General features: G+C 42.0%; 2 protein-coding genes and 1 long non-coding RNA gene across 12 annotated transcripts in view; all 3 read left to right on the forward strand.

The window, feature by feature from the left end:
• LOC116035595 (intraflagellar transport protein 43 homolog A) overlaps positions 1-9584 on the forward strand; it is a 13445-nt gene extending 3861 nt beyond the window's left edge. For both annotated transcript variants that reach the window (XM_031278783.2, XM_031278784.2), the window contains 7 exons: positions 167-237; positions 2794-2829; positions 3652-3698; positions 7755-7827; positions 8645-8720; positions 8867-8929; positions 9172-9584. In XM_031278783.2, the coding sequence (XP_031134643.1) occupies positions 167-237; positions 2794-2829; positions 3652-3698; positions 7755-7827; positions 8645-8720; positions 8867-8929; positions 9172-9282 (477 nt within the window). In that variant the 3' untranslated portion in view covers positions 9283-9584. The remainder of the gene's footprint in view (positions 1-166; positions 238-2793; positions 2830-3651; positions 3699-7754; positions 7828-8644; positions 8721-8866; positions 8930-9171) is intronic.
• A 6884-nt stretch (positions 9585-16468) lies between these two features.
• Positions 16469-32278, forward strand: LOC116035615. 2 transcript variants are annotated; one of them, XR_004101410.2, is made up of 3 exons: positions 16469-16590; positions 19553-19759; positions 32031-32278. It is a non-coding gene; the product is annotated as an uncharacterized LOC116035615 (long non-coding RNA). The 2 variants fall into 2 exon arrangements; XR_004101409.2 differs by having other exon boundaries at positions 16470-16590; positions 19553-19755.
• Positions 32279-33291: 1013 nt separating this feature from the next.
• On the forward strand, positions 33292-57393 carry LOC116035566 (G patch domain-containing protein 2-like). Of its 8 annotated transcripts, none has more exons than XM_031278732.2 (12): positions 33292-33559; positions 35224-35877; positions 41847-41908; positions 42825-42983; positions 43089-43174; positions 43265-43329; positions 43434-43473; positions 43613-43679; positions 48170-48261; positions 50212-50276; positions 53423-53460; positions 53906-57393. In XM_031278732.2, exons 2-12 carry the CDS (start codon positions 35228-35230, stop codon positions 54070-54072), a joined length of 1491 nt encoding a protein of 496 aa, XP_031134592.1. In that variant the 5' UTR covers positions 33292-33559; positions 35224-35227; the 3' UTR covers positions 54073-57393. The 8 variants fall into 8 exon arrangements, 7 of the variants coding, with proteins under 7 accessions (XP_031134592.1, XP_031134601.1, XP_031134596.1 ...); XR_004101398.2 differs by having other exon boundaries at positions 33293-33559; positions 43588-43679; positions 53906-53998; XM_031278741.2 differs by lacking the exon at positions 50212-50276.
• Positions 57394-72089: the final 14696 nt, after the last annotated feature.

A 72089-nucleotide genomic window follows, 5' to 3' on the forward strand; every position in this document is an offset into this window, starting at 1 on the left:
TAAAGCTATATCATATAGAAACAACCATGATGTTTTTGTGCTTCATTTTCCAAGATTAAAGCCGAATAACAGTTAGAATGCTAACAAATGTGATTTGTTTATCCTCTATGTGAGTGAGTAAACATTCAATGAAGCTTTTTGCTAATACATTTCTCTCTTCTTCCAGGGCCCTCCCCCTAAACCGGCCCGGCGGCAGGGTGGCTGGGCAGAAGAAATCTCTGGGTCTGGTTCTGCCAAGTATGTATCTTCACCTTTTCCTCTATCTCCTGTGACTATACCCAAGGTGGAGACTGCGAGCTGTGGTCTTGGGTTATGTGTTATTAATGAACTCTCATGCTGTTGAATGAGCTTATTTATCAGTGCATATTTGGCACTCAGGCTGTGAATCAACAAGGTTAGAGGGAGCCTGTCTGAGCAGGCAACTCTCCATTCGTCTTCATCTGTGAGCAAGGCGGTAATTGACATGGTTAATGTATCAGCCACAGGAGGGCACTGTTAGTCAGCTAGCCACTTCATCACAGGGGTTGAAGCCACTTAATCACCCCTTACCACTGCAGTCTGCTCTTTACATAGGGAGCACAACATGGAGAATTCATGAAATATTTGGAACAGATGGACGGTGTTTGCGCTTTTGTCTACAACTAACAAATCTATATCTGAATGCTGTACATGACTAAATCAACATGAGACTTTTATTGTAGTATGCAACTCCCTCTCTTGTTTGTGTCTGTCTTCCACCTGCCACTGTGTTTAGAGGTGGAAGAGAGAGCATGGGAGATGCATCAAAGTGAACCGGGTCAATTGTGCTTATTTGTGTAGTTTACTGCACCGTTAGTGCAAGCAGGGAAAACAGCAAACTCAATAGATCTTTCCTTTCTCACAGAAGGTCAGTGTGTCGCTTCTCTGCTTTTGCGTATCCTAGCTTGATTCCCAGTCACAAAGCGATTGAAACACAGGAGGTGTAAAAGGGGTTTGCGTGCGCATTGATCCCCTCTGAAACAATGTAAGTAATGGTCCCCCCTGGAACCGGCAAGGACTTTCCCTTCAATGTCACCCCTCATGCTCAATCACCGGCGCCCTCCTCCCACTAATCCCAGCGCAGAAATCCCGGGATTTGTCGATCTATCACTTCTAATTGACACTAAATGATCTGTCAGTTTATTGATGAACCTTTGAAACCAGGTTGTCACAATATATTTTATCCCTAACAACTTTTTCCAGACAGTTTTACCATGTCTATCGCTTTGCCTTACATGAGTCTTAATCAAGGGGCCTGTAATGTGTCTTAAGTGTCGCCACCCCCGCCCCCCAGACAGGACACAGTCCAAGGGCAGGCAGGTAGGCTCCCTTAGCTCCTCTCTACCCTGCCTGGTTGGACTCGAGTATCCAGTATGGATAAGACTGACAACACAGGAGTCAACATTTTCAGCTGAGAATTGGTTAGCTAGTTGTGTTTTATGTCACTATTTTATTTTGGGACTCCCCTTTATCCAATACACATAACAAATACATTATAACTTAAATGTATGTATGTATTCAGATTAATTACAGTTGATATATGACGTCAAATGGTATTCAGATTTCCCTGTGGGACATTACTCTAAGGTGCGATATCTGGATTTTTGTGCAGGCTTTATTTATTTGAGTTGAGTTTGTTTGTCTGAATTGAAATGTTGTCTACTCTGCCTGTCAAGTAAATTTTATTGATATAACCCAAAGTCACAAATCAAATTAGCCTTAAAGTCTTTACTGTACAGCAAACTGTTCAGCAAACACCCCGCAGGAAAACCCTTTAATAGAAAAAAAGTAAGTAACCTCTGGAAGAACGAGGGCTCTCTCTTATGGTCAACTTGTGTGCAGGTGCTACTTTTGACATAGAAGCTTTAATTTATTTCCCATGGTTGTTCACAGCGGGTTTGCCTTTCTAGTGATGTCTGGAGCCCCTGAACACTGACATTAGTGTGCAGTGATTTTAATCCCAAAATTGGTACTTATGTATGTATTATGATATGCAGCTCTTTTATTATTTTTTTGAAGAAATGTATAATTATATATTTATTTAAAAGCATGAATTTATTTAATATCAATTATTACTGCAAGCCTGCAATCTTGATTAGTGACAGTATGAAAGGATGAAAATGACAGCAAGGAAAAGACTGTTGCTGCACTGGATGTATTACTTTTAAAACCAGTAGGGGGCACTACTCAACCAGGAGTTTGAGCAAAAACATTTTGCATCATGAGAAAAGATTAAAACCTCTTATACAAATTTTAGGCTAGTTAGAACACACAAGCACTCACTCTGCTTTGATTCCTTTCTTATGTTATTTCTCTGATTGATCTGGTGAAATACGTCTTAGGTAATAATAATGTTTTTGTTTTTGTTCTGGTGTGATATCTACCTTTCTTAAAACAGATAGCGAATGCTAAAAATACTGTGTTGAGAGAACAGAGAAGTGTCGTAACACAGTATTTTGGTAGCTGGCATGCTCTGTTCAAGCTGAGCTGTGTAAATGGAGAGAAGTCTGAAAATAGCAGCGTCGTCAAGCAAGAGACGAGGTTGAGAAAACCGAGTGGAGAAGACAACTATTGTAGATCCCACTGTGTCTGATATAGCAGAATGACTATCATTAGATACAGATAGAGAGGATGTATTCCTCAAAATACCTGGTCTGTACCAGGAATAGTATATTATTCCTTGTGCTTATCATTATTTTGAAGGCAGGAAAAATGTAATCTAACAAGTGTGTTATTTAATTTGCCTAACACTTGTTTTTTTCTGCTGCTATACAGATCTTCAAGAAGGCCTGCAGCTGAAGACCTGGAAGAGTAAGTTCACTCAGCCACCACATCAATGCCAGTTACATGTTTGTGTGTATGCATAAAATAGGTCAGTTTAAATGTTTGTTCCCTTTGCAGTAAAGTGGAAATAGTGCTGTCCTTTTAGATTGTCCTTGGTTTCAACTAATCCTTGCCTTCCAAGAACAATCACTTAACATGATTAAAAAATAGCGTGACTGAGTTGTCATCACTTTTATTGCTGTTAGGAGCCAAGTTTTTTTCTGTTATTCTAGTTTTTTCCCCCTCACCCTCCCTCGCATCATTCTGTGACTAGAATAGACATCATGAGGAGAGGCAGGTAGAGGACGAAGTCGTCTGTTTTACCCATCACCGCAGTTGGAGCCCAGTGCCTCAGTGCCTGAATGGCTGTAGTGAGATAGAGGCTTTGTGTGTAAAGTTGTTACCCTGCAAAAAAAAAAAAAAAAAAAATCCCTTATGTTGGTTGTGCTTCTGTCACTGTCTTGTCTCAGTAATACTTATTCAGACTGCTGCTCCAGCTGTTTTTTGTTTTTTTTGTTTTTTATCCTAGAGGTGATCTTGTCTAAGGCTTGCAGGCTGGTCACCCAGACAGCACAGCAGCGTCTCATAGCATCATCAGTGTCTTTTGGCAGAGACTACTGTTCAGAAGTGCAGTCAGGCTGTAGCAAGTGTCCTGACTACCGTGAGAGAAAGACAAGACAAAACACAGGCCTATCATCAAAGCAAAGTAGCCCAGGAGCCAATTCACTCACTCCCTGGGATGACCTCACCATTGGGCTCCATTTTGAAAGCATTAAATAATTCATACTCTCACACTTCCTGTTTCTACAGCCGCCGCCTGCGACCACAAACTCCCCAGGGATCAGATGATGAAGGAGGTAAGAGCACCCTCACTATGCCCCACTCTGTGTCTCTCTTCACGGGCAAAGAGGAGCCCTCCAGTGCCTCCCCGGCACATTCATCCTCTGGAAGTAGAGCAGATAAGCAGGTAGTCAGATCATCGCTTTTCACTGATGCTCACACCATATTTCTCCTTGAATCCAGCATGAATTCATGTGTTAGAACTATGCCTCTGTGTTCCTCCTTTTGACCAGTGTGTGACACCGTATAAGCAGGGCCCTTTTTTAAGAAAATTAGAAATGAATATATAAATAAGGTTAGATCTATAGGTGATGGGATTTAAGTGTTTCCCTCTCCACCTAGAGCTGCTCAGTTAGTCACTAACACACACACACACACACACACACACACACACACACACACACACACACACACACACACACAGAGTGTCAGGCAGGTGCTGTTGAATACAGATCTCGCAGTAACTGAGTCACCTGAGGGCCTAACTCTGCGCACCACAAACAATGTCAAAACTGAGTGGGGAAATTTCAGCTGAACCCTGCCTAGAATAATTGTTCTATTTTGTGGCGCAAGGCAGTTGGGGAAATAGGATCAAATTGCCTTGGTAAAGATAGGTTAGCAGCATGAAATGCTCAGTTGACAACACTGAAGGACTTATAACACATCCGTATCTCAGGTAGTATTGAGTAATGCCATTTATGAACAAATAAATACCATATTATTCAAACCCTTTTATCCGCAGTCAACTACAGATCATAACGCTGTATAAAATGTCCATCATCATGTTTCTAAATTTAGTATTGCAATACATGATGATGATACTTAGAATAGGAAGAAGAATGAAATGTATAAGTTATGTAACTGAAAACAAAGCTACAAATATGTGATGAATTACTAACATTAAGGAAACCATTGCGTCAAATGTCTTCGTAGTTTTTTATTCAAATATTTAACTTTTATCATTCATTTTCTCATGAGAACTGTGAACTATGATAAAGCGTTATTACAAATTATTATAATGTGGAGATATAGTAAACAATAGTATTTAATTATCACTCATCCCTATGTAAATGTTGCAATATTGAAATTGGAAAAAATAAATTTTTAAATGTATTGATATAATCATAATTGCACATATGAAATGCAGGGTTTAAGGTACTTTAAACATTTTATAATATTGTACGTTTCAGTTACATTTTATGTACACATACACATATTGTCTGTCACTGTCTAGTATGCGATGGCTAAAACGGCCAGTTGAATGAAGAGTCCAGAGGTTTGGTTCTCTTGCAGTTAATGCCGCCGGAAAGATTATTACTCTGTGGAGGGAGACCTCTTAATACAGAGCCGGAGGCAGGGGCATTGGAAATTACAGTGCTGAGGGTTAGTGAGATAGCCCCTGCGATCTTGATTATGTCCCCTACCCTTATCCCTTATGTCCACTGGCTACAAACACAGAGAGAGAAAGAGAGAGAGAGAGAAGGCTAGCCCAGTCCCCTGCTCCCATCTTCCCATCAGCTGGCCCCACAACCTCCTGCTAGTCACTTAAAATAGCACCAGTATCGCAAAAACACTCATCTTTTTCATGTCTCACTGTCTTACTCGTAGCCATTGATGTGTTGAATATTGTCCCATAAGCCTTTCAAATGGATTCTGTGCCTAGGTAATCATTTGACTGGACCCCTGCGTAGATTATAGGAGCCCAAGATGTCCTGTTCTCCAAAGTCGCTGACTGGCGTGTGCCTGCCGGGAGTATGTCTACATTCACAGCAAATTATCCCCTTTTGATATTTACATGCTTCAGCGAGGAAGCTGGACGAGACCATGTAATAAGGATATGCTTGTCCTGCTCGCTGCCAGACAAAAGCCACCTTGATACATGTCCAGCCGAGGGAAGGAAGTGAGTGTAGGTAATGTGTGGTGTGCTAAGGAATGACAGCTCCTACTGATGGAGCTGCCTTTTGCGTCAGAAGAAAACACTGGCTTGTTTGCGGCTGCTTTTATGCCCCGCTTGACCTCCAGTAATGGGTTGAATTTGAAGCTCATTCAAAAATGTTGTTCCCTTTTTCACTTAATAATAGACTTTGCATATAGACAACGTATGCCTCTGTGCTTCACATTGAACTCTCGTGGAGTGTGATAATAGTGTATTACTGGCTGAAATGAAAAAGCGTGTGTGTGTGGACAGATAGACAACCCAGGAAGCTGTTTGCAAAGAGCTGGAGAGCAAGGCTTTTTGATGTCATTGCACTAAGACCATTAAATTTGATTGGGGGTCCAGGGGGGACAGATTCTGCTGAACGCTGTGCTTTGTAAATGAGAGGACAAAGTGTCACCGGGGCCTCATGAATATGAAATACCCGCGCCTGCATTTATTTGGATATCAGAAACACAGATGAATCTTGTCAGCGGCTAAACGAGCGTGGCATTTTTAATTTGGTTTAATTAAAAAAGAGAAAGAAATAAGTTATCAACAGAGGGTGAGCTTTTGTTATCCTCTGAGAGTTGATAGGTTAGGTTTTGACCAAGTTGTCTTTTAAGAAATATGTTCAGAATCAAAATAATTTCTCTTCATCTCAACAGTCCATAACTTTTATGGAGAACTAAAATTTTGTGTTGCATCACAGATCGATGTTTCTTCAACTCCAGTTTATTTTCAGGAGTTATTTTGAAGGAATGGTGACATAGATGCCAAGATATTTCCTCACATCAGATGCACACTTCCATCTCCTCACCTCTATTTAGCTCCTCTATTGACTTTCCCCTCAGGGTGCAGTACTGTGGTTAGAGATTACTGACAACCCTCTTCATGCAGTCCAGCTCTCTCTTTTTCTCTCCATGTCTGTTCCTCTCTCTCACTCTCACTCTCTCTCTCTCTCTCTCACTCTCTCTCTGTCTGTCTCTCTCTCTGTCTCTCTCTCTGTCTGTCTCTCTCTCGCTCTCTCTCTCTCTTTCTCTCTCTCTCTCTCTCTCTCTCTCTCTCTCTCTCTCTCTCTCTGTCTTTCTCACTGTCAACATTCAGCTGTGGAGCTAATAAGGATGTGCAGTCTGCCCCCCCCAATATTGTTCAGGAAATCCACATCACATCCAAAGTTAACACATTTTTTTTATAAGGGCAGATAGAAAGCCAGTAAAGTTTTTGGCAACTGTCTGTACTACACAAAAATGTATACTGTTTGATACAAACATGATAAAACTTAGAACACTTTTTTTTTTTCAAACAATGCTTCCTCATTGTCTTCTTTAGCTATATTGTAACCTTTAGTTGATAAATGTCATCACACAATAAGGGACTTATTATTAAAGTCTTTGAACACATTTCAATCAGTATCTTTATTATTAACTATATAACTTATTTCATCCAATCTGTCTTATTATGCTTCTTTTATTTCCCTGTTCCAACAAACATCCATCTGAAAAATGCTGTGAAAGTTTGCCCTGTCCTCCTTGGGAGTGGAGCCATCCTCTGTCCTGTTGCGTTTTGCCAATTAAAGTGGGTTCCCACTGTTTGAGCAGCGGGTTGGCGGCTCCTGGCACTGCAGCCCCTGCCAGGCCGCACTGTGACTTCCGACCCCACACAGATGGGCCCGCAAGCAAATACTCTTGCACATGGCTGGATACCGCCCCAGTCGGAGTGGCAGAGTGGACATGGAGGTCGGCCTACCGGCCACTGCGGGTCCTGGGGGTGGGCGGCACTGACAGGGCCCAAATGCTAAGGTAGCAGGGGGTGCTTTCTGGGGAGCCCCTGGCCAGCGCCCCTCTCACAGCAGGAAGAGCTGATGCCTTGCCTCCTGAATATTCATGGCCGCATGGCTGTTGTGACAGGGCAGCTCTTATGAGGATGTAACCAGAGAGAGGGAGTGGAGGAAGTGCCACACAGACATGGTCACACATACTCATATTCACACAATAAATTGCACTTTTAGCAGCCACACACAGGGGATTTACTGTATTTTTCATAAATGATTCTGTCATTTGGCTGCTAATCAGATTTTCTCAAATTTTGAGACTTTTTAAAGTGTTATCAGATCCTCTGTAAAATGTTGTGATCTCTGTATCTTTTGGGTTTTCAGATATTCCAGTGATTCCAGACCTCGAAGAAGTACAGGAAGAAGATCTCACCATGCAAATTGCAGCTCCACCAAGGTACGGTAGTGACACCTTAAACTTTTAGAAGGATGTACACACACACACACACACACACACACACACACACACACACACACACACACACACACACACACACACACACACACACACACACACACACACACACACACACACACAAAGAATGTCCCCAGACCCATGTATGACAGTTAACCTCTGTCTGTGCGCAGGACTCTAGATCAGTAGCCTGCTCTGGTGACTTTGATGGTTACCTGTCCTCCACTCATGCCATTGCAGAGTGTCTTACTTTATCGGCTGAAATGGAGAAATAACAGTTGGGTGTGATTTATGCAACTCTGTTACCAGGGTCTCTACTAACTGGGCCCTTTGATTTACAGGGCAGTGAGAGACACGCCGACATGTGTCGAATATGTAGCAAGGCTATGACAGCGGTGGAGGTTATTAGGCTGGGGCTTGCTCTCTGTGCGAGATAATATCCACATTGAACTCATTGCGGGGGCAATGTAGCGTGTAATGTGCAGTAAGTAGGACTGGCATGCACTGCTAGGCCCCGGCCACTTTGAGAGCCCCCCCCCCACTTAATTCCAACCCACAGATAAGCAGCTGGGTTTCAATTTGAAGCGTTTACCACTTGGCAACCATCTCTTGCTCTCTGTGGTCTTTGCTTAAAGTCTTGGAGCTTCATTGTGCACAAACTTCAAACTTCTTCGTTTGCATGTAGTGTGAAAGCACTGCAGTCAGGATGGCTACTGCTTTTCTGTGCGTGTTGTCCTGATTGAAATAAATATCTGTTAGTCTATTAGACGGCTATTCTGACTTTTTGTCTCCTTTTTAGCATCCAGGTAAACCGGGTAATGACCTACAGAGATCTGGACAATGATCTAAAGCATTATTCTGCTTTCCAGACCTTAGTAAGTCAAGGACATACATTTTTTTTTTTTTTATATCTCTTTGATATTCCTACCTCTCTTCTCGCCAAGGTGGTCCATTTAATTTTGCAACCAACATTACCTCTGTTTGTGCAAGCTAAGTGAATTTTACTGCGATCTTTCTTCAGGATGGAGAGATTGACTTGAAGCTCCTCACCAAGGTTTTAGCGCCAGAGCAGGAGGTGAAAGAGGTGAGTGAGTTTTTAGTAAATATAGCTTGTTAGCTTCCAGCGAATGCCTGTCCAGCTGTTTCTAGAGCACCAGGGGAGGTTGCCACTCTGTCTCCCAGGTAATCAAGATTTATGATGTGTACATTAACACCCTCTGCTCTCCTTCCCCCATTCTCCTCTCTTTGCTCCCTGTGTTCCCCATGCTCTATTTCTTGGTATGTCTCCCTCTGATTCTTATTTTCTCCCCCTCTTCTGCTCCTCAGGATGATGTGAGCTGGGACTGGGATCATCTGTTTACAGAGGTGTCCTCAGAGCTGCTGATGGAATGGGATCAAGGAGAGAGTGAGGAGCAGGCTGCGTTGCCTGTAACATGAGGAGGAGGTTTGGACTGGGACTTTAAATGGCTCCAGTGGGAACTGGCTGAATGGCCATTACACAGAAGGGCCAGTGACTTTGGTTATAGTAACTTTAATTACTGTTTGTTATCCAGAATTTATATTTTGTAAAGTGTATAGAGTGTTTCATGAATTTTCTAAATAAAGTTCACTGTGCAGTGAACAGTGCTGTGTTGTCTTACCTTAGGTTTTTTTTTGTTTAGGTTTTTGGAATTTCACTCTTATTTTTTGGTTAGTTTCTAACTTAAACAGCCAAAAGGCAAACTAATTTAGTATAAAAACGCTCCTCTGAAAAAAAAAAAAAAGAAAAAAAAAAAAGCCCTCCCTGTACTGCCAGCATTATCAACACCCTCATACAAGTCCAAGGTTGATAATCAGCTAAGCTGAAATCCAGTTGATTGTGTTCAAATTAACATTCCTCATTAAAGCCTACAACCTTATTGTTATTGACTGTGCCATTGACTTTATCTTCCAGGTCTTCGATAGGAGCAACCCCTTCTTCACTATTATCTCAAATGCATTGAACAGAGTTCCTATTGACACCTGGGGGATTAGCATACATTATACCTTTTACTGGATAAAGAGAATTGGATGTAAGTCGGGAACAAGACAGCAGCCTTGTGTCAGGTGTGTGCTCTTTAAGTAAAATAACACAAATCTTGCACAAAAATGTGATAACACTGAATATAGCTCCCACAAAGCAGGCCACAGGACAGTATACGGATGTTTTCAGCTGTGAATTTAAATCGACATTGGCTCTGACACATTTTCACAGAATTTGATATGATTTACAAAATGCGTTGTATACCATGCCTTCAACATGTGCTGGTCGCATGTATCAGCATTCAGTTTTGTCTTTGGTTCATGTGTGTGAATATAAATGCAGGCCTCCAAAGTCAGGCCAGGTCTATTATAGAAACAGCTGTAACATTTACAGATTGTGATTAGGTTTATTTCTGAGGCAGAGAGCAGTCTCATGACATTTGGAGATGCACAGCAAAGTCCTCAAGGACACATAATCTATGCATCTAACAGCTCAATCACTGCCCATCACAAATAGATCCAGATTTTTCATTTGGTGGGCCTTGAATCAACTCTTTTAAGTGTAACACCTCAGGACAAAGCTATCACACGGGATATTTGTGCTCAGAATGTTTGTGTGTGGCAGTATATTTGAGCCCAGTGCTCAAACGCAGTGAGTGATCGCTGTTTCTCTATCAGACATACAAATGCATTTTTTCTTTTTTACCGCCTCCACAATTGGCTTATTTAGCCAGACTTAATGAATTCTGCCCATATGCCCTGAGCAGCTGCTATGTTGCCCCTTCCTCCCGCCCCCGCCGAGCTGCGAAGTGCCCATCCATGTAGAGACAACCTCTAGCTGTCTCTCTGGAGAAGGCTAAGCCTGCCACTCCTCTGCTGGCAGCCGGCCGGTGCTGTCTGAGGTGGACTGCGGACGGGCCGAGGACTCAGATTAGGGCCCAGTGATCACGGGTTGTGGCCGGCCTCAAATGATTGGCCCATGCATCGGTGGATCAGAGAAGGGATTAGAGAAAGAGAGAGAGATCCAGAGACGCTGTTTGGCATATGCTTGCATCCAGCTTCTCAAAGTGACCTCTCCACTCCCTCATCCTGCCGCTCTCTTCTTCTTTATTCTCTCCGTGTCTCTCAGTGCATACAGTATATCCTGATGCTGCAGCGAGGCTCAGAATGACCTCTCACTGTCTGGGTGCAGTGAATTCAGTCACTTCAAAACAGCTACAATATGTACATTATTTCTACTGAAGAAGACAGTTGTGTTCTTAGAGAGCTTTTTGGTTATGGGGTAGCTTTCAGGTGAACATGGTGTCACTGGGAGGTGAGCTGAGTCGAGGCCACGCTGATGCTGTGTATATCAGATCAGGCGATACAGGCCTCTCATGGGTTTAGGGTGTAATTTGTTTTTCCTTGACATTTTTCTATTAAAATAATGGAGCCATTACTGCTGTAAAAATCCATGTTGCCTCAATGCTGATGCTTCTGTAATCCGATATTTCATTCAAAATGTTCCAGTAATGACACAATGTTTAAAATCCTTTGATATGATGGGACCCATGCAACACCATGGCACACCAAATCTCAGAGTTGTATATAGGAAAAGTTTTCTCGTGTGAATCTACACTGTTTATTTTTAAAGCAGCAGTTTGTTACTGAAGACCCCCCCCGTAAAACCTTTAGGTCAGCATGGACCAGCTGAGCACAGGGAGTTCTCAGGCCATTGGGTTTAAATGGGTAATTTATCTGTGTTTTTATTGGGTCCCTTGGTGGAAATTACTTTTCATTTTGTGGCAAAGAAAACAAACGCAAGGAAGTAATACAATTTTAATAAAAAACGGAGGAAGGCCCCATTAATGTAATGTTTTTTCCTGCTCCGTGTCGACAGGCTTGTCTTAATGTATTTTGATATTGGGCGCTAATTGGAAGGATAGAATAGAGATAATATGCTTCCAGCTCTACCTAATATGCTGTGGTGTTGACAGAAGTTTATACATCTTATCTGGTCACAATATCTGCCTTCCATATGGCCCAAAAGCAATATGCTGAGGTGTAATTAAAGAAAATGGGGAGATGTGGAGATAGCTGGGGCCCGATGCTGGGGCCCCGCAGACACAGAGTGAGGGGTGAGGACAGACACGCTAAAGCTCAAGGAATATTAGGACCAGTTCATTCCACCAGGGGCCGCGTGCCTGTCACAGGTTCCCTGTCGCTGACCTGGCCAGCACTGCATCAGTCAGGTGCCATGAACCGGTCATGAAAGGATTATCGGTTTAAAAAGGCAAGAAAATGAAGACATCCCCCTTTTAAAGCCAGGGCGAGATCATGTTTTACACATTAATTTGTAACATAACTAGCTAAACTGCATCAACCATATTCAAATAGATATTGCACTCTTTGAAACAAGCCTCAAAAAGCAGCCCCAGTATTGATTTGCCACAAAGACTTCATGATATTTCAAGTTTGAAGGAGAAATCCTCGCCACACAACTAAGGCAGTCAGATCAATATCATTTTTTGATCAAAAGGGAATTTGCTTTTGAAATAGCTAGATTAAACAGATGTTTTATTTTTCATTAGATATACTGCACCTTTAAAAACTCACAGGGGGTTGTGGGAGAGGAGGGGAAATTGCTCCACATAAGAGAAATGAAAGTGGTATTTTTTAAGATTGAAAGTTTGATGGGTTGAAAAGTATTTTCAGTTTTGTCAGTACTATTTTTTTCCCTCTCTTCTTTAGTTAATATTCTACCGCTCCAAGTCCTTTTTTGTTTACCCCAGGTGGGCTTGGACATGAAATGGCTGGGACGGTGGCAGCTTTGAATGCCCCTGGGCATCTCACGGCCGTCATGTTGTCAAAGGACCCAGGAGGGGGAATGAGAGGCTGGGAGTTTTTTTTCAAGTGTAAACCATGAGATGGGGAAAAAAAGCTTCTGTTCTTTTGTATCAGTGAGATTGGCTAAATTCATTATTATTATTTCCCCTCATATGTTTGTAGTGCAGCCGAGGGTTGGAGGGTGAGACAGGGGTTTGAACATGAAATACAGTCGAGCTCCACATTTGTCATGTATTTTATTATTTCCCTTCCTCACCTCTCAGTCCTGTACGCGAGGTCCTTCATTTTTCACATGACTGGTTTTCTTATCATTGTGGGCCCTCTCCGCTGGCCTATGAGTGACTTAAAGGCAATAAAACACAAAACATTCTGTAAAACACGGATGCCTCTCTGATCGCGGAGGCCCTGCAATGCCTCTCTGGGAAATTATGATAATAACTCAGTGGCGGTTGGAGTGGCCAGGTCGCTTGTGGGGGGCTGGGGGCAATGGGATGGGGTTCACCAAGGTCCTCTGAGCAGGGACAGGTCAAGGTGGCCTGTTGGGCCTCGCCACACACCCCCCTCTGTCATAAACTCTTTCCATCATGCAGGATGCCGTCCGCAGCCAGGTATACAGCAGAACCTCTTTGTCTTGTAGCCACTGGCGATAAAGCAAGGGCTGATGGGAGAGTGGTTGTGTTGGCCCCCCGGCAGTGGCGAGGTCAGCCGAGGAGCTTATCATAGCCCGCAGAGGAAAATGCCTGAGTCAACACAACTCCACTGTTTGCCCTCTGAGGGTCACAAACACACTTCTATTAATTTACTTTGAACTTGGCACTTTTTTTATGTGTTCCTTTTGAGAGGAAGGCAGCAAGAGCACTGGGTCTGGTCGTGATTTTTGGTGTCTGGATTGTTGCTGGGTGGAGGGAGGGGCTGGATGTAGCCCCACAACACCTCTCAAGTGTGTGAATGAGAAGGAGCGAGGACAGGAAGAGAGCGCGGGCTCCACCACTGAGGTGCTGACAGAGGGGATCGAGGGGCTGAGATTGCACCTGTTCCGGCCCAGCACCCTCCCAGCAGGGCCTCGCCAGAGTCTCAGCCTTCTCTTGGCATCTGTGATGGGGGCCAGGGCCAGTCCCACCTCCAGCGCTCACTCCACCTCTTCTTTGCTTGTAGAAGAGAGATGAGAAACGCTGGAGGCTCCATCTGCCGAGGGCTCGCCGCGGTCTCTGCGGCCCGCCTGGGGAAGGAGGTTGCTGGGCCTCCACGACTCTGCCAGGGGTCTCACAGTGGTAGACCACAGCGCGGCACATCACACGTCACATGCCAGCTGGCCAGGCTTTCTCCACTGTAAACAGAGACTAATGACCACTCAACACACACACACACACACACACCAAACACATAGCCCTTGGTAGAGTGGAGGAGGGGAGACAGTAGGGGAAAGGGCTTGGTTTGGTTTGGATAAAGGAAAGCAGTATCCTGAGGTTAATTCACAGGTTTTGCTGCTGTAGGAGAAGCTGTTTGAGCCTGGAGAGGGAGCTCACCGTCACCGTCACAGTGGGACGTTGCTAAAGCTATACTTCTTTGGCTCTGACTCTGAGTCCACTACATTACAGTCCACTGGTTTCCTGCATGCGTGCAAAATCACAGGCCTCCCAGTGCTCCACAAGCCCCCAGGCTCAAGCTGGTCCACCTGGTCTGTAAAGCTCTCATGTTGGATCTCTGTCCTGAGGAACAGTATGTAGCTATGAACTCTGGGAAACAATAGTGCACAAGGCACTGCTGAAAAATAGTCCTAATGGATATTTGATGGCCCTTTCAACTTGTGGGCCTCTATAATTGTAAGAACATTATCAATGGTTAATATGTAGTGTGCACATTTTTCCTTAAAGAATTAAAAAAGCAATGTGATAATGAACATTACTCAGTGGGCTGTACTTTGACTGTACCATATACCATATACCATATAATACATTTACTGTATGTCAGAGCGGCCTTGAGTTTTCTGTCTCCTGATTGAAGGACATTTGTGTCTCCTGTTCCGTCTCATTCAGGATCTCCTTGTCCGTGTCTCCAAAGCTCAGTTTTCTCAAGAATTCCTCTCCTTCAATCAAATTACAATTATTTTTAGCATCCCCCAACCAGATAATTTCATATACGTCCTGCTATCTCATTTGACGTTTTACCCTGATGTCCCCAACACGTGCATTTATAGAGATAAATATATATAGGGATATAAATAAATACATCAAATGCAGGAGAGGAGTAATGTGACATTGAGTGTTATTCCCCAGTTAGGCAGGGAGAGGTAGGGAGGTCACTCGGCTACACTGAGCCACTGGCAGCCCATGGGCCCCGCTGGTCCACTGGAGTGACTTGGCTTCATCTACAAACTTGCAATAAATATCTGGCCATCATTTATTTTAATTCACTCCTTTCTTGCTCAGATGGAATGGATTCTTAACCTTGTAGGACAAGGACACCCACATGCTGCCTGCCTTGCCTTAGCTGCTAAATTATTCTTCATTCTTCAGGGGGAATATATATTTAAAAAAAAAAGGAGTCCGACGTTGCTCAAACTGTCAGCTCCAATGAAAAACACGCCTGAAAACGTTGTCACTGAACCTCTGGACAAGGAAAAGACGGGGAGTGGGCAGTGAAAGAAAGGGTGAGAGAAGTGGAGGAGAGAGAAAGGGGGGAAGGTGGGGGAGTCAGCAGCCTCCAGAGTGATTTATTTGCCAAATCAGGACACAATGAGTCGATTATGAGTCCTCTAATAAGAGAGAGTGTTTGGGGACCCACTAATTGGGCATGATTGAGTTGCAGTCTGGGAGCCGGGCGAAAAGGGAACCTGGTTCGGCGGCTGTCATGCAATCATCAGCTAATCAGAGCTTTGAAATTAAAACTGAGTGTTTAGGGTAGAGGACGGGATAATGGCAGGGACCTGTCTGAGCTCTGAGGCTGCCTGAGGAGGCTGTTACGGTGTCCCTGTGTTTGTCTGTGTATTTGTGTATGTTTGTGTGTGTTTATAAGTACAGTATGTATGTGTGCAGTGGATAGAAAAGAATAAGATTATTGTATGTGCCATGTGTCTGTGTATGTGCATGTGTGTGTTTGGGGCCTCTCATCTCTGACTGTGGTCCTGACTGGCCTTGATGAGGACAGTGAACGAGCTGTAATCAGCCCAGACCTTGTACTCATTCGTGGATGGTGTGTGTGTGTGTGTGTGTGTGTGTGTGTGTGTGTGTGTGTGTGTGTGTATGTGTGTGTCTGTGTGTGTGTGTGTGTGTGTGTGTGTCTGTGTCCAGCTTTTTATCTCAAGGTTTGTTACAAAGCCATATGTGTTTATTACATGAAGGCAATAGAAAATGAGAAATATACACTAATCCAATATTGTGTAGTATTTTGTACATAGATTTTAAATGTGTGTGTGTATATATATATATATATATATATATATATATATATATATATATATATATATATATATATATATATATATATATATATATATTGCTTTAGAAGCAAATACTTGGAATATTTTATACATAAACAGCTATTTATAGTTGTTAAACTAAACGATATATTGGTCTTTTAAACATGATGGAAAACAAAATTACAAATCATCTATTTAATAAAATTATTTGCACATGCCAATAAAGCCCCACAGCTCTATTAAGCTTAAATTAATAAAGAGTTCAAAAATCCCAAAGAACGAAAAGATTACGTTTCTACAAAACAATGTTGGGGTTATATTTCAGTTGAACAGTTGTATTCCCGTGTCGTCACTAGGGGGCAGTGTTTATCTGCAATGCATCGCGAGAGCAAACAGACGGGGCTAATTGATGTCAGGTGCTTTCTCTTGCAGTATGGTTAAACCAGAGTTGCAAAGCAGAGTATTACAACAAGAAGGCAGTTAGAGCATCTGTTTTACAGGTAAGATGGAAACAACACTTTAAAGACAATAAGTCTTTTTATTTGCAATTTTATTGTAGGTATTTTGACATGGTGACAAGGGTTGTTCGGACACATTTTAAGGCCACTCTGATGCACTAGCATAAAGGCTGTCTTATATGCTAAACTGCTACAAAAAGTAGAGTTTTTAAAGTTGGGATACATTTTTTGAAAGAATAAATAGCACTGACCTGTCAGACGTATCAACGTCCACAGAGGAAGTAAATATCAGTCAAGTGGTCATGTGGAACAAAACAAAACAATTTAATTTATTTTCTACCCCTAAACATTTACATAAAGGCTAAGTTTCTAAATGTGGTTTCTCTATAAACAATCGCCATATGCATCTACATATATATATATATATATATATATATATATATATATATATATATATATATATATATATATATTGCTGTATGCATATATTTGACTGCAGTGACCACAGTAAGTGTCTGTAATATCTTATAATTGGAAATATTTTGATAATCAATTGAATAAAAACAAACGTGTGTTAATTTTGGCTGCTGTAGATTCATGTATTCAGATGAAATCATTTCTATTCTCAGTAGCAGTATAGAAGATATTTACATTTTTTATTTATCTCATAATTAATACATTTCACTTCTGTTTGTTGTTGACCATGCTGTAATATTAAAATGAAGGGATCAGTCAGAAGTCAAGTGACACCTGTGTCATGTGTTTCAATGACAACCGATTTTTTTTTTAAGAATAACTTTCAGTATTTCATTTTTTCTCTGAGCTTTCCTATTTCATGTCTGTGTCTACAAATGACCCCACAAACAAACCAAAACACAGTATTTCATTCAATCCTTCTAAGGCCTTGTCTAATTGTAAATGTGCCCTACATCTAAAGAGGGCCTCACTATAAAAATCTGAAGTGGGTTTAGGCATAAATGGGATTAATTCCCAAAGAATGTCCTTTGCTCTTCCTCCCATAATTTCATTTGCAGGGTCCACAGGATGAATAGCCAAGCAGGCAGTGATATGGAACTGGAGGACAGGCCTTGCGGGGCCTGTGCTGCTACACCGCAGCCTTCAGGTTATGTTACCTTGATAATGTCACAGCTGCAGGAGCCACACTGCCCACCTTACAGGACACAGGAAATCCAATTATCTGCCTTCTAATGTGTGGGAATTTTACGCTCTCATTTCTTAGACTTTGGCTCCAGCCCTGCCCGAGGGCAAACCTACCTGAGAAAGATACCTGGGATTGCCATTTATTTATTTACCAGGAAATATGTCCACTGGCTTTTTGACTGAAATCAATATTATAAGAAGGTTAGAATGTAGTGGAATCTAAAACAAAATAGTTTCTCTCGATAAAACCATTTGATTAAGATTTAAAAATCAGTTTCTTTAACTCATTTGACGTCCTTTTTGTGCTTGTAATTTAAGTCTAATATCAATTTCATGCATACAATAACTTGGCCGCATAAACAACACACAGTCACACACAGAAAGATGAACAGGAGCAACCCTGATTCATCCTAGAGTCAGCCAGGTCTTTGTGATGGCTGTATATGGGAGCAGGTCTCCCACCTGCCTGGACCCCCGACTGGTTTTTGATTTAATTAAAAGGAAGAGGGTGCATCAATTTCACGTGTGTAGCGGGGAGATGACAGTACACAAATTGAAAGTAAGCATCTCAGTGGAGCAGGGAGGGGGCCAGCCCATCATTAACATAGACAATTCTGCGTGCAATGTAACAAGATTGGAAACATTATTATCATTCCACCACGAGACATAAAGAAAAAAAAAACAATCTCAAGAAGGCTCTTTACTCAGGACAGAGTGAGACAGGCTTGAAAAAACAAAAAAACATAGCTGGTCTTCATGATATTGAGCTGAATCACACACCTGCATAGACAAGTGTTTTTTTATACTGTCTGTGAAAATATGTAGCTCATTCCTGCGGGAGGTTTTATATTTTCTGATACTTTACCCCACACAGCAGTGATTATGTATCTCAGAAGTGATTATATATCCGTCTCCCCTCCCCTCCCCTCCCCTCCCCTCCCTGCTGAATCTCCAGCACAGATCCAGTGTTTCAGTGATAGGGTTCGCTTTCGGTCCGATCCGAAGGAATGTCAATGGGCTCCCTGCTCGAGGAGGAGCCCTATTAATGAACGGTAAAGACAGATGAGTCTCTCTCATGCCAAGCAGGTTGCCTCAATTGGATTAGTGAGGCTGAGATTGCGATAGATAGCTGTCTATGTGCCAAATGGCCATTAGCCTGGCCAATATGCCAATATAACTGTACACAAAAACAGGCTTAGGATTCCCCTCAGTGATCTCAACCCTCAGACTAGAGTCAGCAGCTGAGAATTTCTAAAGCATTAAGACTGTACGGACATACTAATGAACAATAAACATTTATCAACTGTGATAATATGCAGGTTAAATATTTGGTTCAACAGATGCCATCTTTAATTTCAAGTAGCACCTGAGCCAGTTTCCTGTGTTTTTTTGTTGTTGTTCAGGAAATACAAATATCAGCATCAAGTACGAGTGATCTGTCACTGGCTGTCACACTATACTTTATGAATGGAAAGCTGCCCATTCCTGGCATGTATCAGAGCGGGATGATGGGCACTGTAGATGTCAGTGGACACCAGGGGCCCTTCTCCAACCAACTATACAAATGGGCATGAGTGTGAAGAGCTGGGGAAATGTTATCAATCACCACGCGTCCCAGCGGAGGAGCTGTTGGCGTTTGTGTAGAGAGTCCCACTCATACTGATCCATATAAAAGGCTGTGTGATGTATTAGAGCAGATGAGCAGGGGCTGGCTCTGACACATGACTGACAGCTCATTTGACAGCCCCAGGAAAGTGTGCAGGGAAGTTTCAATCTGATCTAATGCTGCTGAAGGAATGAAATTGTGGTGTGAGATTATGTCTTCATGTTATATCCCCTCTAGGACAACACGGGCTGAATGGGATGAATATGATGTAGACGACCCCCCCCCCTCCCCCCCCGGTCAAGAAGGTACAGGTACCTATGGAGCCAGACGCCGTAGTCGACTCTCAGTTGAGACCTCCTGACCCCCTCAATCCACTTCAGTCCAGTGAATCAGATTTCTGAAGAAAAAACAAGAAACTGAAACCCGGCTCAGCCATATCTGTGGGTAAACAAAAACATTTTTGTGTCATGCATTATCAATCAGCTGTCTCGTGAGGCTTTCCAAACAGGTAATCTCTGTCATTCAATCGCTCCACCGCAGGACCTGGGTACTCCTGAAACGAGAGAGCCACAAAACAGACATTAATATTAAGTGCAAGAGAGATCAGCTTCTCTCTTCTCTCTCTCTGGCCTGCTCTGCCTTCTCCTTTTTTCATAAGTGCAGAATATCTGGGTAAGCCACCTGCATCCTGAAATCAATATCCCTTATTCTGCACTAGTGTAGGTTTACACTCATATTTTTAATGCTAAGATACATTTTCTTATAATAAATATTTATTGACACAACATTAAATGAGCCCCTTGTAAAAACATTTCCACATACCACATTTGAAGGTTACAGTGGTCGCGGAACATTTCTTAAGTACACCAGAAATGTAAAATTATTTTACCAGAAAACTATTAAAGCCCAGGAGACTCAAACCTCCCAATGCATGCTCCCACAATGATCAATCATAGAGGGCTAATTAGCCATTTCACAGCTATTAAAAAAAAGACACCCAGCCCTTTTCATTATGCCCCATCTATTTTCCCACCATTATGGTCTTTTCTCTTTCTTTTTTCCCCCCAACTTTCGAAAGTTATTAGGAACTTCTGTTGCACTGAGGAATAAAGCATTGACTTTCCACATTGGATGCGCCAGGCTTTCTTCCCCTCCGTCCAGTGCCTTTAATTCGTAGAATGAGGTCAGCAGTTGGCCCGCGAGCGTTGAGTGTCAGCTGCTGTTTTTCCATTGAAACAGACTATACTCGGGTGGTTAGCCCTCTGACAGCCTGACGTTGGCCTCTTAGCAGCCTGGTGACCACAGAACCTGATCCCACTCAGTCAAGTGGCTGTGTCTGCCTTCCCTCTAAACTCACCTTCCCCAAACATGTCACACAAATATCTCGTCCCTCTGCTTCCTGTAGCATGCCTTTCTTCTCCGTTTACCTCTCTCTTCTCCATCTGTTTCCATACTTTTCTGGTGTCAGCGTCCCTATTTCCCCTGCCAATGCGGTAACCCTGCGAATGTTCGTATTGTCTAAGTGATCATTAAAATTTATGGCAAGCTGACTTCATCCGGCTTGCTAGGCCGTGCTGGCATAAGTCATAATTATGTGATGACACTGTAAGAAGCAGTGTCCACGCTGGCCCCTACTTCCAGGCAAGTTAAATGATATAATTAGCCCAGTAAGAGGTGAGTGCTCCAGATTGGATAAGTTATTAAATGTTTGGATGAACCTGAGCTCCATTTCCCTAACTATCGCCATTTTCCTCTCGCTCCTGCTCCCTCCCTCCATTAGCCCATTAGCAGTTATGTGATACTATATGCTGACAGTGGGGCAGTGGACAGACAAAGTGGGTAAATTAAGCCTGACCACTGGTTGTGTTATAGACTGCTCTTATAAGGTGCCACTGAAGGACACTGCAAGACTCAAGAGAACAGCACATCACTGAGGGACATGCGACCTGATGGTACAGTAATGTGAGCTCAGCTGAGTTTGTAAACTTGAAAAATGTCACTCTCACCTTCTTTATGATCCTAGACTCAACTTTATGTTGATTGCATTCATTAAGAACTCATGTATGTCCTGTAACTCACTGTTTTCACCCCATGGAGCTATTGAAAGTGGTTGTGCTGTACAACAAACACCGGTTAGACGGGCAAACATGTCTAACGTCAAATTTAACCAATCAGATTGCTCAATTTGTCCCCAGTTAAACTGTAATGGAAGGCAGTGCACTGAGGTTGACAGCGTGCCTACCGCTGGGCCCTTGAGCCTGTGTGTGTGTGTGTGTGTGTGTGTGTGTGTGTGTGTGGCTCCACCAGAGGGTCTCACCAAGCATGACTGTGTGTTATTCACACTGACGAGTTCCACTGTTCACTGTCACCTCTCATTGTGAGGGGAAATAAGCCTGTGGAGAGAGCTGTGGCCAGGGGAGGGTGGAGGACAGAGGAGCCCCCCCCCCCCCTTCACACACACACAACCGTATCCCAAGGACTAGTTTCTCTTCCAAGGAGAGCCCAGCTGAATATTCCTAAATATCAGTACACATCCGACCAAACACCTGACAGACGGAAGCAGTTAGTCAGATGCAGAATGCTCAACAGTCTGGTTATTTTTGCTAACACATTCTTTCAGACAGTGGCGGAGGCTTGGCTGTGTGTGTGGCCGTGTTTGGGGAGGGGTGGGTGTTATGGTGTTTGATTTGTTGTGAAGACTCGAGCAGCAGGACTCAGCAGAGTCCAGGTTGGCGCAGCAGGCCCGCCGAGAGTGACACTTCCTCTCTCTGTCTCGTCCTGCGGAGAGCCCTGACAGCAGGGACCTGGTGCTGAGCTGCGTCCCTGTTCATCATCACCAGAACCAACCACCCACAGCGAGCGGGAGGGGGGGGGGATTCGGTTATCTGTGTCACCCCGCTGTCCCCCCCGCCTCCATCCCCCTCCCCCTCCTCCTCCTCCTCCTCCTCCTCCTGCTCTGTCTTTGGCCCTTCTCCAGAGAGACCAAAAAGCCGGTCTCTCTCGGCTCCCTGATTGTTTTTGTTCCTGTGAGCAGACAAATAGAGTTTGGCCTCTTACAAAAGAAAATGCCGGAGCTCATCTGATCTTACTGCCCTAAGGAGTGGCCTGGCCTGAAGGGCTAGTGATTGGAAAATTACAGTGCTGCTTTGGCCATATTGTGAGGGAGTCTCGGCCAGACTTTTTTCTCTTGTGTGAAAGGCCATCAGCTGAATGGCCACTGAATTGTGCACTTTTAACGCATCCATCAATACTGTGGAGTGATTGGCTGTCGACGGCACTGATTTAGATCTGAATCATTTGTGTGGTAATCCTAATTTGGTTAATTTTGATTCCAATATATGTGGATACAGAGAAAATGATGCTGGTGGCATCTCTGCAGGGCGGATAAACCTAATTTTTAAAAACTGATCTAAGTCTAGTTTCTACTGAAAAAAAAAATCTGTAAGAAAAATCTAAATGTAAATTAATTAAATACATGCTCACTGAACTGGTCAGCAAAATCCGGTGTGAGACAGCAGTCAGAGATTTGGTCTTTTGGTGAAAATACCTGTTGCGGCTCCAGAGTGATGTTCAAGCCGCCCATTCCTGCCACACGTGGCTCTCTGAGAAGTGATTACAATTGGTGGTGAAAGGAGGAGTAAAACAAGGGCCTTGTCAGCACAGACCCTCCAGTTTTGAGGTCAATTTCGCCCCCTGATTGCACGTATTTCTGTGTGTGTGTCTGTGGGGGAGGGAGAGACAAAGTAAGAGTTTACTGTTGCCTCATCAAAGCCATTCATCATCACCTGATGAGCAAAGGCTGAAGCCATCCTCATCTTTTTGTTTTTTCCTCCACCTCCCTTTCTTTTATTCTTCCACGCTTCCCCATTCCCCTCTTTTCCTCCCCTCATCCCTATCTCTGCCCCTCTTCCAACACTTGCCCCTGGCCCTCTGCCTGTTCTTTCGCCCACCCCCCCATGTTCGCAAATCACTTCTTCCCGTGTCAGCAGGTAAATTGTTTTGTCCTCCCATTCCCTGCTTTCATTACCTTGTGTAAATTAAGCGATATGTCGTCCACCGGTGCGCGCCAGAGCACTCACTGCGCCAACGCCAAAATCATGAGATTTGGCATAATAAATGAAGACAAACTGGCAGTAGCAGTGCTCCTCTCCACGCGGGCTCGCCTTCATTATTCGCTTAACTTGCCGGAGAAAATGACTTAACCCTGACCTGTGTATTTCGCCCCATATTCACTCCAGATAAAAGCCTTTTTACAGCGCACAACAATTTATATTCCAGCAAAGAGGCTGCTTTTCTCTGTCAGTTTTCCAATCTCAGCTCCTGAACACACGTCATTAAACTTGTCTTGCCTTCCTGTATTTGTCCATCAGTCCTTCTTTTTACATAAAATCTGGCAGCATTATTCTGGGATTTGATGGCACCCACTCATTTTTTCCCCTTGGAATGTTTGATTGGAAGAAATATAGCCGAGCTGGGGCTATCTCCTCTCTTCTGTGGAATCATGCACTTGATGAAATAGTGTTCCCCCAGCAAGAATAATAAAAACAGACTTGTGCATTACAGGGGGCTCTCAATCTGCCAGCTGGGCTGGGCTGAGCTGAGCAAAAAAACCCACCCTGCTCCTGACAGATTTTTATAGTTATCCCAGTAGATAAATGGAAACGGGTGACCAGGCCGGGGGAGGCCACTCTGGAGCCGAGTGTTGGCTACAGGGCTGGACAATAACATGAGGTGTGGTGTAAACATTAAAGGGTTGACCACGGAGACAAGGACGCTGGTACCACTAGAGATGTCCTTTCCTATTGTTCAGAGAGAAACCTGTGATACATTGTGGCTACTACTAAAACACAGCTTGTACACAGATAAGACCAAACAGAAATTCAAACACTCAATGTAGTTTGGTTTATGTTACTAAACCATTGCTTCTGTCCCCCATAGCTAGTGTGGTAGTGTAGTGATAGAGAGGCAAGTTAAAGTCCCGTGTCACACTGTGGTCTAACTCCATTGAGAATGAACTGTACACGATGAAAGGGGTAATTGCAGCTGTCCTCAGGGCGTTAGGTGTTCACTTTCCAGTTTGGAAGTGTCAGCATTACTATAATATCAAGCTCACTTCAATGTAAAAGGTCACTGATACTTTGCATAAAGTCTTTCTTTCACTGTTACTGGAGCAGGGCCGTTAGTTAGTTAGTTAGTTAGTTAGGATTCTTCAGTAAAGCATGAGATGGAGGCTGTTCTTGCTTGCCTTAGAGCTACACACGGTACAGTGTAAAAGCAGTTATGGAAAGTTTAATTATATAGCACAAGGGCTGCGACTTATAATTATTTTCATTGTCAATTAATCTGTTGATTATTTATTGATTTAATTGATCACAGTTTCCTAGTGCCCAAGGAGATTTCTTCAAATGTCGACCAACAGTCCGAAACTCAAAGATATTTAGTGTACAACTATATAAAACAGAGAAAGGTAGCAAATCAGTTCACACTTGAGAAGCTAGAACCTGCGAATTGGCATTTTTGCTCGACAGTTTACTTAAATGATTAATCGATTATCGAAATATTTGCTGATTCATTTTCTGGACTTTAAAAACATAAAAGCTATTCAAAGTGCTTTACATACTCTAACGCTAAATGGGAAATACAGTTACAATGTTAAAACATAAATTGAAAAGATATAAACCATTTTAAAGGAAAATATAAACACAGAGATATAAACACAATATAGGTCAAGATGTAAACAAACGTGCAATTATGTGAATGCAAAGCATATTTTTAGGTGTAACTCTGACTTCATGTGGGACTTTATATTTTATATTTCAATGCCTACAGTCAAAATAAGAGTATTTCATCTCATACATTTGATGTTTTTAAAATATTTTCACCTTCCTTTACACCACAGCACATTGCATTATAACATTATTTGTTTTACACTTGAGAATGTCAGTTCTCCTGAAAACAGACAAATATAAAAAAAAAAATTAAAAAAATTGAAATATCATGTTCACATAGAACAAAAACATTGACATGTGGGTTTTGACATGTAATCTGTTTTGGAAGGCTTAGAATGACCTTAATTTAAAAAAAAAAAATGTAAGCTAATACTAAAGCAGTTAAACACCCATTCTACATCAGGATTAAGTCCAAGCTTAATGTTTAGTATTTAAAAAAATAAGTGTTAAAAAAAAGATGTTGAAATAACAGGAACAACAGGGCATCAATTTAATGAGTAAAACTCAGTTACATTAGCACTTGTCTTTCTAATTGATTTTAGCCACTTAAGCAGGATTTTTTCACGTCTTCATGACTGTCCTTTTTAGCCTAAATCTTTCCCTGCCGGACGGTTCAGGCTATAGCCTAAAGCCATAAGTAATTAGCTGCCATGAAATTAGAAAGTAGGCTATGTCTAGTAAAATGTTAATTTTTGCTTAATTTAATACATGAGTTGATAGAAGGATTCATTTTTTTTACTTCTACTTTGACTTGTTGGCTATTTATTTTGGCAAATTTCAAGTGGAAAAATGCTAAGCCCGATACTCCTACAGCAGTAATGTGAAACTTCATGAAACCAAATGTAAGCAACATTTTCATTAAAGAAGGAGTTGGAAATTGCTGGGTTTAAATGGAGGTTGAAAAGTTACACTGTAGATTGTACCTTTAGATTTAGCCTTCTGGGAAGATAATCAGCCATAAATGGTGCTCGTTTCCACCTAACAGGCTCTGATTAATCAGCTAAACTGAGCAGGCTAATCAATCTAGTGCTTTCCTCGCCAGGCCTGGAGAGCTTTGTGTAGCCTGCATCCTCTTCCTCCTCCTCCTCCTCCTCAGTTCAGCAGTAGGCAGCAGTAGGAGAACAACACAGTTGTGAGGGACTAACACACATAATAATATAATATTGTAAGTGGTGAGACATGTGAGGGCGCTTTCTCTACACTTTAAATAGTGCTCATGTGTCTTGGTTAAATTAGTGCTTTTGCATGTGATTGATGTTGCTTATATTTTACCATTCTGTAGCATTGACAGACCTCCAAAAACATAACAAAAAATACAGAAGAAAGAAATCATACAAGAACGCTTAGTTTCAACGAACCAAAAGAAAAAATATTTCTTGTTTGTTTTTTGGGGGGAAATTTTGCTTTTATTTTGTAGTTTGGCAGTAGAATAAGACGTGAAACGTGAGGAGAGAACAATAGATACGGCATGTAACAAAGGTCCCCAGCTGGACTCCAACCAGGGACATTGTGATAACATGTTATGTGCCGTACACTGCTAAGCAGAGACGCCCATAAGGTGGCTTTTAATGAAATATTACTCTTTAAAGGGGAACTATGCAGGTTTTTTTTGCTTAATTTACCTTAACTGAACCGCTTCAGAGTCATTGGAATGGTTATATGACTTTTTTTCGGGTTGATTGGTGGTCGTCTCGCTTCCTCCTGGCGCCTGTGAGCGGAAAAACCACCCTTGCAACTTTTGGCCGGCGGCCTCAGAATCGCGTGATATCAGTTCTCGCGATGTAACGAATTGCTTTAGGCATGCACACATACAGGAACCGGCTAACTATAAGAACAATGTAGCGATGGAGTTTTTTACACCATCATCATGGCTGAGCCGGCAAAAAAGTAGCAGAAAGCTAGGAAAGCATTGTCGGAGGAACAGAGAAAGAGGAAACGGCAGACTGACCGAGCAAGTTTTTACACAGTGTTGCCAAATACCTATTGCGAAATTGCCAAAACTGCATAGCGCCCCTTTAAAATGTTGATGGTTCGTATGGAAAGACAAAATGTGGACATGAGATCCGATGCAGTGCTTGTCTGGTCATTAGGGATTTGTATTTGTGGATCGTTAGGATTCCCTCATATGTGCAGCCTTTAGTTTAGTAATAGGTTTGCGTTAAGTCATGTTTCACACTATTAAGTAGTAAAGATCCATAATATAAATGTTTCCTTGGGCCTCATATACCTCAGTTAATAATAATTCCATAAATTACACTGCACAAGTGGGCAGAAAGGATAAAGACATGCTGGTTTTCTGTCTCACTTTCATCATAAAGCAGCAACCGCTCGTCCTGTTAATTTCACATGAAAATGATCGCTGACATTTCATATTTTTAGTATTTTCACACATCAGTGCAGCCCTACACTGACACTGAACTTGTTCTAATTTGTTGACAAGTGAGCTGCCTGAGTGTTGTGTCCTCATTGCTCTCATCAATCAGGAGCAGTCTGCCATCAGCCATCCGCCATCTCTTCTTCCACTCTTTTATTTGTATTGTACAGACTGCTCATCAGAACGTATATTTATAATTATAGACTAGCGCTGATGACACTTTTTTGCAAATGATTTTCTTCTGTTCTCAAGGAACAGGATTCTTTTTCAGAAACCTGGTATTGTGCATGCTGGCTCACTGTTGGCTTACTGGGACACTTTTAGCGCAAAGCCATTGTTAGTGTTATAAGTAACACCTGTGTTGTTCCTACTACAAGTCAACATGACTGCTGTGAGAGATTGCTGCTGATTAGCAGGAAAAGCACAGGTGTAAGTTATAACGTTTAAAGGTGCTCTAAGCGATGTCACACGTTTTTTTTTTAGGCTACAACATTTTTTGTCACATACAGCAAACATCTCCTCACTATCCGCTAGCTGCCTGTCCCCTGAACACACTGTTAAAAAACACAGTCTCTGTAGACAGCCCAGGCTCCACAAACGGCAACAAAAACAAACTGCGCCAACCTGCACCACGAAACATAACAAAGTGTTCCAGCCAATAACCAACAAGAAGGATTTGGGAGTGGGGGTTGGGGGGGTCATGAAGGGGGGTGTGGGGAGGGGAGGAGTGATGTCCTAGACAACCACAATGACGACGACTAACGTTAGAATTATATTCTCTTGAATTTTGATATGACTGACACATGACTAAAGAGACGACGTTCCGATGAACAAATAGTAAAGAAGAGGGAAAAGGAGAAGGAACGCGCAAAGTCCCAAATTTACATCGGAAAAGCCTTTGAAAGGTGGCGAGAACTCCGCCGGCAGAAGGGAGGGGGATGGGATGGGATGAGGATGAGGGAGGGGTGAGCTAGCCTCCGTTTTGTTTGACAATACTTTGAACGTCACCCAACATCGCTTAGAGCACCTTTAATAGGCTGGTTCGAGATGAGCCAGACCTGCGCAGAATCGATCACTGGCGATCGCCGCCCAATGCATGCCGGTTAGATTTGTGTCCATCTTCATCCCGACTTGCTCTGACGTCATGCACACGTGGGCAATGATAACCTCACGAGATCAAGGCCGCCGCAGTTTTTAGAGCCAGCCGACGCAGTTGCTTTCCACTGACTGCAAGCCCCAGGGCATGAGATGGGAAACGCCTGGCTCTCAGCTGATTGATTCAGAATCAACTCCACATGATGACGTTTTACCATATGTAAACTTTTTATTGTTTTTAAATTGGAGGGATTTTAATTTCTATTTGTCTGATTTAAAGGATTATTCTGTGCAGAACACATGTTGTGTGTCTGATGGTGAGGTTTAGAAGTCGGAGAGACTAAATCCGTTCAGATTACGAATCATCTACAGTCTGTTGTTTATTAACATCAGCAACAGATCGCCTGCAGAGCATTTTAACAGCTACTCTGTCATAATAAAAACAACTGGAGACTGCACAAGCTCATATATGGGTCTGATAACATTTTATTAAATCGGAATGTGAACATCCTCAACACTCACTCAGGATGTGAGTGTTTCTGTGACTTCCTCTTCAGACTGAAGGCTGCTGGAAATGGCTGTAAACCTTGACCGCGGCTTTTTTTCACCGCCCACTGCTGCCGGCGCCTGCTCTAGTCCACTTTACAGGTGAATTCATCTCGAACGAGTCTAATGATTGCCTCAGTCCTTTTACTACTGCTACTGGGCAGGGTTGCTCACTGGTATGGCTTGCTGAGGCACTCAAAGGGAAAATAGTATTAATAGCATATGCTTTTAGTATATGTTTCTTCTAATACTTCTGTACTTACTCCAGTAAAAATTTGAATGCTGCACTTTTTCTTGTACTTGAGTATATTATAAGTTGTGGTATTGCTACTTTTGCTTAAAGCGTAACTCTCGTCAAAATGCAACCTAGGGTCTTTTTGTGAATGTACCCGAGTCAAACTTTTGTTTAAAAGCATATTTAGGACGGAATCGCCACTTTTAAGATTTACTGAATTTTCGTTTTTTTCGGTCAAATGGCCTTTTGAATGGGAGTGCTAGGGGCACTTTTACTCAAAGTATCACCAGGGGTTCTACACCTTAACAAAAGCATTGACAACATTGTTTGTGTACCCAGAGTTTACTAAAAAAGGTTTTGAACAACTCACCGTAGCTCTTGTTGTTTCCGGCCGCTACCACCTCGGCAGTCAAAACAAGTCGATATCCGAATGAGAATGAACGGACTCCATATGAGGCTCCTTTTTCAACTACGAGGTCAATATTGTTTTTCAATAACGACAAAACAAGAAATAATCCGTGCATTTATATGGAACTAAGCTTTAGGAGCTTTCCATCTTTACTCTCCTCCCTGTTATGTTGCATTCGGAAATCGATTGTTTTTGACTGATAAAATGGCTGCGGCCGGAAACAACAAGAGCTACGGTGAGTTGTTCAAAACCTTTCTTTTTAGTAAACTCTGGGTACACAAACAATGTTGTCAATGCTTTCGTTAAGGTGTAGAGCCCCTGGTGATACTTCGAGCAAAGTTTATTGTTGTGTCTAGCCTTCTTAGTAGCTATGAGGTTAGCATAAAAGTGCCCCTAGCACTCCCATTCAAAAGGCCATTTGACCGAAAAACGAAAATTCGGTAAATCTTAAAAGTGGTGATTCCGTCCTAAATATGCTTTTAAACGAAAGTTTGACTCGGGTACATTCACAAAAAGACCCTAGGTTGCGTTTTGGCGAGAGTTACGCTTTAAGTAACCAATGTACTTCTTCCACCACTGCCAATGTTATTTAAAATATATTTAACTACCAGACACTCTGTTACGAATTTCTTGCTGATATCCTGAATTGAATATTAAATACTAAATTACAATCTTAAATCTGTACCAGATTATAATCTATAAAAACTCTGACAAAGATAATTTAAAATGCAGAAGAGCTACAGTAGTGTGAGATGGGCAGCTTTGCTCAGTGCAGGGACTCCTCCACTCTAAACAAAGAAAAAAAACCTTGGGAATTCTACTCATTTTTTACTGTATGAAAGTTTCACAAGGTCGTTTGGAGAGTCGTGTTAACACAATACCTGAATACAGATTTGTTTCCTTGTTCTACAAGTCACGAAGCCCAGAGTCTTTAAGCGATCATTATTACCATACAAATAGACAGATCTATTTAACAACCCCCTTTTTATCGCATAACACTTATTCTTTAGTGTTGCTCACTGAAAGGCACTGAAATGCGTCTCCCACCTCCTTTTTTTTTTTTTTTGCAGGGAAATCGTCTCCGGGTTGATAAAGGCTCAGAGCAATAGAAGAAGCAAGGCTGACATCTTCTTAAGAGATGATAGGAGAGCCAAATCAAATAGGATGGAGCAGTCACTCTTTTCACAGATAGGTAGCTCATTTCTGGTGGCTGAGAGTTTGCATCCCTAGTGGCGCTCTGCCTGGGAAAGATAGCTCACTCGGACTCCATTCATTATTTGAGTCCCAGCCTCCTCTTTTCACGTCTTAGCTACTTTTTTTTTTTTCCTGCTTTAATGAGTTGCCTATTTTTCTCAAGTGTTGATGGGGATCTTGGAATTTAGATTTGGAGACAAAATGTTTAATCACAAGCGTTTTTCATTTGTGGAGAAGAGGCAAAAATCAATTATTTCTATTAGACAATGCTGATTGGAAATGAATGGAAGTGGTAGCATTTTGAAACAAAGGCTCCATGGTGGCAAAGATAAGTGTCAGTCTTGCCCCCCTGAGGTACAGTATGTGGTTTGGCTTAATAAACAGTTTGCAAACATTTGCCATACAAATGGTTTACCATGCCAATACCAACACAGGAAAATAATTAATGATGACAGTACTCATAAGTCTGTAATTGTGGAATAGAAGTAAATAATGTAAAATCATTGCGAAGAGCCAATGTCAATCTACAATTTTTGCAAACTGAAGATGTTTTTAATCGGTGCTGGTACATCTGGATGTCCTTTTATTAAATATAATTTGAACTCGAATATCCTTTGATCCATGTCATCAGTTGTAGAGGTTTTTTCAGCAAAACAACTCCCCGGGTAAGTTGCAGGAACTTTTCCCGTACACTATTTACAGCTAGACTTAATCAATCAAGCACAAGCTCCATATGATATTCAGCCTGGCACTTCCTGAAGAGCACTTTGCTATCATATCCCCCACATTCTTTGCAAATCCCTTTTTGAAAATTATTTATAAAAATATTAACTTCTCTTGCAGAGGGCTCATTGAAAGGAAGAATTACACGAAAGATAAAACACTATCGCCAGTGAAAGACTAGACAATGTACATTGAGAAATTGGGAAGATGGCAGAAACAATGAATATTAAGTGCCTAAGAATCTAAAGCTGCGGACTAAATTGAAACTGTATATCCTGAGGGGGCAAGGTTTCCAAATTACTAATTACTGCCTCTGAAAGGGGGCTGTTTCTGATATGTTTGCTTGTGAAAGGCTGCTGCTTAATGAAGCAGTGGCTCAAGTTTTTTATTTTAATATTCCCACTCTCCAGCTTTTAGGGCTCTCTCTGGACTTTCCTCCCAGGCCAGAACAATGGCGGGCCCAGGAGCCCAGCTTCCCCACAGGCCCCAGCAAGAGGAGGCCGGGGGCTGGGTACTGAGGGAGCCGCTCAGCATGCTGAAATATGGAGGCGACAGATAAGGTGGCAGCGGCACAGAGAGGCCCTCTCCCATGGGCCCAAGGGGAAATTTGCAGTTATTAAGAGGAAGATGAGAGAGATTAAATGGCTTTTGTACTCATTTTCACAGACTTTTATTTTTTTATTATTTGGGCTGCCTTCAGCGGAGAGATGAAAGAAGTGGTAAATTACTTTTTTTGTGCTTCATTCAGCAGCACACTGGCTTTGAGAGACAATTCTTCATTACTGAGTTGTCACACATCATAACACTTATTACTGCACTTTTGTTTTAAAAGGTGCAAACGTAATAGAATTACTGTAATCTACAACTAATGACAAATGTAACATGGCTTGGGATTTTGTTTGAAGAAATTAACAAAATGTTACATACGTGTAGATTTAACAAGATGATGTAAATCTTTGCTTTCCATTAAAAGTCTGTCATAGAAGGTTTAACTCAACTATATGACAGTTTCTGAGGTAAATGGTTAATGCTATTATCCAAGTAGCTTTACAATGTACCTCTCGTTCACACGCTCACGCTCACACATAGATGGCAGCGGAGGTACCGTGCCAGGCTAGGGCCCAACTTAAGGAGCAATTGAGGTTCAGTGACTTGGTCAAGAACACTTCGACATGTCAGCAGGGGGATCGAACCGCCAACCGACCCGCTCTCCCTCCTTTTGAGGTTTGTTTGTGTGCGATTTATAATGTGTTGCACTGCATTATATTATGAGGCTATTGTAGGTGCTTCACCTGACAATATAATGCAATCCAACCATATATCCAATACAACACCATAAACTCAGAGTAGAGTTGAATCGATACCTCAATGACAGTTACAACAAAAACTGGACATGATAATTTGTACACAGTATGATTGTATTTAGTAAAAAGAATGTGAATTGGCTTTGAAACACATTTACGATCTGGGGAGTGGTAATGTTATTTTACAGGTCCGTAATTTTCTTATAATTCCCTTCAAGGTTTCCTGGAAATACACTTAAATGGAAATAGATACAAAAGTACAGTGATTTTAGTCAAACTATAATTAGGCTATAGTTGTATTGAGTTTGGTAGATTTTTTATTTATTTATTTTATTGGGGGGGGGTTCTTTGAAAGAATCGTTCATTTGATGTCTTACAGTCTTTGATACTTACAGAAAAATAGGATCAACATAATAATTTGTCAGCTTGATGTAGGAGTGCTATGGTAATCGGTGGTAAAGTTACGTGTATTATCTGAAACAGCAGGCTGACTTTTTACCCCATATCTGCATGAACACTGTGGCGGTGTGGCGGGCTGTTGGCGAGGCGGAGACACCTGATTGGCTGGGCAGCAGGGCGGAAGTGCGTCTACCGTCCCAGCTGAGCTGAAAACAAAACAAGACAAGCTGCGACTGGTGAGTGTTCAAACACTGCGGCCTCGCTGCCTTTATATAAAATCATTATGATAGCTGCTATGAGTCGTATTATGATACGGTTACTATGTTAAACGGCGTGTTTCGCTGATTGTTAACAGAAGGGAGCTGTGTGCTGTTCAGGCTGTCCTTGTGCTGAGCTCTCGCGTATGTTGTTATGTAACAGTCTGCACAGAGCATGCAAACATCCCAGCCTACCTCTGCTATTGTTTTTGCTGCACTTGTACAGCTTCCCAGTCGCTTTCTTAGCTAGTTATGAAGATGCTGTGAGTGTTTATAGCTGCTGATTATGATGTACAGACGCTCAAGGAATCCACAATGTTATTCTGCCAAAAAATTAGCCTGGGTTTATTTTATTACATGAAAAACGTCATTGCAGATCTACCTTGACAATTCTAGGTCCATTCTTAGCGAGTGATTACAACCACAGCTGGTGATGATAGGAAATCTGTCAACTCCAATGGTCAGAATAGATTTCTCTAGCAAGAGCTTCAGATGTGCACTGATATGTTATATCCGTGCTCTGCCATAAATGAAGAGAAGACCACTGTGGAAGAAGCAGAGATAACACATTTCTATTCACAACAACCACAGTTACACACAGCTTTCAATAATAGGTAGAAGTGGGTATATGTAATGTTGCAATATTGATTTAGGGCTGGGCGATATAGCCCAAATCTTCTATCCCGAAATAGGCCATTCAGATCTTGATAACGATACGATATGTTTTCTGGTAATTCAATAAATAAATAAATAGTCTATATGGAATAATTAACCACTTGGCAAAGCCTATTTTTGTACATTCCTGTGTGAATTAAATACTTGACGAATTAAAAGTAGCCTACTGAGTATTTTCTCATTCGATTAGGAACTTTAGTGCAAAATTAACATAACGTGCAAGGATCACAACATAAAGCGTCGTCCAAATGATGTAAATATTGCCATAACACAGTTTGGCCACTAGTTTTTTGTCATCGTGATAGAAATGATTTAAAAGAATATATACGATAGACATTTTTACTTTATTTTGACAGTATATATCATCATATTGCCCAGCCCTATTGATAATAATGGGATATTCACTTTTTTGTTGTTGAAAATAACGTTAGAAACGGTATATGTTTAAAATAACCAGACAGGAATGTGAGTTGTTGGCTAAACCAGCATATCAAATGCCTGGCAAATCAAGATATTTCGTGAAATTGGTCACATTGGCCTGATACACCTGGGCTAAATATTAAAGTGACACAATCACAGAACAGTTCAGATTTTCTCATATTTTCATATCCCCATATAACGCATAAACTTCAGATTCTACTATCACTATCGTCCACCAACACATATAACCATTACTAAACAAGGTTTATCACTTTTATGTTTCTAAATGTACTTTTCTGGGCCTAGATTTTTACTACTTACCCATCTTGGAGCCAGAATCCCAAATTTGCTCTTAGAGCCAGAATATAGTTGTCATCGTAGGAGCTGCATCTTAAGGCACTTCAGCATTGGCTTCACATTCAGCTTTTGTTTATTTTTGTTGTCATGGCTGTTATATGTCAGACTGATGTATTTATTTTGATGTAGCATTATCCATAGTGTTTAACTGTTTGCCTTTAACCTGTATCTTGTTTCTTGGTGGGTTCCAGCACCATGATGGATGAGCTGGTGCAGGACCTGGTGTCTGCTCTGGAGCAGACCTCAGAGCAAAGCAAGCTGGGGGAGCTATGGGAGGAAATGGTCCTGAGTCCCCTGCACCAGCGCCGGCAGATTCGCCGTCGCAGAGGCCGCAGCAAGCGCTATCGTGAATCTTCTCTCTATCCGCTGCAGCACAGACGGTGTTGGATTGAGGCCTCGGAGTCCAGCTTGGACGAGACTATACGATACAGAGAGAACTCTTCCTCAACCATTACTGCCTCTGTGGCCAGCTGCAGTGACTCTGATGACGAGACTTCAGTCAACCGATGGCGCTCCGTCATGACTAGGCAGTCCTCCTGGCCAGAGTCCGATTCCTTCACCGAGAATAATCCAGGACGGCATCTCAGGAAGCGGAGGAAGGTCAAACGTATGACCACAGACGTCACAGTTAGGTTGCAGCAGAAGTTAAAGGTTTCTGGTGTAGATGGGAAACGGAGACACAGGCCGTCTAAGATGCAGCATCTGTCAGGATCGAAGAAGAGGTCAAGTGCTTGGGTTGGAGCAGGGCGACAGACCGAAGGAGCCAGGCTGATGGGAAAGAAGTGCTGGAAGAGAAAGGTGTCCAAGGAACACAGAGATGCTGCAGATGAGAACATGTCTGAGGGGTAATGTTAGATTCAAGGAAGGATTTTTTTCTTCCTCCTTTTGTTTTTATGATAGAATCAAACCTAACCCTTTATTATTTCAATGTTGTTACTCAGTTGGGTGGCAGTAGCTCAGTCCGTAGGGAGTTGGGTTGGGAACCGGAGGGTCGCCGATTCAAGTCCCAGTACAGACCAAAAGTACGGAGTGTGGATTGGTAGCTGGAGAGATGCCAGTTCACCTCCTGGGCACTGCCAGGTGCTCTTGAGCAAGGCACCATACCCCCCCAACCGCTCAGGGCGCTGGTCCACTGGCAGCCCACTCACTCTGACATCTCTCCATTTGTGCATGAATAGGTCCTGAGCATGTGTGTGTGTAGTGATTTCTAACAAACAGAGTGTAAATTTTAATTTCCCCACTGGGGATCAATAAACAGTATAAATTATTATTAAATTATTATAATTATTAGTTAGGCCTTATAGGAAAATATCAAGTCCACATTTAGGATTATATAAAAGAGGGTTAGGGCTTTTAGGTTCATTATCTGTGAAAAATAAGAAATTCCAGTTTTCGAAAGCCTACATTTAATTTACAGCATTGCAACAAGCCAAATGTTAACCCTGTCATTGTTTAAAAAGTCAGGATTAAAACCATACTGAAAAAGGAGCTCAAAACTCTAAAAGCCCTTTTTACCCTTTAAATGGAAAGTTACCAAGGCAGTTAAACCCATAACATAAAAGTCATGGGCATAACTACTATCAGACAGGAGCAATTAAACAAGGCGACATTTAAGATGATCTATATTGCCTGTCTTTGTCGAGCCACTTGTCAATATTCAGCATGTCCTCAACTAAACCAAAAAAAGTATCACAATCATACCACTCCACTTTAAAGTATTGAGTTGACATTAAAAATGAATGATAGAGTCTCTTCATTCTCATCTCCTATTGCTGAAATGATCACCAGGGAGGGATCGTTGATAGTTATGCCTCCGGGCATCTGCCAGCTCATTATTTCCTTTCGAGAAATATTGTCACAAATAAATAAGTGACTTGGTGTGGTATTGATTTGTTTTGAAATGAATTCCTTTCTTGGGCTGGGTAATTAAACCTCGGCCTGTCCCAGTGTCCCAGAGTGCACCCTCTTGTGTGCATTTCATTTAGCAAAACTAAATGTGGCTGTGCAAAGATGGGCATTATACTATTACAGTGAAGCAATGGTTACAATATACTGTGGAATCAAAAAGGCTAAACGTGGAATCAGTCATTTGGTCCTTTGAATATCAGGTAATCCTAATTTCCTTGAGCTTAAATTAATGCCTTCAAATGTCTTATTTTGTCAAAAACCTAAATATATTAAATTTACAAGGCAAGGCAAGTTTATTTGTGTAGCAACCTTCTGCAATAAGGAACTTCTATTCTATAGCACTTTAAAACATAAAAAGGCTACAATGATATTCAAAATGGTGTGCCAATCCATCCAGCAGCTGCTAAGATATTTCACTGTAAAAGTGGAAAAATGGACCTGTTAGTGGCGCTAGAGGAAAAGTCAGTGGATCATTAAAGTTATTAGGGTTCATCCTCTGGGGACAATGAATGTGTGTACAAAATGTCATGGCAATCCATTTAATAGTTGTTGAGATATTTCAGTCTGGCTCAAAGTAGTCCTGCATTGCCAGACCTAGCTCCAAAGCGTTGTATCAGCGCTGCAGTATTGGCTGGCTACACCACCATTGTGGGATAGGGAGAAAAAAAATGCTCTGGTTCGTTTGTATTTCTTTAAACCAATCACAACCGTCCTGGGCGGTGCTAAGCCTCGATAGCAGAGATAGCGAGAGGGATGCGCCGGATGTCAGGCTTTAACCCAGCAATGTACATCCGTTGTGCCAGACTAGGCTTAAAGTGGTGGACCCCAGAGCCATGCTGATAGTGTGGCAAAAAACAACATATTGGAGAAGCTGAAATCAGCAAATGTTCTGCATGAAAAAATGACTAACTATTAGTTGTCAAAATAGTTGCAGATTAAATTTCTATCAATGGGTTTATTGATTTATTGATTAATTCTTTCAGTTCTTCATCTTCAACTAGGAGTTTTGCATAGCAAAAGGGTGATCCTACTCTCTCTCTCTCTCTCTATATATATATATATATATATATATATATATATATATATATATATATATATATATATATATATATATATATATATATATATTTTTTTTTATTTGTATAAATTGTTTTTTCATTATTTTATTTTTTATTTGTATAAATTGTTTTTTCATTTAATACATCACATGCATAATCAACTGATAAACATTTTAAGCAGTGCAGTTCAGCTGTGAGTCATTATAACATTCAGTAACAGTCTTTTAAGCCTGGGAGTTCCACATTCTCAGTGCCTTCTTCTCATGCATCTGCACAATGTATTTCCTTTGCTGATCTCATTATCTGTTGATCATATAAAACATGTGAGAAGAAGACATTTGAGGTAACCGGTAATGGGACAGACAGAAGGCTTTACATCTTCTGGTTTAATTTGTGCTGACCTCCCTAGCCCTGAAACGGTACTTGTTTTCTTACTTTATGGAAAAATCAATAGCCGTTCTGACAGAAAACAGCTCCGGAGAAGAAATAAATGGGAACACCATGGCACGCTGTCAATCATTTCTCACTTACACAACGGCAACGCTCTTGATTGCTGCTCAGTGGACTGCCACACTGTACTGAGGGCTGAACAATCTAATGGTTAAGCTGTGGCGGAGGCAAAGGATACAAACAAATGGCAGCAGCAGCGATGAGGGGTGGACAGTGGTACAACAGCAATATTTATACTTAGAGAGTGTACGGTCCATTTAATGTCAGACACAGATGCCATTGTTGAAATGTCTTTTGAGGCACTCTGATTTCTTTGGTCTCCATTCATTCCATTAACCTTTTTCATATGGAGTGTCTGGTCTCTTAAAATGTGTCTCTCCACAAGGTCACTTCAGCCACCCAAGTTCAATTGGAGCAGATGTTGGCAGCTCCAGTTGGGCTCCACATCCTTGATTAGACCTGGCCCAGCCTACTGGCATTGAGGCCACCTGGCACCCAGGCTGGCCCAGCAAGCAGGCCTCACCTGTGGGTAGACGCTGTCCCGGGCTCAGCCTCCGTCTCCAGCTGTGAGCTGCTACTGGTGATGTTGACTTCAACCCTGCCACCAGAAAAACAAAGCCATTGTGCAGGCTTTTCTCACACTTGGCTTTATCGTGCTGTAATTTATATTTTGAAAACTCTATGAGGAGTTTTCGGAAAAGCAGTGCAGCATTTGCCGAAGTTAATTTTCATAAATCTCTGAGACTAATCCAATTACCGCAGCTCAGGGATGGCGGGATAACCTTATAATCAGACACCCATGGAAGAGGGCATGGATTTGGGTTGGTGCGGCTTGTTTGAAGAGCCCACAGATCCATTGTTATCAGCGCTTTGCCCCCCTCCGTCTCTGCTTCTTCTTTATTCCTCTGGCAGAATGAGCCCGGGCTCAATAAATGGCGGCTAGCCTGTAATCTCTGTGCAAACTGGTCTGCCTCTCCCAGGAGCTGAGGATTATATCCTAATGATTAGTGCTCATCTGGATACTGTGTTTTGCTTCACCTCTTTGGCTTGTATAGAGACAATGGGGCCATGTGGGGACTTAAGTTCTCTCTAAAACTCTGGAGTGCAGTTTTTGTTTTTGCCCTTGCCTTTGTTTCACCATGGACATATGGTATTTAATGTAATTAAGACACATTTGTTTGTATAGCACCTAATCCACATTAGAATATTTTATGACTGGGGGAAGTGCTATTTTGTGTGTGAGCCTAACACCAAGTTTTTACTTGACAAAGGTCACTGCTGAAGAAAGAAGAGGTTTTTCTTCTGGTCCCAAGAAAAATGGGGGACTCAATTATTTATGGCATTAATTAAGCAGTACTTAATGGAAACGTTCTCACATCGGCCCTGTGATGCTTCAAGCGACATCGCATTACACCTTTAATATGGATAAATACTTAATGGGTGTCTCTAATTAATTGTTTATACCTGTGATTCTTTTCAAACTTTGAACAAAATCCCCCCCAATAAGAAGAAAACACATTTGTTTTTACTTAGAAAATGGAAGAAGATGTCAGGCTGCTGGAAATAGATAATAATCACTGGTTCCTAATTTCTAAGAAAGGTTGTTGAATAAAATGAAACATCAAATCCAAAATGGTTGTTTTTGTAGAGCTTGTGGCTGTGTCCTCTACTGATGTTGGAGTGTTGTGTGCTCCAGATGCCAGCCAATGTGTCCAGAGGTGGGGTACAGATGAGCAGAGGCCTGGGGAATCAGTCTGGAGAAAGGGCTAAAGGGGTGGGATGGGGGGTGGAGGGCAGGTCCAGGGCTGCTTGGCTAGGCCAGACATCCTCCAGATTCCCCGGAGAGGCCTGCTCCCTCTCACAGCTGCTTCTTGTGGATGTGAGGGGAGATGATGCAGGACCATCTGGCCAGGAAGATGCGCAGGCTGGATCGACGTTTCTCTGATGCTGTCGTCAGGCCTCTGCAATATGGCGTAGCACGGTATCAGCGCATATCTGACCCTCCAGCTTTCTCCTATAAGCAAGGTCAGCGATGAAAAACAGGAAGCAAAAATGCAAGGCAATCAAGAGCATCAGCCCCCACCCCACCCTCTTTCATAAAGTAGCCTGAATGGAGATTAGCTTTATTTAAAGGATATATCTGGCATAATTGTATATCTTAATGTCACGAAAAAAACATTTGTTCCTGAAAAAAGACAGAAATCTTAACAATTGTTTTACTATATACATCACTATGTGTCGATTTATAAAAGTATATGTAAATATAAGGACTATAGTTGAACGTTAGTTGGCCGACACTGACACATTTAAAGAAATGTAGCTTTTCTCAAACGTTACTCAAACTCATTTGTTAGGAACTACTTTCACCTGCGGATTAATACACGTGGGACATACACATGAGAATTTATGGCAGCAGTACAGCATACTGTATACTGTATGAGAATGGCTCAAACTCACAAAGGATCCAGTGTCACCCAGTGCAATGATGTGTCCTTTAATCTAACTGGTATTCAAAAAAGGGCTTTTGGAAATAGACACATATTTAAAGAATCTATTGAATGTGCTTGTTGCAAGCGAGCAGTGACACCATTGTGACGGTTTGGTTTACTTTCAGAGAGAGGAAATCCTTTTTTGTCCATCTTTGTCACCTCCGCCACTCACCTAACCCCCCCCCACATGACCTTGGAGTATCTGGAGGTCCCAGTTGAAGGTGGTTGAGGTGTGAGAAAGGCAGAGAAAGCCAGGGTGGTCTGGGGTAGCAGAGGGGGCACACAGAGGGTGTGGAGGCAATGTAACAGGGGTTGCCCTGGGGGTGTGGAGAGGAGCAGCGATGGAGTAAGCGGTAGCAGCCCACACAGACGATGTTGGCCAGTTGTTGTGTGGAAGCAGCACGTCTGTGGGTCGCTCTGTGTGTGGGGCACACCCAGAGGGAGGGGCGGCCAGGGGAATGTGTTTCGCTCTCCTGTCATCCTCCACAACGCAGGCCAGATTAGATTGGAGCTGACAGCGGAGGATATTCAATTAGATTGTGCATGTCACTCAGTGGCTTCGATCAGAGCCTCTCCTCATGCCTTTGTGTTAGCTATCGCAACAAGGGAGAACACGGCACGCTCTGTCTTTTTGTGTCATTTCCATTTATGTCGACCTCTAGCTCGGCACTTCTCCATTATTTCTATTATTGAATGTTACATGTTAAATATTGACATTACAGGGGCATGCACATTTGTGATTCACATTGTTTACTTTTCAGATGCTATAACATTGTCTGACCTAAAGAACCAATCAGGTTAGAGATGACAAATCAAAACAGAGTTCTTCATCCTCAAATGTCATTGATATTAAAGAAACAGGTCAGTGGCGATCACTCAAATATGATGTTTTTCTTCTTTTCTTTGCAGGGAAACCAGCAGTACATGCAGCAGTGACCCTGGCCTGTTCACCAATGATGAGGGAAGACAAGGTATTAAAAAAATCATAATTTTAACATACAATGGGAACTATTAAACAGCTTTGTCACTTAATGTGGCTCGAACTGGTAAGTAAACACTTGATTTGATTTGGTGTATTGTGAGCTCATAGATGAAGTGTTGTTGATCGTGGAAAGAAAGATGGCGAGTTGTCAGATTTGGACGATACCCTGCTCGACTCTGAGGGAATGCTGGGGCTAGAGAGGGAGGTTTTGATACAATGGGCTGGTTGCTGGGCACCCAGGCGACTCTAATAAGACGTTGTCATGTCGTGTTAATGAGCGCTGAAGCCTTTGCTAATCTCATTAGCTGTGGTGGGGCCAGGCAGCCTCTGATTTAACAGTTGTCACTACACCTTGACTGTGAGAGGCATGGTTCTTGCGTGTTTGCAGACTGACAGGTCTGAGGAGAGCTCGCCGTCTGGGGACCAGGCCGGTGTTGTCTGGTTGTCTGGTAGTGGTTAACGGAGCAGTTTACCCTAAAAAGAAATTTCAGTCATAATCGATGCACCCACGTGTCAGTCGAAGCTCTACTGGAGTTTGTAGAACCACCAAACATTCAGCAACTTAGCTTCTCCCAAAATATATGAGTCAAAAAAGCCTGAATATAATGTTAATTAAATTTCTCCAAACAGCATTACACAAGTGTGTTGTAACTACTCAATGACATTGTTAGTTTGAAGTTACAATATTTATTTCCAACATTATCCTCAAACAGTACTCTTGTTAAAAGTGCACATCCAACAACACTACTTGATTTTTGGACAAAGCAATTCTGCAGTGGTGGGGGGTGCTTTTGACTTCAGCATTTTAATGAAGACTGCAACGGTACTACCTTTGTAGAAATATGAAGCTGGCTGCAGCAGTGACATGCTAACCAATGCAACATCTTCCATGTCCCTGTGTGCAGGCGATGACGAGCAGAGTGACTGGTTCTTCGAGGGGGACTGTGGAGTCGGGACGGGTGTGGCCGGCCTGCTGCCCAGCTGGGACTCAGACAACCAGCTTTCCCTCGAGGATAACCGCCCCACGCCCACATTCCTGCAACCTGCACGGCCCTCTCATCGAGGTACTGGACGACGATTTTGTGCTTAAGACACAATTTCTTAACATTAATGATCTTTTCTGACCATTTTGCAACACAGGAAGATAATTGTGCTTCGTGCTGTTGCAGGGTATCGGTATCATTCACGTCTGAAGCGAGTGCCCTGCTATGCTGCATGCTGCATCAAGAAGGACAGGAGGCAGCTTCCCAGCAAGGTTAGAGCAAACTTGCTCTTCAGTAGAAAACAGTTATATGGTTTTATGGTCTTTGTTTCTTACTGTGTATCTTTGATTTGTGTTTTGCAGGGCAACGGCATGCCAGTGTTTGTAGAGAGAATGGGACACTTCTCCCGAGATCCTTACCAGAGAGAGTAAGATATGCTGGTTAAAACTCATTCAAAATGATATAGAACTCTTGTGGTATTAAATGCATCTGTTTTCATCATCGTTTTTTTCTTTGATTATCTCTTTTTAGCTTTTTGCTGCCTTCTGTTGGAAAACGAGACCGAAGCCAGGTATGTTCCAATACAAGTCTTTTCCAAGCTTTATTATCTTCATGACCCCAGCTTGTTCAGACTTTAATGGTGAAATTGCAAAATCTAAATGTTATTGATACTTTCAATTTCCAGTTGAACCCTTTGTGCCCATTACCAGTGTGTCCTATTGACATGGTGTCAGAGAGCTCCCATCTCAGATGTTCCTCCTCAATCTGCAGAAACAGGTAGTTGTTGCCACATGTTAGTTAAATAAAGCAGCCTCTCAAGGGCCTATCGGGGATACCATTCAGTGTTTTCGATCAGAGCTCAATATATTGATGAGACAAGTCTTTGACTATGGCCATTTGATTTAAATGAATCAGTTTACGGATCATAGGTTGCTGTTGACTCGAGTAATCTTTGTTAAGATGATGCCTCAGAGACTCTGTGACTTTACAAGAGTTAATTGTTAGCTAGCGGGTTTGCTGCATAAATAAATGAATTCAAGGTATTTTTCATGTTGCAAATACACTATTGGAGGATTTAATCTTACATGTATACATTATGCTTATTCTTTGCAGTGGTATATAATACACACAGATGCACATATCGTAAGCCGTTTTGTTGGTAACCCTTGTCTTTGGCACAAACTGAGCACGCTCATTCAAAAAGCATTGTCATTACACCAAATAAGGTAATATATCATGTTTTACATGTGCAATGCATGAACAAATATATATTCCTTTTGTTTGCCAAAAAGTAATTCACAGACAAGGAAATCTGCAGTATGCTCTCCTACACAGTGACGTTACTGTATGTGTGGGGTCAGGGAATCCCCAGAGACGTATAACTCCCTGTTTGACGTCTTATGAACAAACTTATAAAACACGAAAGAGAAATTTAAATAAACTAATTTGAAATTTTGGCTTAAAAAGTGCTGTCAACAGCTGAAGACCCCAAACAGAAGTAATGTGTTGTTTCTGTACAGGACTTCTGAACCAAGTTATCAGATCAAAACATGTTAATAGCATTTCTCATATAATTAGTTAAGTTAAAAATATGTTAAGTGTGTTTTTTGAGCTTTTAAAGAGGGCCCGGGGTCTTCAGGACCCCAAGATTAGTGTTGATGTCAAATACTGGCCTGAAGTCTGAGCTGAACTGACAATAGATAGCTACAGTTGAATGCAGCAATGCAGTCAATAGTTTTCAAGGTCAGCGTTCCCAAATAGAGAAGTACTATGTGTTGACATAGTTCTGATGCAGATTCAAATACCTGCATTTCTGGGACTGAACAAAACAAAAAAGGCTTCTCCAAAAGATTTTTGTCAAAGCATCGCTTCGCTCCCAGTCATCCGTGGAACTGCTGGATCTGCATGGGGGACTATTGAGAAGCCGCTTTGCCCCCTTGGCCTCGAGACTGTGGGACTCCTCATTGTATTGTTTCCACTTTGCCTATTTATGGTGCATTCTTAATTTTGTTTCACACATGCTCTTTTTCCTCCCTCTCTCTTGGGTTATTTCACAGAGCGCTCCAGCACTCCTTGATGAGGGGCAAAAACATGACTGCTATGAAAAGCCCCCAACTTCTTAGGGCTTTCTTTTCTAAACTGGCCCTTTCTTCTCCACCTGAAAGGTTCCTTCAGATTCCAGTTTGAGGCATTGTGAATACTAATTTCTCTCTATTAAAAAGCCCTCATATCCCTGCCATGCTCTCATTTGAATGGCGGACTCAGGGGAGACCTCTTAATTCCTTTATAGTGGGATTCAAGACCCTTCACTTCAAAAAGTATAAATCATACTCCCAAATGAATGAGGGAGAGAGGGGGGATTGACGAGAGGGGCTTCTGATGTGTCCCGTTGGACGGCGCGAGCTGAATCTATCTCCCCAAGCTGCTCAAATCCACTCTCCAGTGAGATGGTTGCTCTGTCCTTACGACCCAACTCTGCACACATGGCACCCATTTACTTTTTTTTAACTTCCTCCAAAACACACATTCACATGCAAACACAACACCAGTTACAGTTATTGTTTTGCATGACAATGAGGAATGCTATAATTGCTTGTCATGCCTGTTCTTAACAAACTTTAAATTGTTCACCCCAGATTTCAATTCACTAAATTTTAATTTCTTTCGAGCATCTTACCCACATGATCGATTTCTGACGCAGAGCTCCCATGCATCTGACTTTTCTTTTGTTTCCAAACACCCTTGAGAGAAAAGTGTTTTCTCTGTGGGCAGAGTGTAAGCATTAATCTTGTACTGTAGCCAGGTTGAAATGATACTGTATTAATAAAAGCTGTCATCTCCTGTTTGCCGCGAGTTGACAACGACAGTCAGAGATTTGATGTTAAGTGATAAAGGCTGTATGAGGTTGTATGCTGTTTATCCTCGTATCGGCGCGTGAATAGGTGCACTGCTTTGTGGGATTTGGCTGTAATACTTGAGGCCAGCGGCCACGTTAAAATGCATAACTGCCTCCCACCTGAGCCAGGCAGCAGCAGCTTTTATCTATTGACTTATTTATTTCTAAATGACACTTGCGCTGTGAGATAAATCATAGTCTTACGCCACTCCCTTCCCAGTTTTCATTTTAATTGTGAGATCTTGGTGTCAGCAGTTAGTATATTGGTGTGAGTGGCCTATTGATTATTGATTTGGAGCTATTGATTATGTTCCCTGGAGACCCTAATCCTTTCTGATTCATTTGAATACCTCTATTAATCTTGAGATCCTGCTCACACCTGAAGCACCGTGTACCCTAATGAAAATAGATAGCCATTTTGTAACTGCAGCTCCTCACTCCTCTTTTGATTTATTATTTTTAATTGATATATTTGCTTTTGGATGTGGGCGCCGAAATTACAATTGACCCTGTGTCAGTGCTGTTTTACTCCGTACCCTAAGGGACTTTGCTGCATTTAAAAGTGTCTCATATGACCTGAAAAATCCATCTTGGAGACTTTTCCCTCTGTGTCCTTGTGTCTTTGATAGAACTGAGTTGTTGTTGGCCGTCTTCATTACATATTACTTGTTTTTTCATTGCTCACTGCCTCTAAGTCAATCTTTGTTTTCTCATTACAGTTTCTGTATATTTAGGGACAAAACAACTGGCCAACATCTGCCACGCTGTTAAAACTGATGAAGTAACAGATGTTAAATAATAAAAGCTGTGTTTTTTACCACTTCTCTCGGTTTTACACGGAGCCATGTAACATGCTTATAAAAAGCCTTTGGGTTCTGCTCTGAGATGAATGGTGGTGTTTTGCCTTGGTTAATGAGCCAGCTGATGGCATTCTCATGTTTGATTAGCATTGTGCTGAGTGTCTCAGTGGGCTCCTGGCGGCCCCGGAGCGGCACTACCTCTCGGCTCTCAGCAGCAGGGGAGGGCCCACGCCTCCCTCTAGGCTGCAGGGCCCTGGAGAGCCTCGGCCTCGGTGTAATGAGGGAAGAGATGGAGGGATGGACCTCCACACATTAAGACCAAATGCATCAGGGTATTACTTTTAATACCGCAGGCGTGCCTCGTGAAATAATGCGACGTTTAAACGGGGATCGATTTTGGAATTAAAAAGTTAGTTTGCAAAGATTTACTGTGGGGAGTTCAATGCCTGAGCTCTTTATCAGGGGCGCAAATGGCTGGTTATGTGCTGTCCGACAGAGGTACGATTGAGGGATCGATAGGCGCGTGATTTACTAACTGGAGTACAGGTAATCAATAAGTATAAAAGTAAATGAAATATGCATTACTGGGATTTTATTAGCGAGGGGTAGCAGGGAGAGAATAACGGTCAGGCCATTTATTTTTATATCTATTGATTATACAACATAGAGACTTCGCTCAAAGCAGGCCCCGCACAGCTCTCGACACCCCGCGCCTGCACACCCGTCATGTGATTTATGGGTGTTGAGGTCATGGAACACGCTGCCGGTTAAAAGGCTGCCCTGACGGGGCCTTATTGTAGCATGTGCCTGTAAGGGTTGTGAGCTTTATGTAGCCTGCCGTCCTGAATGAGCCACGCTGGTTAACAAGAACTATCTTCTGCATCAACCTCTGTTGTTTTGCAATCTGTCGTGAATTCATTTTTGCAAGCTATGTTTATAGGCAGAACAATACGCCATATTGTTCTTTAAATCCTCTCTGAGGTGCCTAGTTGTGTATAACAAGCAAGATGTGCAAGATTTGAACTAAAATCTTTTTTTCTGTCATATCTTAGTGAAGCTTCCTCACACAACTCTCTTCTCTCTCTTTTACGCAATCTGTCCCCCTCCTCCCATGCACAAACATACACACATACATCAGTTGCTCTCCCCCAGTGATGGAACGGACCTTGACCTTAACTTTACATCTCCGAAGGCAGGGCTATTAAGCTGGTGGGGGGCTTTTCCTATTTCAGGGCTCCTGACATATGACACAGGAGGCATAGATCAGGTGTAATTTGTTTATGTGAACTCTGCAATGACTCAGCCACATGCATCCGTGCACTGCTCCTCAAAGAATATTCTCTCTGGTAAAAATATGTATTAATAAAGAAAAATTAAGATGTTTCAAAATATGCACCGTACCGAGGCTGAATGTAAGTTGCTGTGTTTGCAAATGCGCCTTGCCTGCGTTTATCGACTTTTGTGAAATTATTCAATTTCTACATGTTTATGTGTGTATTGTGGGCGGGAGCTGCATCATCATATTGTGAGTAACGTTTGTTCTCGTTCTGTCCACAACCCCCCACCCTCAGGCAGACTAATGTATCCTGTGCATACCAGTCCCAGAGTGACATCAGGAGGAAGAGGGAAACAGAAGCTGTGTCCGTCACAACAACAACATCAGGTATCACCCTCCACACATACTAATGAAGCACGGCCTTCTCACCACTCACCTAATTTATAATTGGATGTGTTATGTTGTTACATACAAGGTTAGACCTGCAGATTAAGAATTGTACATATATCAAATAAAGAGCTTTAGGTATAATTTCTGTCATGTAAAAACGTGTGTAGCTTTGTGTTTTTAGCCTTTTTAGCAGCATGGACCTAAGAATGTCAGTGCTGGTCTGTTGGTACTCTACTTTGGTCCAGACTGAAATATCTTAACAACTATTGCATGGATTGCCATGCACTTTTTTGTACAGACCATCATGATGCCCAGAGGATGAATCCTAATGACTGTAGGGATCCCCTGATTTATGTTCTAGCGCCAATATGAGGTTGGCATGTGGTTTTCAGTGAAATATCTCAACTGTTAAAAGAATTGACATGGAATTTATTATTTAATGTAAAATATTTGGTGAGTTAACAGCATAAGTAAGTGTACAGTTGCAGACATTGTAGCTGTGTAGGTTTGGAGCTTCCTGTTTAGAAGGAAGGAAGTTAGTTAGTTAGTTAGTTAGTTCACCCTGCTGAAGGTGGCACTGAGCAGCAGCAGCCGTTGTGTCTGTTTGGACCAGTGGAGCTGCCTTTTTTCATTAGAGGCATGGCTTGGGGCCTTGTGTCTTTGTTGGATTGAAATCTGAATTGGTTTGTCCACCTTTTCTTCTGCGTCCCCTCTCCGTGCTCCTCTCCTGCAGCTGCTGTTTGTCATTTAAATAACAAATGCTGGTTGTTCCCTGATTTAGTGAGGGGTGCAGGCCTTTGATGTATATTAATATTGTCGCACAGTGAACTGTTCCAGGGTCCATCATTCATTTGGATAAAAGAGGTGGAATTTAAAAACAGCCAATGCTTTACTTGGATACAGATTGCATCCATTTATTGCACTGAGTGATGGAACGGCCGGCAACTCTGTCCTTCACCTCCCCAGCGCTGAACCACTTCCCATAAAAGTAAAAAAGGATTCACCCCTGGCCCTTGAGGGCCCCTCATATTCAACATGCGGAACAAGGGGCATCCCTCAGTTTCTCGACAGTTAAAAGACCCACAGTCTGTTGTAATTGGGGCAAGAAAAAAAGGTTTGTTGGAATCTTAAACAAAAATTGAGAATTTTTGCCACAAATTAAATACATTATTAGTGTCATCTGTGCAAAACATGCAAATTACAAATAGAGCAGTTATCACTTAAATAAGTACTGTATTTTCTAATTATTATTTTTTTTAAATGGATATCCTGTAATTTACTCTTAAGATATTCTATTATGTGTGTTTTGGATTAAGAGACTAAAAGATGATCTGTTTCTTAAATTGCATAGAAGGAGAGTCCCTGATTGGCACATCCCCCCTCAGCCCCGTTCAGAGTGTTTTCCTGCTTCTTGAGTCTAGTGCCCCCTGTCCACCATGATTTATCATGCATCCCATGTCGTCCAATGTCAGTTTCTGCAGCTGCAACTGCTCTGTATAAATCTTTACTTTGGCAGCCTGCTGCACCATGTCTCTCCTCAGTAATCTCACCAACGCCAGGAGATGCACATTCACTCTGACAAGCTTTCACACTCTGTGTACAAATTTTGGTTTGTTGCCATTCTGACATAAAGGTGTTCAGAGACAAAAATGAGATTCAGTGATTTGTTGAGTGGAGTTGTTTTCCGGTAAACATCTTGTTTGCATGTAAAGCTTGTTGTACCGCATTTAGTGGAAAGAACAGAGTGTTGCTCTTAGTGAACACGACAGCCGAGTCTTTGTTTGAGATGGCCAGAGGAAGTGGATTGTTGTATGTGTTAGTGGTTGTTTGAAACTCTGTAATCAGGAGTGAAAATGGTCTGCGGCTGGAGGTGTCTTCCAGGTCTCCATGGGGAATTACTGAGGCGGTACCCAGCTGTTGCTTTGTCTTCTTTCTTTACCCTTTTAGCACTGCCGTGGAAGTGCTGAAGCTGGTTGTGAAAAAGAAAAACCCACAACAACTTATCAAGCCAGGTATCTGTTTGGATTAGATGACCACTCCATTTCTTAGCCGTAAATTGGCCATTTTCTACTTTTCTCACCACTGTCAATGCAACAATCCAACTCAATCCAACAAGTCCTTACTAGATATAAAACAAAGCATTCCCGTTTTCTGTTTTATATTATTGGTTATTATTTAAATACAGATTGAAATTGTCACTTAAACTGGATTTATTTGGGCTTTGTCCATAACTTGTGCAATTTCTGTCAAATATTGATATTTGATTGAAATATTTGTTGCCCAATGATCGAGAATGGAAATAAATACATTCTACACACTCTAAAATCTTGGGAGAATTATTCGTGAGGAAAAGATGAATCAGTATGTTTAAAGATCCTGATGGATTTTAATAGCCTTGGCTGGCCTCACACACAGACTAATTTATTATTGCAATTTTACTCCTCCCCTACTGTCTCATACTGTATAATGCTCTTCATCTTTATCTTATAAAGGGATGATAGCAATAAACCCAAAGTTGAACTTATTTAGCGTGCTACGTTTCAGGAAGAGGAAGAGTTTGGAGTAAATAGGCAGGATGTAAAGGTAGTTTGATTAACCTCGTCAGACTGTCGTGCATTATCTCTATATGTTGGAAAGATCCCCGTGGAGGCCAGCCCTTCGGTCAGCCTTGCCGCCTCTCCTCTCCCCTCTGTCTTCATGTGTCTCCTTGCCCGAGCAAGACGGCTGCGTGACAGATCACCTGCGTCTGAGGCCCGCCGTGTTCCTGCCCGGCGGTCCGGCCCCCTCTCATTAATGCCCAGGCTGGTGCGAGGGCCGTATGGCAGCACAAGACAAATAACGCTACCACTCAGCCATCACTTCTGCTGACAGAAATGCAGCCCACCGCACTATTTCGCCCTCTCCGGCTCCACTCCGCACCCTGCTTGCGTCCTTCAAACCCCCCCCCCCCCCTCCCCCATCTCCTCTGTCTTAACCTGCACCTGCCTGCACTGCTCCACCAAACTTTTATGGTGTTTTTTGCTGTTGCTGGAGGCTGAGCTTAACACTGAAACCCACACAAGTTGACATAGTGTACCATGAACCCGCTGCCTTTGTTACCCCTCTAATTGTTTTCTGTTTGTGGAGACAGATTTGTTTTTAGCAGCTTAGTCTTTCAGGGGCTTCTTGACTCGCTTGTGTGCAAACCTTCTCAGCGGGAGGTCTGATTTCAATGTCCTGTTTTTTTCAATTGTAAAAAATAATGGTGTGTGTGTGAGAGAGAGAGAGAGAGAGAGAGAGAGAGAGAGAGAGAGAGAGAGAGAGAGAGAGAGAGAGAGAGAGAGAGAGAGAGAGAGAGAGAGAGAGAGAGAGAGAGAGAGAGAGAGAGAGAGAGAGAGAGAGAGAGAGAGAGAGAGACACAAAGGCTAATCATTAAAGAGCTATTCAGGCCCTGTTCATTTAAGTGTGGGAATCAGCAGGCCCATTACTGTCAATGTGTAATTAGCTGATTAATAAACACGGGGAAGGGGAGTGCTCCAGGAAGGCCTGTAATGATTGTTTTTAGTGAGCATCACATGAGAGCTTATTAAGATGGTAAGATGGTTCCATTCAACCTCCCATTATCACCCACAATAAATGCATGTACTGTAATTCTCCCATTGACAGAAAACCTTTGCGTTGTAATGGCTTTATCGACCTTGATGTAAAACCAGTTGAGTGTAAGTGAAGCTGTTTTGGCCAAATGAAAGTATCTTTTATTCAAGCTGTTGATTATTCACATTAATCGTTTTCAAATGATCTTGTATGGTACACATTAATGTACACAGATACTAGAATATTTGATGAGTTGTTGTATGTGAATATTTTATGTTATTTACCTATATACGTACATAGGTTTAGTGGTGTACTGTGCTTAAGTACAATTTTAAGGTCCTTGCACATTACTTGAGTATTTCCATTTTCTACTACTCTACCTCTACTACATTCCACACATGCTAATCTTATTAAATGCAATGTATTGTTAAATATTAAACCAGTCTTTCCAGACGTGTTGGCTTGTGACTCCTTATATAAAACCAGTGTCAGATCAGATGCCAATGAAAGTTCCCCAAAGACACGTTTCCCCTCTAAACTTCTCTGATGCTTTTATTTAAATAACTGTTTGAGGTCCTAAAATTATCCAATATTTCACAACAAAGCAAAGATTACAGAAAAGTCTGAAAAAATAATATTTGCATAGCCGAACTTCTTTTCCCCATATGCCATCAATCATCTCACAACCCTTACTCCTACTGTAGGTTGGTAAAAACAATAAAATTCTACTTAAGTATACTGTATTGAGTCATAAGTATTAACAATCTAATAACACAATATATACTAAATATATCAGCCACAGGGGCCATCTTTCTGTAGAAGTACATTTGGTTGAAACCGCTTCTATACTTTTACCAAAATGAAACTGTTGTATTGATACTTTAACATAAGTAAAGGATTTGAGTACTTATTCCACCATACTATGAGCTAAACATGAGAAACCTATATACTGGTACAGCGATTAGCGGGAATAATGTCACCTCCCTTAAAGTAGTACAGTCTCTGAGTGTAAATATCTGCTCTCTTGATCACAATGTAAAGATGTGTATAAACAGATTTATCGTGACCTTGACCTAGAATAAAGGCTAGTATCTGGTATGCCCTGTGCATGTTAACACACTCCTAAACTAAATGTTCCCAGCCAATTCTGTGTATCTGTCAAATATGAAAACCAATGAATTTTGATCCAAGCCTTTGACTATGTTTAACCTGAGTGTTTGGGTTGAAACTCAGCAACGGTTAGTCATCATTCCCTCAAGAAATATTAATCAATTATCTTGCCCGCCGGATCAGTTTGGGGAAGAAGTCATCTGGAAAGAGGCACAAGCAGATATAATGGGAAGGAGCAAAAGCACATGCCAGTGAATGCTGTAATGCCTAATCCTTTGAGACAGCCCAGAGCCACAATGTCACTTCTAGTTCCCTTGTCCTCTGCTCTGGGACCGCCTCACAAATGTCTTGTGTGACCGCCGCTAACTTTTTTGGGGAGAGATCAGGAAAGATTTATTTATCAAGCATGTTAGGGAGTGCAGTTGTTTTAGAGTTCCTCTGTCTTTTGCAAAAAATGGCCCCTTTTCTCTTTCAGATATTTCCCTTCACTCCCAGAGACAAAAAGCTTTAAAGGTGAGCGAAATCAAGAGAAAGAGGATCTTTAAAAAGGAAGGTAGTCAGTGAGATGTGAACGTGCAATGAATGGAGTTAAAAACATACAGCTTCTTACACTGCATAACTGGAGGGGGAGAAGTTAAGCCATAGGAGCAGCACAGATTGGCCTTTTAATAACCATGTCCACAAGTCATATGGGGCCAAATTGGATTTGGCTCACTTGACCAAAACCTCATTAATATTTAACCTATTAGAAGAGGATTGCTTCAAAGTTTTATTTCAATATACCTAAAACAGCGAGCGATCCATGAGTCGTGGACTAAATTTAATTTTTATTTGAGAGGCTGTCCATTGAAGCAGTCAAGGAAAATGTGATTTATGTGAGTACCTTTTACTGTTTGTTCTCAGTGTTGTGTTACATGTCCAGAATATGATGTGTGCTTTCTTTTCTTTCTCTCTGCAGCGAGCAACCCATTTCATAAGGATCACCAGAGAGCAGAGGCACGGGGAGCCAGTAACACCTCAACCCTAGAGACTGTGGGACCAAGTGCACCAGGTTTACAGAGTTCATCATTCCTCCAGGGGGACCATGAAGAACCTGAACAGGGCTGGACAAGCACACCTAAATGACAAAGGAAAAGCTACTGTGCCAGAGAATGAAAAGGCCAAAACTCCTCTTTCTGAACTTTATATAATATAAAGAAAAAATACAAAGCACATCATTACTCCTCAAATCAGCATGCTACTTCTAGATCCAGTCTTTCCAGGTAGTATATTAAGCTTGACAAATGTTAATGCAATCAAGCCTTGTTAAGCCCTCCGCCTTCTCCTCAAAGCAGCTTCAAGAGGCTCCTCGTTTGACTTAGGGCTGGAAGGCTCCTCCGGTTTCCACACACAGTCTCCGGGCCACCTGCTACCACATAATCCAACAATTATGTCCACTTTAGTAGCGCAGCATTTGCCAGCAGGAACACTGGGAGGATGGTATGGTCAGGTGAGGCAGCTTTGTGGCTGGGGTGGGGGGGTCTGCTCTTTACGGCAGACAACAATGGCCGTGCAGGCAGCACATACTGTGGCCAGCTCCGAGACAGAAGAGCATCAGAATGTTTAGCTACCACATGCTACAGGGTTCAAAGAGGCGACCACCAGTAGAGAGCCACACAAAGTACAGGCCTCCTATTAGCATGGATTTGAAAAGCTACAGTTTGTACAAAGGTGCTCATTAGCACAACACAGAGGGAGTGTAGTCACCGTCCTCGGAGGGCAGCCTCTGTTCTCTTCAGCTTACCTTCCATATTCAAATGTTCCCAAAAGTATTTAAGTTCAAGGCCAGCTGCAAATCTGTTTAAACAGGCTGTTTTTCAGCAGTGGTGGATTAGTTGCTGTACAGAAAGCCAGCAGAAATGAGTTGAAGGAGCTGTTGGAGACAGGAGAAGAGAGTCGTACACTGTATTTTCCCCTACCCTTGGAGTATACATTTCTCCGGCTCCCTTGGCATCAAATCCATTAAAAGATCAATGGCAGCATACAGCAAGATCAAACAAAACACTTCTCGCCAAGCTGGTAAATGAGAAGTATTTTCAGAAGATTGCATTTTTATATAGGAGTCAAGTGAAGTACAATCTACTTGACCTAAACCACATAGGTGATAACGGTCTTTAAAAACACAAACACATACACCTGTACATAATCTCTGCTAGAGAGTGTCTTGAAAAGGTATTTTAAAGTGAAATGTTGACGTGAAGAGGAGTGAATTTGGTTGCGTGCAAAAGTTTGATGTTTTTAAAAAGCTTATCTGAGCGCCAAAAGGCACATGTATGCACTTTCTATAATGATCACCAGCTACATTCTGCATGTCTTTTCAGACACTTTAAAGCCTTATTTAAGAGAAGAATCACATTTAGTAGAATGAGATTTGCCAATTAACATGAGTTATACGTCTGCAATAATCCATCTGAGAAGGCTTTATGTGATCATGTTGGCCAGGGATGACATTTATAAATGCTGTGTGTGCACACTCGTCTAAATGGATACCTCACACAAGACATCCTGCCACAGGAATCTGTCAGTGTTGAGGCAGAGCAACCCCCCCCCACACACACACACACACCCCTGGCTACCGCTGCAGGGAGTCCAGCAGCACAGTGGGCTCTCACGCCAGGAATACATAGTCCAGACTGAATACATTCATAATTAGAAAAAAGAAGCTTTTGATAAATACATTGGTGTCTTCTTCAAGACATATGCCCCTGGACACGTTGACAAATATTGACTGTGTAGTGTTTTAAGGAGAGCTTTGCACCATTGCCCTATCCGTCAGTCTGTGTTTTGGTGCCAAGGCATTGACAGGGAAGGAAGACGCATCAGTTCAGATACAGTTTCATTAGTAGCAGGAGGGGAAACACCTCTCCTGCCTCTCTGGTAATTAGCAGTCACCATAATGACATCTCAGCCAGACAGTATGCCTCCAAAATGTATTTCCAATGGCCAGGAAGTGGGGGAATGGCTTCCGTGCAGCCAGTCAATTGCCCTGTTACAGTTAAGGAATCCAGCAGGCTGGTACCACTCATATTTCATCCCAGGTAAAGATTACCTGTCAGGCCCATGGGAGATGTATTGATCTGTTTTCCTTTTTCCACCAGCAATCACCTGACAAAGGCACCTAGGAGGCGAGTGAATGAGTGATGCCTGGTCTGTCTGCTCCAGCGTAGTGGCTTCTAGTGTCCACTGATGGGTGGAGAGGTGATGAGGAAGAGGAGAGATAATGCAGTCATAAACTCTGTTTGAACCTCTTCTGTATGCATGCAGGGCAGCCCCTTACTCCTTGGTCACAGGTCAGTGGGGGAATTTGCTTTTTTTTTTTAGCTCCTTGTCAGTGGCGTTAGTTCTTGCTGTGTAGTGGTGATAGAAACAGATGCAAAAGAGGCTCTCTGGTTCCTGCTGACAAATGCACGTTGTGAGTCACCGTAGTTCAACTCACTTTGGGTTTCAAAAGTGATCCGGTTTGATCGGGGCACCTTTCTCAATGAAATCCAACCTTGTGTGGTCAGGGTTTCCTGTGATTGTCAGCGTGGCGATGCTGCACTAACAGTGATCAATATATTTTACATTATCTTGTGTGTTTTTGGCAGCTAAAAGTATTTATATATTTGCCTTGTTCAGTAGAATGTCAGTGTTGATATTATCCATGTAGCCATGCATTTAAAGTGATTGCACTGTATAAAATGTGTAGTATTTATGATGTGATCCATAAATATAGGTCCATTAATTGAAGATGTAGGTCTAAGGACATTAAATTCATGAATTCAATTTCATGATACTGTAGATAGTAGAGTAGATATGTCTCTCTAATTTTTTTTACTGTTGTATTTTTTTAATTAAATGTACAAGGATTTAAATATATCTCCCTGATATCAGGGTTCTTAGGCAGCTATCCACATTTGATACATAGTACAAATAGCATCTTATCTCATAGGCTGTTATCTTTATATTTAATAGTAGTGGAGGCATGCCTAATTGCTTTGCAAATGATCTAAAGAGGATTACTCCTCCCTTAGAAAGCCTGCCCGGTGTCACTACATGTTAGAGAGACATTATAATGGTAACATTCAATCAAACCTGCAGTGCAGCGTTTATGCAGTAGCTCTGTTTTCTATGTGTTATGTCAAAATAAATGTCAGTATGAGGTGGATACTCTGCTTTTGAATAAACTCTGTATGAACACGATTATGGACTATTATGGATAAGAAGCTGTTTTAAGTAGTTGTACTTCTATTTATGTCATTTGTGTATCTTCAAAATTAAATAAATGGGATTTGTGTTAAGATCATGAAACGTCATGACTCCATGTCATGAATATTCATAGAAAAAAAACTGCGGTATCTGTTTATTTCAAATACTGAAATTTGTGTGCAATAAATAATTGTGTGAAATCTGTATGTGAAGATGAGATTAAGGTTATACAGTGTACACAATTTCTGACATATGCGCATATTTGTCTTATTTGGTAGTATTAGTAGTAGTATAGAGAGACAGGAAACACTGGGAGAGACAGGGAATGCCATAGTTACAGTACATGGTATGCATTGTAACCACTCAACCACCAGATCGACTGGAAGTATTTTTTTAAATCTCAAACCAGTTTTTTAGACCTACTTTTCCCCTGACATAGATATTATATAATACATTATTAGTGAAACACTAGTTGATTAATCAGTTAGTTGACTAAAAAATGAATCATCAGATGAAGTGATAATTTATTAATCAATTGTTTAAGAAACAAGACTTAAGTCTAGCCATGTGAGGCTCAGGCACAGCGGTGCTTTGAGCTAAATGCTAACGTCAGCATGCTAACATACAATGACAATGCTAACATGCTGTTTGTAAGCTGGCATATTGTTTACCATGTTCAACATCTTAGAGTGTTGGCATGCTAACATTTGCTAATTAGCACTAAACAAAATGTACATCTGAGGCTGATGGGAATGTCGTTAGTGTGGAGCTCGATGAAAAGTCTAGTGTGGTGAACATTTAAAGGTGGCATAGTGGCACAAGAAGAAAAGTCATTAGGATTTATCTTCTGGGGACCATGAATGTCTGTACAAAATTTCATAGCAATCCATCCGGTTGTTATTGCATTATGTATTTTAGTCTGCAAAGAGGTGGGCAAACTAACCGACCAACCAACCGACATACAGACCAACATTGCTATCCATAGTACGGCAAACCTTCTCTACCTTCTAAAAAGCTTCTAAAATGAATATCCCTGTTTTATATAATTGTACATTGAGTATCTTTGGGTTTTGGTAGGACAAAACAAGCAATTTGAAGACATCACCTTGGGCTCTGGGAACCTGTGGCATTTTTCACTATTTTTTTTACAACAAATTAATCGATAATGAAAATGATTGGGTTTTTTTGCTGCTCAAGAATACATTTCATATTGGAGTGTTTGAAGCCTCACAAGACTGACTGTTGAGTACAAATGTTAGTGTGGCTGACATAAAATACTCCATCGGCCGATGGAGATCATCAGTAGATCACCCATTGTTAATCTTGTGGCTGAATGCTGAAGACGGTGGTAGTCACTTTGCCACGTGTTGAGAGTCAGAGCAATTCTCTCCGCTCACCGGTGGGCCACGGTTACAAATCACATCATCAGCTGTCTGAGCACCCACAGCCACCTCTTCTCCACCAGATTGATGGTGAAATGGAGGAAAAATCAATGGTTTCCTCTCGTCAGAAAGAGCCAGCTCTGTCATGTTTGGGAGTTTGACGTTACCCTCTCTTACTCTCTTTTCACGATGGGAAATTGAAAGCCGAGTTTGAACAAATTGACAGACGTGAATAGACTGGAGTGTCTCAAGTCGATATAATGACCGATTTCAATCTGCTGGAGAAGATCACAGTGATCAGGTTGAGTTTCTAGTAAATGATAGTTAGTCTTCAAACTGACTTGTAAGCTCCTGTGTAGGTGACCCTGTGAGTAACAACAGTCAGTTTTCTTACTAGTCACCCACTCAGGAGTCCCCCTTCATCACTTCATTCTTATCACCACCATGACACACTGCAACTGTGAAGCAAGGTTTCCATTCACTGCCTGCTCTGAAATGAGCAAGCATCACTGAGCTTTTTCACTCTGACCCCCCCCCCCCCCCTCACCCTAATGGGAAATTCAAATATCACATATCAGCTGAATGCAATATTCACTTAGCGAGAGATAACACTCTGCTTGATGTGTCTCATGTATCCGGTTTAGAATAGGCACGGCTCAGTCTCTGACACCAGATCTGACTGTGAAACTTAGTGTATAAATTCTGTCTGAAGCTCGTGTGCAGTCTGTTCATTCACTCTGTGTGCTTTATTGGTGTGTATGCGTTGGTTCTCTTGTGTATTTGAGGGAGAGCAGATTCCAGGGCATCTGTGGTTGTCCTACTGCTTCTCCTGTGCCTTTGCACCAGCACCATCCCTTTTCATTTCTGCTGGCATTCTAATCAGAGCGTTACGAGCTTCAGCGGGTGAAGTACGCAGAAAGTTGTGTATCCTGACAGCCAATAAAAACCGTATAATCTCCCTGATTCAAGTGGCCCATTTAAAAAAAAAAATACTAACTAGTGCTATCACTCAGACCACCCCTTCCTTTTTTCTTTAATGCCTTTTTTTATTTAATATATAGCCCATGAAAAATGAGAGACTCCCGCTTCGCCGTGTAGATATTTTGTTGCTGATGATGCGAGACGAATTTCCATCACAGCTTTGTTTCCAGCGGGTGAGCGGATAATCTTTTACAGCGCAGGGAGGGAGGGCACCACTCCCATCAATCTCCAGGGCTTATAGCCGCCGCATGGTTGCCTTACCTGACCAGAACGCCTGCACGGAATGCCGGCGGCCCACTCAGGGTCAGGAGCCACCAGGGGATAGGGGCCACACTGGAAGCTCACTTATGGAGCAGCCACCTCCCAGACCTTCCTTAACCTGCAGAACAGTGCTTCACTTCTGTTCCATTATTCCTGTCATTGTTATTATGTCATTTTTCTAACAAGGCGGTCACGTCTGAGAGAGCAGCATTGCTTTCCTGCTGACAGCCCTGTGAAACTATGTTTGCAGCGGGGGCCTCAGCTGCTCCTTTTGTCGACACAAAGCTGCTCCAGAGGTTTCACCCCTCTGTGCTTCTCAGCCATGTGCATTATGTGTCGTAACGTAAAAGGTTTCAGTTTTAGTTGGGGCATCCTGCCCAGGCAGCCTCTTGAGAGGGGCCCCTGGTGGCCCCATGCTGGTGGAGTGGCTGGCAGGCATGCAGCATGCTGCTCTCCGAACCCTGCTGCCCTGGCAATCGCCTGCTGCACAGCTCCTCCCGTGGAGACTATGCCGCTCTGATTGACAATAATGGAAAGTGGCAGAATCGATGGGAGACAAGAGAGGGGTGCACGTGGAATTCTCCTGGAGCTTCCAGTCACAGACCAGGGGCTTTGGCACCACTCACCTGTCATCCCTGCAGCATCAGGATTAGGGCCTGTGACAGCAGGAGCAGTCTGAAGAGAAAGATGCTGTGCTCGTCATCGCCACTGACAGCCTGGAAATGGTGCATCTCCTGCACACTTAGACTACATATATGTCTCTTTACTAGGCTGCACCCGGGCACCACACTGCCCCATGCAATTTCTATCTGAGCAAGTGACATTTTTACCTACAGATGCGAAAAATCATACCTCCAATTGAGACAACAAGATAAAATGACCCAACACAAGAACATGAGATGTAGAATAACCTGAAACGAGTGGATGGCCTGGCTTCTAATGAGCCATTTAAGTAAGTGCTTTCAAAAGGTATCTCATTTCAAGGATTAAAATAGCAGTTCACCTTGTGCTTGGGCATTGTGTGTGTGTGTGTGTGTGTGTGTGTGTGTGTGTGTGTGTGTGTGTGTGTTTGTGTGTTTGTGTGTGTGTGTGTGTGTGTGTGTGTGTGTGTGTGGTGCGCAGCAGCGGCGATGAAGGGCAGGCGTCGTGACAGAAGGGGCATTCCATTCTCTAATTGATCTGCAAAAGATGCACATGAAGAAGACGTTAAAGCAAAATGAAGTCATAACAGTGGATTGAGACATTTATTAAGTCAGACGAAAGGCCCTCAGAAACGTTGAGATTGTTTATTGATTTTTGTGTTTTGGCTGGCTGCGCAGGAGTAATCGCTCGTGCTGCTGCCGGCTACAGGGCTCGAGTGCAGCCACATGTTCAGGCGGAGGCGCTGACTTCCTCCTAAAGGAGGTAACTTTAACCACCAGAGCACAGAGCCCTCATTATGAGTCCAGTTGTGTCATACTGACCTGATAAGCTGTCAGTCAGTTAGAATTCCAACCACTGTCACGTGAAATCATTCGTGATGTGTATCGCTGATATAGCAGATGCCAAAAGTAGCATGTTTAACTCATTTATCAAGAAAGAAATGACAAACATTCCATTCCAGATTTTCATGCCTGTTTTACTATATTATAAACTAACCTGTTACAAAAAAATAACTTTGGGCCACTATTTTAGACTGAACAATCATCAAATAATTGACACATTAATTAATAATGACAATAATTGTTAGTATAGTCAGACCTGTATTATATATTTAAGCATATAATCAACTATAAACCACAGTTCCTATAATTCTTTCCCTGCCAGAAAAAAAATTAAAATAAATTCACTGCTTCACGACTTTCCCACTGTACACGTGTGTGTGTGTGTGTGTGTGTGTGTGTGTGTGTGTGTGTGCTGACTGAGTGTTAGGTAGAGTTCAACCATACTGGTGACATCAATCTGCCTGCTCTTTATTAGACGGAGCAGTGAGGTGTAACTGACTGCATTGTCCACAGATGGACTGGGGCCCATAGCACACGGGACCCTGGTCAGCCACCCTGACAATACAATCAATAATCACACACTCATTATGGGAGCCCTGCCTGCCTTCCTACCCCATGGAGCCTCCCTCCATGCTTCACCCTAACTCTGTCCTCCCTTTTCACTCTCTATTTCAATCTTCCTATGTTTTCAGTTGTGTCTTCCTCTTTTTCCTACATGTATCACTTTTGAGTTTGCACGCCATTTTGTTTTTCTCTCAAATTATATTAAAAGCTGAAACCGGAACACTAAATGCTGAAACTGGGACACTTAGACGTCCCAGCTCTAGCTACTTAGGCTGCTGCGGTATTCAGTAGTCAGGCTGGACAGTAGTGGATGACAGTGATCCAGCATGGAGCCTGGGGCCTATAAATGGTAATGCCCTCCACTTGCCTTCCTCATAAAGCATAATAAAAGGAGGTTATAAATCCTACCAATTAGCTGCGTCCATCAGTCGACTTAATTGGAGTGTCGTGACTGGCTAGGGGATGACCTTGTGTGCCAGGGAGCCAAGACAGACGAGGGGGCCAGAGGGGAGATCTATGTGGAGGACTTGGGCTTCTTTAAATCAACTGTATCTAACAGGCCATACTGTAGTTAAGGGTCAAGCCATATGGCGGTAAAACGTTTATGCTGACTCGTCGTGTTGATGTCGTCAGTGTAAATGTGTAGGGTTTTTAATGCATATGAATATGCTTCAGGCCAAATGTTGGTCATATTTAGAACTTAACGATGGAGCTGAAAATGATAATTCATCCTAAGAAAATGATAATTGAAACTCATTGATGTTTGTGTTTCAGTGACACTTCACCTCAGCTGTCATTTTTCAGCCACTAGTGTCAGTTAGCAAGCACACTGTTGGAGATAGGAGCTCAGTTTAAAAAAATGAAATAGCATGTTCAAAACAAGCTGTCGTAAAGAAAGAAGAGTTTTATGTTAAAAACACATTTTTAAGAATGATTGGACTGAGAAATAAGTGCTCATTCTACCTGAGGGAAGCACAAAACCAGTGCGCTTAATCTGCAATCAAGATTTTTTTGTTAAGTAAAATGTCATTAAGACGCCAAACCTACCTATTTTGAACAAGACTATCCCCAAAGCACGAAGGTGAATCAATGCCATTGTTTCTGGACTGGATGCACTAGAAATTTTGTTAGTGGTTCTCTAACTTGTATTTGATAACAGACTCTAACTGTGAACTTCAGTGGAGACACAACTGGCATGAGGGTGAAAATAATTTCCCGTGAACTATTTACTTAATTGAGCTTAGAGTGTCTTGAGTAACTGTGATTATGGAAACAATATGGCTGATATAGCACTGTACCCCCAGACACGCAGATATTGCCTTTGATCAGTAACGACAGGTGTTCTGGGTTCAATAGGCTCCACTCATCCTGTAGTGCAGCGCTTGTTCTTTCTTCCCTTCAGCGCAGCAGTTAAATCTACCCTCCGTCCTCCTGTGGGCTCGGCCACCACACCTTTCCTCTCAACACCTCAGTCAAGCACTCTCTGTGGCCACTCAAACCTGAGACCTAAGCTTCCGCTCTCTACGAACATCTACTATCTCATGACACTGCTCTCTCCGAGAGGAAACACAGAACCCGTTTGTCTGTGGAGAGCTCCGTGTGCAGACGCTGATGTGTCCTTACATTGCTCTTTCTCTCTCTGCTCCCATCCCTCCACCCTGGGATTAGGCAGTAACGACCAGTTAACCAAGCAGCTGTCGGAGGAGAGTTTCTCTCCGGCTGACTGAGGGCTGCCGACAGTTGTTTCCTTTCTCTCTTACCGTCTAGAGATAATTCAGTCAACGGGCTTTGAACTGCAGATAAGAGAGGAAGAGGATGATCTCGGGGATGGGCCTGCTGTATATGGGGCAGGGGTAAAGGAGTAGAAGGGCAGTGCAGGCAGGGGGAAGCAGGGGCAGGTGTATGGGAACTGGAGAGGGCCAAGTAAGATAAGACACGAGACAGATGCAACTGTCCAATTCACAGTATATTCTTAGTTTTATGTTGTTTGAAACAAATGTAGATTTCTTTGCTCTCACATGATAACCACTTAACTTCAATGCTAATGCTTTTCTTTTCATTTGGCATTTCATTATTACACTCCCTCCTGCGCTGAAAACACATCACATGGCTCACAGCCTTTTCAACCTTATGAAACACAATTTTTCAATATCTGAAAAATCATCAGAACCTAAATTGGGTCAGATTTTAATCTAAAATTCACTTCATCATAAGACCAGTGAGTCTTGTGATTTTCTTAATGACTTATTGCCCGTATGCATTCATATCTCCTGTGACTGCACATGTTTTAGTGCTGCCCCACATCATCCTGTTCTTTTCCGTCCTCCGTTTTATGAATGCAAAAAGATTGGGGAGAGGAAATTAATTTCCAATAAACGTTTGACAGAGTGGCTTTTGTTGTGTCTCGGGCACGTGGTTTTGCATACCTGCCAGGTGTTGTGCGACGCAAACCCCCCCGGGCCCCATGCTCCGTGGCAAGGTGCACGATGAAAGGCCTCGGGTGGCCCATCAAAGGGCCCATTGAGATTGAGCCACGAGCAGGACAGAGGGCCACAGTGTGGGCTGTGGATATTTGACACCCTCTGACAGAAGCTCCATACAGCCCACTCAGGGCCACGCTGACAGCATTGCTCGCAGGAGATCAGGCGCTCTCTCGTTCACTTCTACTGACTCACTACCTGCTGACCCCGGGCAGAGAGACAGTAAGAGAGACAGAGACAAAGATGTCTCTCTCTGACTGAAACACGGTGCCCTAGATTATCTTAAGTTTGAAAATGTTATCTTGAGTAAAACAACTGATGATCCTTTAGATAGATATGTGCAGCAAAAGTGCCATTTTTGAGAAATAAGATCACAGTATTTTATGAAAGCACAATTAAGACAAACATATTTTGTAGTGTACTGACCTTGACATGTGACTGTGTTTATTTTCTGATTTATGAATGATATGTGAGTTTTAGGTATGTGTGTAGGGCAAACAAAGTTAATCTTGGTGTCACTCACTAAATCTAAAACTTTCATAGTGGCCTCCCGTTCTTTTCCTTCCAAGACTTTAAAGACTGTGGTAGTAATGGTTAAAGGAACAAGCTGTCTGAATCTGAATTAGAGGGACAGTGGACTACTTCATACTACATACTAAGTGTATACAGTCTGTACTACTATATACTAATCCCCCTACTGTTTTTGTAGATCATAAACAAGAAATTAACATACTTTACAATTTTATACTGACAGCACTAACATGCACTGCTGGACCTCAATCACACTGAATATTAGTGTCAGAATTAAATTCTTAAGAAAACCATGCTAGCAGCTCTGTACAAAGGCACAGTGACAATGCTAACATGATGATGTTTAGCAGGTAATTTTACCAGCTTCACCATCTTAGTTTAGCCTGTTAGAATGCTAACATTTGCAAATTAGTTATAGGTTATTGAGAGACAAAGTGGCTGACAATCCAACAGCCATCCCCAGAGCCTCTAACATGGCTAAAAAGCAACTGATTGGTTCTGTTCTAAAATATGCCCAGTAAAATAGGAGAACAGCACGGTGAGAAAATTACTTAAAGCCTTCCAGATGTCTTCAACTCAGGTTTGCTCAACTGAGGTTTGCCACTAATGCACTATACAGCCTACTTAAAAGTTGAGGATCTTTCAACAGAATGATCTTATTAACCAAGCACCTCCTGAATGTCATTCCTACACAGATAGAAAATAGAAGTGTGTTTTAATGAAGTGTAGTATAATTTTAACTGAGTCTCTCGAATTAGCAGTGGCTGGGTCACGACTGGGCTGCTGCTCTCATCAATGTCCTCAAATAAGCCTCACCTGTCGGGCAGTAAAAGAGCACGCAGGGCCTTCAATCACCAGCGAGTGAGCAGTGGACAGGTCCCTGTCCCCCAGCCCACAATTACAGGTATTAATAGACACCGGCAGAGGCATGACATACTGTACAGAGACTTATACTTATCAACTACTGCGGGCACCTGTGTTTATTCATTTATTTTTTATCAGCTTTAAAAACATGTAAACTTGCTTTGTACAGTATATCTATAGATAAACCGTAACAACATGTCAGAATATATCAGTTGTTTTCTTTCTAGTTAATCTTGATCAATATGAGGTGAATAAAACAAATGAATTAAATTTATCAACCCCTCAGTTCTCGTAAATAATGCGAACAACATTCAAACCCCCAACTTGATTGCACCATCCTGGCCATTCAAGCTCATCACCTTTAAAAGAAACAGCCTTAAATAATAAGAGTTGTTCGTGTTGACACCCTGGCTGATGTTTGTTGCTCAGTAATATATTGCATCGGCAGAGCAGAGCAGTTGTCTGTGCTCTGCACCTGCACCAGCCATTCAGCCTGAAGTCTATAAATCCTGCGAGGAATCACAGAGCTGAAATGTTCCCCGGCCTGCTCACTGGACCCTGGGTTTGCCTCCTCTGTCACCTTACACCATGTGAAACCTCAGATGTGTTTGTTAGTGCACATATATGTTTGTCTGTGTAGTGCACAATGGAACCTTTACATGTGGCGGTGCTTTGATTAGCTACCCTCGCCAAGCGAGTGGATCCCCCCCTTCTACTACGTTGCCCCAACCCCCAACGCCACGTGCCACCGGGCTGTGCATATACAAATCACTACAGCCTTGTTAGCATAGTTTAGTGAAGATGTCAGCTTTACGAGGGCCAGGATGCTTGCTATGCGTGTCAGGGACAGCAGAGGAGGGGCTGACCCACAAGGGGAGTACAGCGGGGCACACAAGCCCTGCACAGTAAATTTAGGTATGAGGTACGGGAGCTGTAAAACGACAGGCCCGGACCTCTGTGGAGCAGTGTGAACCCACACCGCACTGTGTGATTTAACAGGGACACAGCAGAGCAGGCAGAATTGAAACTGAGGGAATGGGATCCTCACATCAAATAAAAAGAGCTCCCTGTTTTCTGATGTATCATAAATAAAATGTGATCATACATCACTGAAGATGCCTTTTCCTGTGCTCATAATCAAAGCTACGATAAATGGACATTTGCTTATGAGTATTGTTTTGTGTGTGCATGTGCATGTGTGTGTGTGTGTGTGTGTGTGTGTGTGTGTGTGTGTGTGTGTGCAGGGGGCTGCTGGCATCATTAGAGTGTTAATCTCATTTCCTTTCTGATGATTGAAAATGGAGAGAGGCTCTGAGTTTATCAGGCAGATAAATGGACGGCCCATCCTCTGAGAAGATCTAATCTGTCATGCGTCAAGGCTAGGGTTCACCTGCCGCCGGATAATAACCATGTCGAAGGGCATAGATGATTTAGGAGAGCCCGGCTCTTTGTTTGCCTTTGCAAACACCTGATGGTTTCATTAATTAACCGGCCACAATTAGTGGCTCACGTCACGCCAGGTAGACTCCTTCAAGAGAAATATGAGATATTAAAAAGCAGGGAGGAACTCCATTAGAGCTGACCTTTCCTGTGAAATTACTGATATTTGAGATTTAATTCGGAATTCAATGAAAACTTCACTTTTATTCTTATGGCTCAGGCCCTTTCTGTCTCCAGTCTGAAATGGGGTCTCCCGCAGCATGCAGGTCGTTAATTATGATCTTTATAAATTAAATTAAGAGGATGTCACTGCTTGATTCTTTTTTATCTTCCTGTCCTACAGGTTAAAGAGTAGATAAGATATTTATCACCTCTTGACTGATCTCCTACATATTAATTACAAAATGTAGCAAATCCCCAATTGGCTTTCTGTTACAGTCTGCTTTCAGTTATCAAGTAAACACTTATTACATATTACCAGAATACATTGTGAGTATCCTTGTGAGTTTTTTTTTTTTTGGAACAAATGGCCTTTTCTTCCTCTGAGGCTAAAAACAATCAGCTATTCACCTGATACTTGGGTAAAATATTCAGCGACTGCAGCTGCCTTTGACATAGGACAGATATGGACCCTGGGAAAAGACAATGTAATTCTGAGGGTATCCATCCTGATAAAAATGCCTTTGGCAAGATTAAGCACAGTGTATTGTTACACAGTAACGTTTTAAGATGGGTAATGCTCCAGATGATTTTATACTTGCTGAAGGGGAGGTAGAACTGAGAGTACTGTCCTTCCTCTGTTCTCTGTCGATACATACATCACATTTCTATGTTTTGCTCTTTTTTTTCTCTCTATTTCTGTCTTTCACTTACTTTTAAACACAAACACACTAAAGCACAACACTCATCTCTGTAGGTCTCCCATTGCCATCTCTTACTTTAACTCAGGGGCACTGCAACTGCCTACTGTCATCTCATCTTATCTCTTCTCTCTCTTTCTTTTTCTCTCTTTCTCTCACACACACTCACATACACAAAAACACACACAGCCACTGCCAGCCGCATGCATTTATTTATTCGTTATATTTCCTAATTCAGTTTGACGAATGAGTGACAGCTTGACACTTCATTCGGCAAGATTAATAGAACGACACAATATTTACGTGGCAGAGACAGCCAATTATCCCACCATCTATCATCCAGATTATCTTTCTGATTGAAAACTACTCGTCCATGTAATCGGAATTATTTGGAATTAGAAGGGAATTTATGGCTTCTTGTGTCACTTTTCCTGGACGGTGGTAAATTAGAAATATTAGATACATAAAGAGAGTATAGGAAATGGGATAAATAGAGGCCCAGGAATTAATGTCACGCATTTCTATTTTTATTTTTTTGCCAGTGTGTGGTGCCCCTGAATGAACCCCATTTCTCCCTCAATATTTTATAGGTTATCTTCACAAATTATTGACACACGCTGTAGGTTATATTATTCTGTTGATAATACTAATACATGATGCAGATATGTTTGATTTAGCAATAAGTTGTTTTAATCAGAAAGCAGAATTAAATGTGTTGAACTTTGAAGACAGTAATGGATAGATCTTATCAACAGAGATAGCCTTGTGTGTATTGATCTCTGGCTATGTTTTTAAATGTCCATCTCACTCAAGGCAGAACCGACATTAGTTTACTCCTTCAACCTCTGTCCTTCAGCCTCTGTTGATTAATTTGCCCGACTCTTTCCATCTCACCCTACAATACTTTGTATTCTGTTTTCATACATCACCTTTTTGTACCATTTTCTTATCAAACTTTTATCACTTGATTAATTTACCTAATCTCTTAGCTCTGCTTAATGTCTTTGAGTAGCTATGGTTCATAGCCAAAACCATATTTCCATTGTGACACAGCGGATGGACAGGGCCGACAGTAAACGTTCCAGCATGTCTGCACCACACTGCAGGAATCAATATGCTTCACTTTTGCAGAATTGTTTTTTTTGTTTTTAAACAGCTATATCGTAAATTAAAATAGACTTATAATGTTATCTGTTGCCAAAGTGGCCAATAGCTGAACCAAAAATAAATGTACCTAAAATTTGTTATGGTACATGAATTGACTGAGCATTTTTCACTGTAGGTCTTTAGTAATGGAATTTGGAAAGTGACGTTTCATCCATTTAGTAAATCCTGGCAGTCTAAAAGCCTAGCACTCAGTCATTTCTTCTTTTAGAAATGGTGAACATTGCCACATATAACAATGTTGCTGGGTTTTGATTTTATTGGCCAGAGTGCGTTCAGACTTGTAAATGGGATTATGCTATCCCAATATAGTGCTTCAACAACTAGCTTGTTTATTTTTATCCTCTTATTAAGGGAGGTGAATCCTTAAAGGGTGCCAAAATTATCCTGCAAATCGCTGACAGGGAAAAATGAAAGGTCTCTAACGGTTATTATAAGCAATCTGTCTGCATTGAAGCACAATGTGACTGCTGCGCTTGCGATACCAACGAGGTGACCTCAGTGAGATGGGGAGGAGAGACATGTTGAAAGTCAGACACACCGTCTGGATGGGACCACCAGGACTATACCACACACCTCACACGCCACGTTCACACTACATCCCTCAAAAGAACACTCAGCATTGACTGTAGAAGTATTCATTAGACTGTTTCACACAATATAGCCTTTAAACGTTTGTGTAGTGCATTGTCTGAATATTTTACATGTGTTTTAACTGTATGTGGTACATCAAAACCTTTATAATTGTAGTACATTTTAGACAAGCTATGCTATAAATACATATCAGTGCTTACCTTTTTACTGATTTGGTACAGAAATCTAAATGTACGAAACAGGAATCGACTGGGACACATTGTCATGTCAGCTTGTAAAATCTTTGGGGAGCAATAGCCTTCTCTGCCTGACATTTACAGCAGACAGATCACATGGAAAGCTAAAGCCATTATATGAAATCCAAATTATCCACTCCTTTAGAAATTTGACATTCCTCCCCTCAGGTCAAAAATACAGGTTTCCAACAATTTGGTGCAACAGGTTTTGCCCATGTGCAATAAGCGCTCTTAATTCTGATACATTATAAACCAGCCTCTTGGTTCCCTGCTCGGCTTAGCATTTTATTTTTCTTATCTTTGTTCTTTGTCTTGCAGCTTCGGCATCATTCACCCTTTATTTAGTTCTGATTTGGTTTTCCTAGTTTATGTTTGCCTTGCTGCACAAAGAATTCCCTTTTGTGGGACAATAAAGATCTGAACTGAACTGAACTGAACTGAACTAAACAAAAACAAAGACAGTCATGCCACTAAAACCTTAGCAAGATTCAGTTTGGCAAGATTAACTTAGATAGCAAAACCTTTACACGGACATATCTACGACTCAAGTATCCAGTAAGCATGTCAGATATAATCAACCTATGGCTGATCATGTTTCGCTATTGGCCTGTCAGCGTACGAGTAGAGCCATGTGTTTTATGTCCACAGAGTCTAAGTAATTCCTGTAACAGCCAAACGAATGTTCTTCATAATGGTCTTTCAATAAAACATTTAACTTTAGCTTGTTTTTCACAATACTGTTAATGGATAATTAAATTCAATAGGTTTATGAGGAGGTGTGGGAAGGATTATCTTTCTGCTTCCACAAGGGACCATGACAGGAAAAGTTTGGATACTTAAATATGTTTTATATTGAACCAGACACAGGGATTTGTTGAGTAACCACAAAGGAAAAAGCTGTAGATAATTCACCCTCCACAGTCTGACTATCCATGTCATGGAGAGATGCTCTTTGTCAAATTTCTTTATCATAGATGGCTGCAGGCTGCCAGAGGAGTTGGTATTTTGGATATATCTCATGAGCTAACAGAGCCAGATCACTCTGCTGGTTGACTCCTTGGACCCCCGGGGAACAAATTAACAGTATCGAGCTCTTGGCTTCCCTGTAACCTTTCCCCATCCTGACTGACATTTGTATTTTTCTTTGCCTTGGGCCTGGGCGTATGGCGGCCTGTGAGAGGATGCATGGAGATGCTGCATATGTTAAACAACTGCATACATGTGTTGCTGTAGGGTTATGTCTGTGTGTGATGTGAGACTGTATAAATGTGTGTGTGCTGTGCTGTGCTGTGCTGTGCTGTGCTGTGCTGTGTGTGTGTGTGTGTGTGTGTGTGTGTGTGTGTGTGTGTGTGTGTGTGTGTGTGTGTGTGTGAGCCAGTCCAGCTGTTATGAAACTGAGACAAAAAAAGCAGTTACAGTGGAGGGGTTGCGACCTCAGAACATTGCACAGATTCACAACTCTGGCTGGGATGTTTCCAGAGACACACATGAAAACAATAGCCTCTGAAGAGAGTTGGTATGTTGTTCTCGAGTTGCAAAATCTTGTCATGGTCTTGTCACATTATCATTACACTTACAGTTAATACTGTATCAGGACTGTATGTTAGGGCATCTCTCGTTCACTTCTACTACTGACAGAGAAACAGTTAGAGAGACAGAGAAAGAGATGTTTACAGTCAGAGAGATTAAGCTGACTCAAACAACATGGTGTCATAGATTATCTTAAGTTTTCAAAATGTTGTTTAACAACTGATGATCCTTTAGTTTAGATAGATATGTGCACCAAAGGGTTCTGGGCATTTTTGAGAAATAATAACACAACAATATAATACATGATAGTAATGTAACTGACAGGGGCCATTCTGCTACAGTATAAGTACTTTTACTTTGATACTTTCAATACATTTTGCTGACTGTACTTCTGTACTTTTGCATGTTTTATATTTTGAATGCAGGACTTTTACTTGTGGAGTATTTTGATATTGCTACTTTTACTTAAGTAAAAGACCTGAAAACTTACTACTACTTAAGTAGTACTTAAAGGTGCACTATGAGTTCCTGCATGACATCACTT

Source organism: Sander lucioperca, chromosome 18 (assembly GCF_008315115.2).
Source record: "Sander lucioperca isolate FBNREF2018 chromosome 18, SLUC_FBN_1.2, whole genome shotgun sequence".
Taxonomy (NCBI): domain Eukaryota; kingdom Metazoa; phylum Chordata; class Actinopteri; order Perciformes; family Percidae; genus Sander; species Sander lucioperca.

Bases quoted from the DNA above. Each gene is read 5' to 3' on its own strand.
- LOC116035566 (XM_031278732.2), top strand. From the start codon at position 35,228: ATGATGGATGAGCTGGTGCAGGACCTGGTGTCTGCTCTGGAGCAGACC. The intron at 43,330-43,433 runs GTAAGATATGCT...ATCTCTTTTTAG, and splicing joins CGAGATCCTTACCAGAGAGA to CTTTTTGCTGCCTTCTGTTG. The intron at 43,474-43,612 runs GTATGTTCCAAT...GCCCATTACCAG, and splicing joins GAAAACGAGACCGAAGCCAG to TGTGTCCTATTGACATGGTG.